This window comes from Polypterus senegalus, chromosome 4 (genome assembly GCF_016835505.1).
Source record: "Polypterus senegalus isolate Bchr_013 chromosome 4, ASM1683550v1, whole genome shotgun sequence".
Classification (NCBI taxonomy): Eukaryota; Metazoa; Chordata; class Cladistia; order Polypteriformes; family Polypteridae; genus Polypterus; species Polypterus senegalus.
Genome location: NC_053157.1, coordinates 15,122,713 through 15,183,660, shown reverse-complemented (window position 1 = coordinate 15,183,660; position 60,948 = coordinate 15,122,713). Strand labels below are relative to the sequence as shown.

General features: G+C 39.1%; 1 protein-coding gene and 1 pseudogene across 1 annotated transcript; one reads left to right on the top strand and one right to left on the bottom strand.

The window, feature by feature from the left end:
• Positions 1–21,865: 21,865 nt before the first annotated feature.
• On the bottom strand, positions 21,866–26,332 carry LOC120527159 (lecithin retinol acyltransferase-like). The gene is made up of 2 exons (XM_039750288.1): positions 25,752–26,332; positions 21,866–22,334 (listed from the first exon to the last, which is right to left on the bottom strand). Exons 1-2 carry the CDS (start codon positions 26,274–26,276, stop codon positions 22,182–22,184), a joined length of 678 nt encoding a protein of 225 aa, XP_039606222.1. The 5' UTR covers positions 26,277–26,332; the 3' UTR covers positions 21,866–22,181.
• An 8,466-nt stretch (positions 26,333–34,798) lies between these two features.
• LOC120528521 lies at positions 34,799–35,458 on the top strand (annotated as a pseudogene).
• Positions 35,459–60,948: the final 25,490 nt, after the last annotated feature.

Sequence of the window (60,948 nt, the reverse complement as noted above, 5' to 3'; positions counted from 1 at the left end):
ATGGATATCTATCTATCTATACATATATATACAGTATATAGTGTATATATGGGGTGACACTGCTGCCATGCATCATGAAGGCTGTTGTTCACATCTCAGGCCCTCACAGAAAACTCTGCCATCCTTAAATTGTGGACAATGTTCAGTGCTGCTGGGCAGGGAGGGCATGCCTCTTCAGGAAGTAGAGATCCTTGCCTAAAAAGATTAGCAACCACAAACCTCTTTTAGAGAACAAATGACTCATTTCACCCTCTTTGTGTGTATTTAAGATTTCTTTTTATTTTCACATAGCAGAATCACGATGTTGGCATGAGATATATTTGAAACTTCCAGTATTGTAAGCTTGTGATTTATAGGCCATTGAAGTCAGCATTCCAAGAGTGTTTCAGTTTTATATCGCCTCAAGACTATCAGGGGACATTTGTACAGAGCTGAAACTTGTGCATTGTGTGATAACTTGTTAGATTCCAGGAGTTTATTCTAACAGAAATATATAGAAGATTGGTATTCTGTTTCCTTACAATAGATAAATCATTGTTAGATTTTTATAAGAATCTTACTATAAAATAAATATAAATTCATAGCAGTTAGAGTTAGTAGTTCAGCATACAACATTGCTCATCTCTGATTAAAAAGATTGTGCTGTTAATAAAACAGTTGTCTTTTTCACATTGTAAATTGCCCAGAGACATTACAAATTAGTGTGATATTTCTGCTCAGAGTGGATATTTGATATGATTTGATTTTTACTTTCTTGTATACGAAGAATAGGGAAAGTATTGTAATCGTCCAAAAATTTGATTTCAAGATTTTAATGAATCTCGACATTTTAGACCTCCCTGAGTCTGAAAATGCCATTTTTGGAATTATGTCTGTGTGTCTGTCTATGTGTGTGTGTGTGTGTGTGTATTTTAAACACGATAACTTGAGTATGCTTGTACTTAGTTCAACCAAATTTTGCATACAAGTATTAGGTATGAAAAATAGATTTCAATCAGCTATCAACTTTTTTATTCATGCAGCTATAGAGTCCAACTTATTCATCTTAACTTTTATAATAATGCTCAATATATCATTCATTTGATTTGATTTGTTGGTGATGGTTCTTTAATGTACATAATATAAAAGTATAATCATTGTCTTGCAGTTTACTCCTCAAATATCTTTCCCCATATCTGAGTACACGAGAAAGTCTAGGTGAGACCACTCCTGATTTTTAACTTTGCAGTCAAAATAATGACCTGGTTAACTCTACATACCTCAAGATGAATATTTAATTTCCAAAATAGAGCTAGGTTTACTAAATACAATCTTTTGTATACTATTTATTCACAACAAAGAAATTCCATTTATTCCATTTCATGTCTGCATTAGTGTGTCATGCCATAACGGGTGCACAGTCCACAGAAAGAGATTCATCAATCTTACAAAACATGATTCTCCAGTTTCATCCTTGATGTTTTGTATAGACACTTATTGCTTAAGGTCCACATCTGTGGTTTTTTTTCTTTCTTTTTTTTCTATGTTTTCCTTCTGTTTTGTTAAAAATTATAAAAAAAATCTCACAGGTTGATACTTGCCAATTAATTAAAGCAAGTGGCAGTTTATTAATGTAGAAATTATTTTGCTTCATTTTTAGATTTGCTGTTTGTACCTCTTTGAGTTTTTCTGTTTGTTTTTACCTAGCCTATTTCGAAATATTTTGCTTCTCCACAGAACTCCATTAGATGGTGATGTACAGTCCTGCTCCCTATCAGAGCTTATAGTTTAAAGTAGCAAAAAAAAAAAAAGCAAAAGTGGTATCTCCACAGTCCAGACTAGCTGTTTGTATAAATGCAACATTGAACTTAACAGCAAATACTGAACTTCCTATCATAAAAAAGGCTAAGATAAAAGGGGAGTTACTTTTAAAAGTCTCCTGGTGGCCCTACACTGAGCACGCCAGCTGCAAAGAAACAGCCTCATAGCTCCACAGACACTCCTCTGGTGGTCAGATTTCACTAACTTCAGTGAGAAAGTTGTTTGGGAATGTGATGGAAGTTTTTATTCATATAATGACCTGAAAATGCCTGCATGACTGGCATAAAATAAATAAAGGTTAATATGCTTTTAAAGAGCAGTTGAAAAGAGGAGGACTGCTGCTGATGTGCAGCTGTATTTGTAACAAATCAATGTGCCAATCACGTGAAGATGAAAAAGCAAAGAACAAAAAAAAAAACCTCATTAAAGAATAGAGACAGTTGTTTGAGGAGCAGCTGTCAAGATTTGAATGAGCCAAAAACGATCAATATAAATTCAGAATTAGCTTTCAGCATTGGCAGCGTATAGCAACTTTGTTTTTATTGACAGCAGGTGCACAACAAGAAACATTTAAGCTTTATTATTCTGAAAACCTTGGTAGTCAGTGTGGTTTCTTTGGAACTTTTACTAGACAAACATGACACAGTGGGGGTGGTATTATTATGAAAAAGAAATGCTCATTGCTCGAAGGAGTACATTCAAGTCAGTGTGGCACACGACGATGGCCACCCATCAGATGCTCACTTGAAATTCTGTACCACCATGTGGGCTTTTTGCAGAAACTCTTCTGAAAACCTGTTTACAAATGATTAGGTTCTGATGATTGTATTCATTTTATTGTTATAATGAACTTTATAAAATTAACATCAATCAAAAACTAAAATATGTATTTTATCTTGACAAATGTGTTCAATTTCAACTGGAATTTAATAATTTCTACTGTTATTTCTTGCATTTACTCTTAAAAATAATCCCATTGGATAACCACAGATAACGATTAAAATCATATGATTTAAGTCATGAACAAAAAGATAGTCATTGAGAATATCCATTTATCAGTTTTATTCACTTTCTTATTTTAGTACTGGGTTGCAGAGATTCAGAGTCTATTTCAGAGGCACTATTTAAGGGGCAGGAGGCATACATGGCAGCATCAGCATTATGCACAAAGCAGGAGCCAACACCAGACAATGCAGTCATTGAAAATGTCCACTCTAAAACTTGAAGTAAGTGATGTACAGGAGAAATATTAATTGAAACTAAACTAAATACCTTGAAAAAATTGAAGATGTTTTTGTGCACATTGAGTTAATAGACATTATTAATTATTATAAGAGTAAAACAACTCACAGACTGAGGTTTACATAACTTTACATTCTCAAACTTCCAAAATCCAGTTCAGGGTTATGGGGTTTTTTAGCCTATCACAGGCCATACTCATGCATAAATATTCAGATTAATTCTTTTTGTCAAATTTACAGGTACCATTTAATATCTAAGAGTATTCTGGCATCATTGGGTGCAAAACAGGAACTACTCCTGGACAAGGTGCCATTCCTCTACAGAAAACATTTGCACATACGTACACACTTTTTTCTCAGTCAATATAGAGGTAACCACTAAATAAGAAAGAGATTGTTCTTGTGATGTAAGCAATTCCATTACAAGCACACTTAATACATTAACTCAAACTCATTTCTTCTGGACCAGTGTAACACAGTATGGACAATTTGTTTAAAAACTAAGAGCTACATTGCACAACTCATTTCACCAGCACATGCCTTTCATCTGTGTTGTGTGCCAAGTGCTTTTATATCCTGCTTAATTTTTCGGTGTACCAAAGAGACTAAGATGAGCATGTAAAAATCTTCTTGATCCTCAACCTACAATAACTCAGTTAAACAAGAAATAATGAGACTGTCTTTGCTACTGACAAAATATAAGTAACTGCGTCACCTTTTAATTACCGTATGAGGAAATAATAAATTGTATTACGAAGTGAGATCACAGCGAACAGGAGGGGAGCAGGAGGTAAAACTCCTGGATTCTGGAGGGCACAGTGCCTGCAGGTTTTCATTTTAGCTATTTTCATATTTAGTTTCTCAACTCTGTATTGTTTAGGGGAAATTTGGTGAATAGGAGAGTCTGTTGGGTTAAATGGCATATTCTCATCAAAACTGTTCTAATGTTCTAGTAATCAATTGCTTCTGCTAATCAAAATTTTTCTTTCAAAGTAAGCCAACAGGTGACTAGCTAATTTGATCTCATTTGCACTTATGCTTTTATTTTACAATATCTGAAAGCCGTTCTTGAATCATCAGCAGCACTGGTGATAGTGTGAGTGAAAATTCAGCAAGTCTTGCAATAAATTTTAGGTATTTTACACATTTCTGTTTCGAGCCAGTGTAACCTGTATTTTTCAGTGGATGGAAGTTTAATGAAAACACACAAGCAGCAGTCCAAGTCAAAGGCGAATTGACAAAGTGGTTTGAGGTGAAAACTGGGTGGAGGCAAGAATGCCTACTGTCAGCACTCTTTAATCATGAGAAACATGTTAAAGGCTCTAGAGTGCCAGAAATTTGGAATAAGCATCAACTATGTGATTCCAGATTGAACAATGTGCAAAGGATATCAAGTGGAGGGTGTTGAAGACATTCTACGTATTCTGTATGCTGATTACCTTGTATTTGTCAGTTAGAGCAGAGAAACAGTGAATAAGGTACTCGGCTGTTTTGAGAAATGTTTAAAAATGGAAAAGTCTATCGATAAGTGTTGGTAATACAAAATTTGTAGTCAGTCGTGAGAAGAAGAAGAACAACAGAATGTTAAAGAAAGACACATCAATAGAAGAAAGAGTGACTAATTTTGTCAGTCAGAGTAGCCTGGTAGATGGAACATGTTTCTCAGCAATGGAGATGGAGTGCAGGATAATTTTTTGTCTTTCAGGTTCAACCAATTGAGAAAACCTCTGTGGAATTAAAACTCTGTGAGCCTTGAATCCAAGTAGCGGCATACAGAGCCACTGTCCTTTCAATAGTTCTATGCAGTGCTGAGGCCTGGACATGCACTAGCAATGACTATGCTATCGAGAAACATACTTGGTAGAAAAATAACAAGCAACACAACCCTACACAAAGAGACAACAGTCTGGCCACTTCAGAATATGGTGAGAAACCTCTGGACAAGATGGGCTAGAGGGGTCAGGCATATGGACAATAATGGAATACAAAAGTGTATACTTTTTGGAACTCTTGTAGAAGATAACTCAACATGAACTTGGTGATCAGTTTGAAAAGCAATTGTTCTGTGGTCAACATCACTGGTGATCAGTAAAAACAGAAGGCTAATAACTGACCCAAATGGCTTCACAACATCTCGCCCCTAGCTTCTGAAAGGAGGTGGGAAGAAGTAGTATACTTATTGCTTTTGTTGTAATTGTTTAACATTTCTATTCTGAGACAAAGTAACTTCCATTTTGCAGTGGTTGGAAGACTAACCCACTGCTTTGAATGTGGTATATTGTCTCATGGAATATTGACCTGTTTTTAATATAGTACTAGGCCTGCTTGCTTTGTTCGCCCAAACGCCTGTGCTGTGTGCCAACCGCTTCGCACCTCTGTGAATAGGGGTGCTGAACGCACCCCAAGGAGACGCAATCGCTCCTCCGACACCCCCTCTAAAACTGTGATACAATGGCAAACACATACAGTTTTTTTTACCTCCTGTTTGCTAGCTGCTGACTTGCTGCTGCTTCCATGCCACGTGATCTGCATTTTGTGCGTGCACTTCTGTTATATCACCTATATCCATTTATTTGATGTCTTTTCGCTTTTACCTTTTCATCAATATCACATTAAATTTTGATTCCGTGATTGGAATTACATCGTGACAATGCAACATATAAGTGCCCGTGAGCGAATGTCGTTTCTTTCTCTCTACAAGAAATGTGTCAGACATAACCACGCAGAACTTTTCCAAATCTTTTTGCATAAGCTCTTGTCTTGCGGGCATCCGGCCCCAGGCGTGGTTACATCGCTTGGCATGAAGACTCATCTCGCGGGACGTGAAAGTGTCTCTGAGACAATCACGTCTCATCTCCTTCCAAGATTTTTTTTTTATAATAGAGAGATCTACATATATGGAATATGGGGGAAATCCACAATGCCCAAAGAAAACCTATAGTGACATGATGGATGGTGAATGTTGAAACAAATTAGGAACAAAAATGTGGAAATATGAGGCAGCAAAATTAGTCTGTAACCAAAAGTGTGTTGCTGAAACAGGTACAAATTCTTTGTAACAAAGCACTGAATGTGGAAGATACTGTCTTAAGTCAAGATTGCTGGTTGACTGCTCGATTGAAGTATTTGGTGGCTCTGTTAGATACTGACCAATTCATATTGATTGTTAATTGCTTTGTAAAGCAGTGTGGGTTGATGTGTTGACAATGAAATCAAGTATTTAAAATACAGACTAATTGATTTTTGATTGCTTCGAAAAACACTTTGCACCGAATTTGAAAAGAGTTGTTTGATAGATTAGTAAAATACTTAGTGATAGTGCTGCCTGTGAAGAGAACTATATAAAATGTAATGGATTTCCTGGTGGTTAAAATTCTGAATTTGTCCTTTGCTTGGCATCATTTTGCTTGTTGTGTTAACAAACAAGTGTTATCAAGACAAAGGTGATTTGCAAATTTCCTAAGCCTTTTTGTGTTACCTTTATCTATAAGTAGGCAAATGTGTAGATTGAGATAACTTGACTGAAAATAACTAAAGATAGTGCCATCTAATGTAAATGCTAATCTCCTATGTAAATGTAGATGCTGAAGTGCAAGCACCTGTTGGTGCACAAACAGTGGAAGAAGATAGAGCTAATGCTTAAGGATTAAACATCTCTGAAGCTTAGCATATTGGTGTCTTCACCTGCTGAGTCTCTGCTTGTACAAATTGATCTCAAGGCAAAACAAGGCACATATGCTGACTACACTTCCACCTGTTATTGAAATTTCCTTAAGTTAATGCAACCGAGAGTATGTACTGACAGTATATACTGTAGGTTAGTCAGATCTTTTGCTATTAAATTATATTTTTTGCATTACCATATTTTTGTTAACTGCGTAATAGTATAACTTTACTTAAAAGGCTAACTTAATAAGATAAATGTCACTTTACAGTCAGAGCAGTAGCATGCATTGTAAATTGCAGCTCCCACATGTTCAGTGGCCTCAGGCTCAAACCTTGGCCATGCACTTTGTATGTTGAATTTTCCCCTTGTACCCACATGGTTTCTCCATTGTAGGCATGTGAGTTAGTGTACTTAGTGATGAACTGACGTTCTATGCAGCAGGGTAGGTTCCCGCCTTGTAACCGATGTTGCTGGCTAAAGCTCCAGTCTCTCATAACTCTATATTAGAATGAGTATGTTCAACATATAGTTTGTTTGTGTTTTATATCACTTAGACTCCTTTATATGAATTTGCTTAATTATCCAGCCATCCATCCATTATCCAACGTGCTAAATCCTAACTACAGGGTCACAGGGGTCTGCTGGAGCCAACATAGGGCGCAAAGCAGGAAACAAACCCCGGGTAGGGTGCCAGCCCACTGCAGGGTCGCACACACACACACACCAAGATCATTTTAGAATCGCCACCTAACCTGCATGTCTTTGGACTGTGGGAGGAAACTGGAGTACCCAGAGGAAACCCACAAAGACACGTGGAGAACATGCATACTCCACGCGGGGAGGATCTGGGAAGCGAACCCATGTCTTCTAACTGCGAGGCGGCAGGGCTACCCACTGTGCCACCGTGCCGCCCCAATTTGCTTAATTAGATTTACCACATTAGCAGTTGCTTAAGATAAGCATTTATAGTATATTGTAGAAGGAAAACAAGAAGAGATCATAAAGAGTTGGGGCACCACAGTGACCCTGTATAATTGGTGGAAAAATAGTAAAGAAAATTAACTGCACACCAGTTTACAGAGTGTCTTCAACTTACATTTGTACTGTCTCCAGATGGCAGTGGAACCAGCTATGAGGCTGAGCTAGCAGTAAAGGTTGATCCAGTAGGTTTGGAAACTGGAAGTGACATTAGGTGTCTTCGGCTGCTCTGCAGAGGGAGGAAGAGGAGAGGTAGTTAAATATGCCACCACCCCATGATCCCGAGTAGAATTGCCATCAGATGAGCCCAGAAGTTGTCCCCCAAGTGCACGTGTGACATTACATACAAGAAAATGGTACTTACTATACTTTTGAAGTGTTTGGGGACAGAGATAAAACACTGTGTAAAATAAACGGCACATTTATTGACAGCACATGTTCGTAATTGTTTCTGTAAATAAGAGCAAAATATGTTAAATGAGTGAGAAGAAGTTAAAAAATACAGCTATACAGTACATTTAGTTTTAGTCACATTAAAGTTTACTAAGTTTATTGCAGACGTTTTAGCATAGGCAGAGTGATAGGAAAGAGCTGTCATTCCTGCCTCACAAAGCCATGGTTTGCATGTTCTCCTTGTGTATTTGTGGATTGATTGGTATCAGTGAGTGTGCTTAACCGTGTATGATTGCCTGTTTTGACAATGAAATACTGGAAATGTGTCAGTAATACTTCTCAGTTGAAAAAAATATGTTTAGTCCTTAATGTACTGTGAAGTAAATATAATCCATCCCCTTTTTATCCATTCCCCTTTTCTACCGCCAATTCAAGTGCCCGAAGATTCAAGGTATTAACACTAGCCACTGCACCAGAAAATCACACCAAATTATTTATTTGGAAATAACTGGATTAAATCTAAACCAATATTTTATATATATACTGTATGATTCTGTTATTGGACAGCACACTTTTTCTGATTGGCTGTGTGACTGTGCCTTGCAAAGCAGCGGAGTACCGTTCATTGCATATACTTCCTGCCCTATACCAAGTGCTGTTGTGAATTTCACTGCCTTCCCGTCACCCTAAACTGGGCTGATTACATTTACTGCTCAGCACATATAGGATTAAATGTATAACTGTAACTTTTGCTCAGTTCTTGGCATTTGATTGCACACTACACACATTCTAAACATGTTCGTCGCTAGCTGTCATTAGATGGCTGAGGCACACCTGTGAACGATGTTATTACCGACTCCAGCAGGCCATGTCTTTGCAAAATAATACAATAATTTTGTGAAATGACAGTTTTTTTTTGAGTGGCACTAATAAGCGTCACAGTTAAGAACGTGTTAGGAAACTGTTGTGTTTTCAAGACCTGTGTCAATAAAGTTACCTTAATTTAAATGTTGATTTTTTCACAATTTTACATGTAATGTACTTGTTTTAAAGGATGTTTTTTCTGTTATTACAGCAGTAACTGCACAATGTTTGTGTCATCTGTATGTCTCTCTATGCCGGTTAGCCCACATAAAAAGTAATTATTCTAAACAGCTGGCATGAATTATTTCTGAGCAACTGTGTTAATGTCAATAAATGATTATTGTTCACAAGCGACAAGTAGTTACTTGTTAGTTAAATATTTTATTCATGGCATATTTGAAGGGGGGGGGATTTTTTTGCTGTTTTGTGGCAACTTTCACAATTTATTATATTACAGATATATATTACTGTATAAGAAAAAAGTATCAAACATAGCTTTACAACCTCTGGTTCCTGATTACATAAACTATCCATTGAAATATCACATTTTGTTCCCATCTTAGTTGCATGTGTGTGTGTGAAGGTTCTGTTAACTGCTAATTTCAAATTAAAACCATTTATCCTTGCCATGGTATTAATGCCTTAAGTTCATGACCTGACCTAAAACATGTATTACATTTGGGTAAAAAAACAACCTTTACAATTGACATCTGCAGATTAGGCAGTGAAACAAGTGATAAAATGTATACCTCATATAATCATTTTATGTTGTTAAGGTGCCAAAGGCAATCAAAAGGATGGTACTTTGCTTACTCCTCAGTTTAAAAAAATGCTTATTGATTTAGTGGAAAATATACAATTATTAATATATTTTAATTAAACATATCTTTTAAATTCAATACCTATGCAAATGTTTTAAGTCATAGTGCTAAGCAATAGGTTTTAATGCTAAAGAAGTTAATAGGATTGCAATGCCCTGTGACAAAAATCCTCTTAGGACTTTCATGGCTCACAATCCTTTGTATTCGTGCAATAGACACAAGATAAATATTTACACTAATAGCTTTTATACTATGTATGTTTCGTTTAAAAAGTCTTAAACATGACATGGAAACCTGAAAAAGAGCAATGAAGGACCTGTGCTGGTTCATTCAAACTTATATATTTTTTCTGCACTGATTTAAGAGGAGCACAAAAGCCTTCCACGTGGCTAGAAGTTTAAGAAAATTAACAGATTACCCCTACCTTGGGGCTAAACCTCAGTCACGAGACTAGTGTTTCCTCACACTGTGTTGAACACATCCAGTCTCACGTCATATCTTAGAAGGTCATTTAATCAGTTTACAGATCTCACTGTGAAGAGTTTTTTTAGATCTTTTGCCCTAAAATGGCCCATAATGAGCAACATCTAATTGTGGTACGACTCAGTACGTCTGAGTCAGGAATATGACATGCTGCCTTCTTTCAGAATTTTAAATATTTATTTTTTTTTGTTTCTTTGTAAGAAGAAGATGATGAAGGTGCCTTGTACTCAACATTTTTATATAAACTTGGAAAACCTAAAAAGTATCCTCCCATCCTGAACAGGCATTTTTACATCTTATCTACCCCTTTGATAACTGCTGTCCTAGACCTCCTCTTTAATTCATACTCTACAACTGTCATCAATATTTTTAAATTGAGACTTTAAGAACTTTAGGGAAGAGGGGTACTTCTGTGGTAACTGATGCCCTCTGTAAGCAACATTTTGATCAACTATTATTGGCAATATCCAGGTAATTATGGACATTCTATGGCAGAGCTGGCGCATTCAGAATGTTTTATGGGCCGTCATCCATAGTTCATCCATCCATTATCCAACCTGCTATATCCTAACTACAGGGTCACGGGAGTCTGCTGGAGCCAATCCCAGCCAACACAGGGCGCAAGGCAGGAAACAGACCCCGGGCAGGGCGCCAGCCCACCACAGTCCATAGTTCATTTTATGTAAAAATATGCTTTCTGCTCTCACTGTGGCAATTTGATTGGTTGTTACTGTGGCATGAAATTATGTAATGGAGGAACAGACGGATATGTACATTAGGTGGTTGATAATAATACACTGCCTGTACAGTGTTCATTAAAAATAGTGTATATTATTATGATTTTTATACAAAAACTTAATCTTTGACACATTTAAACCAATTTACAGCACTGAATAATAGGAAATCTAATAATAATGCTTTCACATTTAACTTCTATGAATTCTAAATATACAAAAACAGAACTCTTTTATTGATTTAAAAATGACTGACATCAGATGTCATTGGTCGTAGTTTGATGTCATCATCTCCCTTGAATCAATGAATATAAGTTGATGATTGTGTTACAAAACCTTAGTAAGGTGTTTCCAGGGTTTTCAATATTTTTTGGACCTTTATTAATAATTCTTCAAATTCACAAGAGTAATGCCAAACATAAAATACATACTGAAGGCACCAGACTCATTTCAGTAACCATTTCATATTACACAGAATTATTTAATGAAATTAGTATAAAATACAAATAATTAAAAATATGTTTTATTCTAATTATAAGAAATTAAGCTCATGTTTCAACATAAATCATTTTTTACACATTATTCATTAATTCACTCTGCAAGCCAGCTTCCATTATCTGGTTTGAGCAGGTGTTGCCTATTGTTGCATCACTGGGCATAGTTCAGGAATCCTGCCTTGGATGGAAACCTGAAGCAGACTAAGGGTATATTACAGTAATTGTTTTAGATAGAAAATATGTTTGAAGTAATTCATAAATAAATTTAAACTCATTTATAAAAAGATAAATTCTAACAAGATACAGTGCATTGTAAATCCAGTTAATAAATGGATTAAACTACTTCAGGAGGTGTTTGAGGCCTTAATCTGTTGTAACATCAACTTCTGGAAGGTGGAAAAATCAGCAGTCCCTGTAGTTCATATAAAATTTACATGAAGAATACATGGTTGCAGAAATAATTGTAGCTTGCTAATAGTAGTAAACAGTCAACAAAAGCACAATAATGTATATTTTAGTAGTATTTACACTTTTATCCTCACAGGTGGTGCAGTGGTAGTGCTGCTGCTTTGCAGTAAGGAGAGTGTGGAAGATTGTGGGTTCGTGTCCTGGTTCCTCCCTGTGTGGATAGTGCTTTGAGTACTGAGAAAAGTGCTATATAAATGTCAAGAATTATTATTTTTGAGTGATTTATATCAGAAACAAGAAAAGAAATAGATTAGAAGCATACATCCTTTTTATACTTGATTATACAGTATATTGAGTAGCTCTGCACTACACAGAGTTGGCTTATCACTTTCTTTTTTAAGGTAGATCAGTCTTAAACGGTTGCAGTTAATTTTTTCAGTGCTTCTTTGAAAATGTTTTTCATATATCACTCTTCCTCACAGATGCTAAAAAGAAACTAGAGCTTTCAATATGTTGAATATAAAAAATGATGCATAATTTACCTTTAATTTTCTTGAATTTAAATGGTCCTTCTTTAATTTAGTTTTTATTATAAAATACAAATTTGAGACATATTAAATGTGTTTTTAAAAATTCACCATTTGTGCTTGTATGTACTGAATCATGTTGATTAGGAAGATGCATGCTACTGCAGGACATGTTTTATGGACTGCGTCATTACATTTGTAACTTTACACCCTTAGCACACTGTGACCCTACATAGTAGCTACTAATACTTTGTTTAAGTCCATTGGGTGTAACGTACTTAAGACTTAAAGAATACCTTGGGGCACGTGTAGGGAATGTATTGTAATGTCAACATGTCTGGTAAGAGCCTTTACTGAGCAAACCAGTTCTTTGAAAGATCCACTGCTACTGGAACATTTCTTCTTTGGAACATTAGCACAATTGTGACAAGAACATACCATTCATTTCAACAAGCTCACCTGTCCTGTATAGTACCTAAGTTCTCCAAAATAACATGAAGTCGAAATTTGAAAGTCCCTAAAGTTCTTTTTTTCCACCACACTACTTGGTATTTTATTGGTTATGTCTATGTACTTGTTGTCACATATTATAGTGCAACAAAGCAGGCACTTTCTATTTCTATATTTCTAATAAATTAGGCTCATGTTTCAGCATAAATCATTTGACCTTAATTTTTACACTTAATTTATTTCTTCACTCTGTAAATCTTCTTCCTATATCTGGAATACAGCGCACTTGCTTTGTTGCACTGTATAATTTTAAAACAAATATAAAACTATTGTTAACAGCTTGAGATCATGTATTGCCTGAGTATCATGAGAGATTGTTTTTTTAATGCCATGATTGTACATTTCTAAAGACATTTCTGCAAATATACATTGTACTGCTACTTAGTTATATCACTCAATCTTATTAAACAAGACCCATCAGACTATTGCATGGGCCAAAATATTTCACCTTAGGCAACAAAAATGCAAATCACTTTTTACCCCCCTTTCTAGTGTCTTTAAGGCAAAACAGAAAAGTATGTGTTTGGCAAGCTTTTTATCTTTAATGTGGACTACATCTTGTCAAAAGACCATACAAAATTTAAATGAGGGGATATCAGGGTGCTAATTCAGTTTATTTTTGTCAGGCAAGAGGAAAAAAAAACAAAAAAAACCTTGCGTGTTTTGGGTAGCACCATTATGCTGTCTTAACTGAGTTCATGTTGGGTGATCTGGTGCTTAAATAAAAACAACAAATGGAAGAGGCATTACCACCACCCTGCGGTCAGCAATGATATCACACAAGATTAAGGTTGTATCCATGATATCCTTTACCATCTGTAATACTTGCAGTAACTGGTCATGTTAAATGGAAGTTAAATGCTCCTCAAAGTTTGCCTTAAACTTCTGTGAAAACGGCATCATAGCTGAGTCACCTGTGTCAAGTGTCTTGTCGTGTGCATTAAAGGTTTAATCAGATTACCATAGTAAGTCTGCTCTATGGGCATTATCCACTAAACCTTTGCTTTCTAAGGGCCTTTGCAATATGGGTATCCAACAGTGCCTCTGCCATTTCCTGATTAGTTCAAAGATAATTCTGGTTGTTTCCCATATAAAAACTAAAGAAGAGTTGCCCATGGATACTTACACAACCTTTCTCTTGACAAAAAGTGTCCACTGTAGAATGCCTTTCAGAGTAGTTGGAAAGAACTTGCACATTGATACTGAAGCGCTACCCAGAAATTGAATCTTTCTCTTTACTACATATGTTGTGGTTTGATAAATTTGAGTACATAAGGATTGCTACTTTTCACCACCTTTTAGATTTTATATTGCGTATTTTAGATTTTTATATTGCAAAATATTTTGTCACATCATAGAATGAATCTGTTTGCTTAATAGAAACACTATGCTTGTAATCCATTGTGAATTGTTTTTTGGCTATATCTGATGTGAAAGACAACATACTGGGTAAGCAAAGAGTAAGAAATGTGCAATTTTAAATATATGTAAAATGTAAATAACAAAATTTAGTATATTTCAGGTATCAATGGGGAACAATGCTGAAAAACAGTATCAAAATAGCCATTCAAATTCAAATCTCAAACTAAGTTGTGTCACATAAATTACATGGTGGTGCAGTGGTAGCGCTGCTAGCTCGCAGTTAGGAGATCCGGTTCACTTCCCGGGTCCTCCCTGCGTGGAGTTTGCATGTTCTCCCCGTGTCTGCGTGGGTTTCCTCCCATAGTCCAAAGACATGCAGGTTAGGTAGATTGGTGATTCTAAATTGTCCCTAGTGTGTGTGTGTGTCCTGCGGTGGGTTGGCGCCCTGCCTGGGATTGGTTCCTGCCTTGGGGTGACACCAACTGTGCTTCACTGTCTTTTAAATCAAATTTTAATATGTTAATAAATAAAGCATTATGCATTTTTGCAGATTTTCCATTAAGACATTTTTAAGTGTAAGTTTGAACATGCATACAAAATTGTATCATGAACATCTGTAGGAACAGAATTCATTAGTAGCCCGAGACCCATCAATACTGAACTGTGCAAAAGTCTCGTGAAAACACTAGGTAATATAAAAATATATGCAAAAAAAGTGAATATAATAGAATGTATCAAGAATTTCTTACATTTTTAAAACAGTTTTTGTGTACATTTCCAATGCCAAACTGAAACAATTCTGTTTTCCTGCACTGCTATGTATTTTTTTTACATATATTCCTGTTCTAAAGTCTTCAAATTGTTTTGCATGATTTGATAGAACTCTTCTTTTGACCATGGCTGTTTTTTGTTGTTTTTTCTGTTCAAGTAAACTAAGATGGCCAATCTAATGTTTTTAGTGTTCCATCTGTAAATGTCTGCTTCAAGTGTGTCTTACTCTTGTTTGCAGTGTGTATGGGGTTGTTATACTGCTAGAGGCTGCAGATTTTTCTAGTATTTTGAAATACTGCTGTCGTTGTCATAGTAAAATGTGAATTGTTTTAGATGATAAGAATTTCTGCCACTCCTTGTTGCTTCTTGTGCATTATGGTCTTCTTTTTTAAGTTTATGTTGTACAGGTGCAGGCCCAAGTGAACAATGTGGTATTTCAGTTTAAAGACAGGGTCAAAATAATTATAAGGAGTCACCTTGCGGTCATAATACAGGCAAATCTAGTAACTTTTAACTAAAAATGGGCAGTAAACTGGTTGATCCAGTCTGTATGTTATTCTACTTGCAGTATGCTTTTAAAAATGTTATACTGGAGTGCTAACAATTAGTGCAAACAAATTTACACATAAAACATGTTATATTACAAAAAATGTAAATCTTTGTATGTAGGCGATGCGATTTTGTTTCAATGCATCAGTTGTAGGGGGGAGATCATAGAGAGAGTGTGTTGTTTGGGCACCAAGTCGGGGGCCTTGTTTAATTAGCTGAATACACTTTTAGAAAAGGAATGCAAGATTAAAAATGAGGGACTGTTGATCCTTCAAACAGTAGACATCTTGAAAAAATGTGTGTCCCCAAAGGGATCAGGGTCTAAAATAAACACTGACTTCAGTTTGCTCCTTGGCTTATATTGGAGACTGCTCTGTGGGGTGTAAGTTACACCAGTGTTTACCAGCAAAGTCATCCTCCACTCAAGGGGAAACAAAATGGGACACTGGGTTTCAACTCTATAATTCCCCATTTTTCTTACCAGTTTAAAGCCAGTAAATCATTCCTGTGGTGCGTGTGTGTGTGTGTGTGTGAGAAATAGTGTTTTTACATTTTTGTCAATGGACTTGTATGTGAAATGTACTGAGTAGAAGCCTACTCCTTCAAAAATGTCATCCTGAGTGGTGCATGTTTCAGTCTAATTGGTGAGTCAATGCCAGCTCTGAATTGAATTAAGCAGTTTGACAATGTGAAACAGAGAGAGACAGAGAGAAAGAGAGGATGGGAATAAGGGATGTCTTGCTCTGTGTTTGCTTGACAGCAGTGTCAGTAAGAAAGAATCTGCATTTTTATGGGTTGAAGCTGGTGAGATGGATACTGGCCATCATATCCACTTGAGTAGCAGGGCTCTTTGAAAAAAGTGAAATGTGGCAGTGTTTACAATTAATAACACATTTTTCATTGGTTAAAAAAAATTACATTATACCAAAACTGTTATAATTTTTAATTGTAACGTGACGCAGAGTTATGGCTATACCACCCATTCTTATGTTTAACAAAAAACAAAAACAAAATCTGTAGTCTAAACCAAAAATCAACCTAAAATCCCCCACCTTTTTTACGTTGCAAAGTCTTTCAATTGAGGATTAAATGTTTGGACACCTTCCTAAGTATGATGCCATCTTTTATAATTGCATAATGATGGTGACACATTGACATGACCAGCAGTAGATTTCATTCCTGTAGCCAGAATGGACTCACTCATGAAAACCATACCAAATTATTATAAAATAATAATGATACAAATTATAAACACAAATCACAAGAAAAAAAAAAAAATTTTTTAAGATATTAAACAAAATGAACAGAAATAACATTCTGGTTGCTGCCATTACCCCAGGGTAGTTTCTTGGCTGCAATATGCCCTACAAGACTTATTTCTTTCAAGAATTCCTTGTATAGTTGAAGAGCAATAACTTTACTTGATTTCTTTCTGTCCCATAAGGAGTTTGCTTACGTACTGTTCACCAGATACAGACAGCGTTTTAGGTCTTCCATTATGTTTTCTGTCTTCAGTTTGCTCAGTTTCTTCAGATTTTTTTATGACGGCTTGAAAACCACATCTTGAAAATCCAGTTGGGACTGCTGTTGCTAGCTGACTGTAGCCTTATTGATACAAAACCTGTGATTGCCAAAGTGTGTTACCTTAGTTATTTCCAAACATCCCCTCAAGGCACCAAAGTATTTGTGGTTCTCCACTAGCACACCAGGATCAGTTAATCAGTACGTAATTAATTTGAGCCATGTGTGCTGTTGGTGGAATTTAGCAAATCCAGTATATGTAATGGCTGTGTTGCCTCAAGGAGAGGTTTTAGAACCAATTCTGTGTTGTTTTAATCATGTCAGAAAATATCAACACATTTTCGAAAATAAGAAGAAATTCTTATTAGTTTTTCCTTATTTATTTGTGTGTAGTTTAATGTAATATACTGTTTTTGTGACCAAATAAACAGTACTAAATAACTTAAAAAAATGAGGCTTGAACAAAAAAAAATGCACTAGTTTGGTTTCTTTAGAAATGCACTGGAAATCTTAATATAGTGTATATAAAATAGTCTTTAGGAAGCCTGCTTTGTTTGTATTCTATTTGGAGATATATTGGTGAGTGATGCTACAGGGTGGCCTAAGACTTTTTACTCAGTAAGAAAGTGGTGGAGCTTGTGACCACAAAGTTTAATATAAACATGCAACCTCACCAACCACCATGTGCAAAGTACACTCATTCCCTATTCACATTACTATGTTTTTGTTTAAAAAAATACAGACATTAGTCTTTTGTCCACACTACACAAGCATGTCCAACCTTCAAATAGGATACTTCTGGAAACACTCTCCAGAGCTGTGTGCTCCTGAAAACGCAGCCTCAGCATTGTGCTGTGGATTGGCAAAAACACAGTTTTTCAGAAATGCAGACTCTAATCAGGCTCTGATTTCCTGATTGGATCCTGCTAATTACAACATCTCACTCCCTGACTGGTCACCCTTTACAAAAGAAAAACATTCCAACATAGCCAACATAGTCGAGTTGCACTACATAGTGTTTGTTGTATTGCTTATCTGGATGGATCAGAATTACATTTTGTCCAGTCTGAATGTGCTGCATGTATAACCAAAAGCCAAAAAATTTAGTTACATTTTTAAGAAAAATCCCTTACTTGGTGGTATTACTGTTCCTTCAAGGCTTGATGGCCAGATTTGGGTAAGATGCCTCTGCTAAATGTGTGCATGCCCAGTAAAGGTGGATGGTACGCTAAATGTGTTTTTGATCAATTTAGTGTGGACAGAGATGCTTTTGAAAATGATGTGAAAATACTAATGTGGATGGAGATTGTTTTAATTTAAAAATTCCATTTTTAAATAAAAACATGTAGTGTGGATGTAGCCTCGTGTTCCACAACCATTCAAGATTTTATAAATCATACAAACAGTAAAACAACATGTTTGATTAATTGTAACAGGAGTCTTCATAATTCAGTAGTGGATAAGCTACCAGAAAGCATTTATTTTAAAAAAGGACATGTTAACTCTGTTAAAATGTTAATTCATTTATCATCTTATTTTTCACCCATCTTTTTCAGGCCACACTTCTCATTTCCTGCTATTGTTCATTGTTACACTCCTCCCTCATAATTTTTCTCCAACTTGGACTTCATAAGCTATGGTTCCAATCAGCCTATATGTATATTTTATACTTTTATTATTCTTGTATTATACAGCTTTAAACAGTCTATAGATATGTTCATTATTTTGCATTGTATTGAACTAAATTTATCAATAAAATCCTTGCTTCAAATACTATTAACAAAGCAACCTACAAAACTATTTTCCATCCCCAACCTTTAAAATAGTCAAATAAAAAAATTGATATAAATACACTGATGTTGTAGAAGATGATTTCAAAAATACCAGGGAACACTGAACACAAGAAATATAGAGAAATTGAATGGTTAAAGAACTGACAGGGAACTATATCATTTTTCATGCAAGCCCCAAATCTGCAACCTTTCAAAGAAGTGGATGTTGGGTGGCTAATTAATCATTTTCTGATTGTGTTTGTTTTCAGCAGAGGCTGGAAGGCAGGACAAAACACTGAGCTAGAATCCTAGGTACAATCACATTTGGCTAGTTTAGAATTAACTAACATCTGGGTCAGACCCATAGAACTTGCTATTCACAAAAAGAGTCTGGAAAAGTGTGTACGCAACTATTAACACAAAAATCAGGATTTATTAAAAACTTGATGGGAGAACTTGTGTATATTCACAGCAGCTCTAATGCATCTGTAAGCAACATTTTGTAAAAAATGGGAAATGATGACACCATTGATCAAGCTGAATGATGACTCGCACACATATACTACTAAGCTATATTATGTGCACTGAAGTGACATACATATTAAAGCACAAAAGTGGTTAATATGATATACAGACTCTTTTTGAAATTTCTTTTAAGAAGGCCAATGCTGTGTAATAGCACTGAAGAACTTTTTTTTCTTCAGTTTAGAGAACTTGTTGTCATGCAAAGCACAGTAAAAACACTGGAGTAAATTCACTTCCTGCATACAGAAAGCTCTAAATATCATGCCCAAAAGCCTATTGATAGCTTATTGGTTTGACACCACATGGCTTTTTTTGGCTCTACTTGAAACTATGCACATGGTCATATACAAAGGAACCAGTAGGATTTTCCTTTTTTGTCCATAATGATGACTGGCTTATGAATCAATTTAGCCTCTCAAGGGCCATTCGGTATTACCAGTGCTGGTCAATCCCCATATGAATCCCTAGTCGTGGGGCGTCTGGAGCATGCGCCACTTAAGTTAATAAAAAACAAAACCCTTGCTGTCCATAGTATTTCCGGTTCTAATGTTTAGGCCCATAGAGTGCACTGCTTGAGTGACCTAAACTGGCACCTCATTATCCATAGCACTCATTCAGCATTGTTAGACTTTGAGGACTGGGTCTGTGGGTGGGGGTTCTTTATTTGTGTGTGGACCATGCCTTCCTTGAGTTACCAAAATGCTGTCCCTCAGTTTCCATAGCGTGGACCCTTATAGAAACTCAGTCCAAATAGTGTTAACAAATGGTTTTATCTGCTCTGGGCTTTCCTAACATAATTAGCGCAACTGACAACATTCACAAAGATAAAGGCATCTAGCGAGAGTGACGCTGCTTTCATTAATCATAAACAGTTACTTTCTATTAACACACAAGTCATCTGCGATGCCAACGTGAGACTGACAAACATTAGCCCTCAGTGGACTGGGTCAACCCAGCATTCATTTATTTTGAGATGACTTGCTCATGGTGCTGCTGTACTTGTGAGCGGTCATGTTGGTAAGGTAATCCACAGTTTTTCATAAGGCCAGTACTACTTACTGTAAAGGCAATCATGTCATTATACTGTATGTGCCAGGTGAAAGTGACTATCTGCTCAGACACCAGTGCCTTGTGCCTTTCTTTGATGCTGTGCTCGAATGCCGTGCAAAGTGCACCATAGGATTCCTCAAATGCAGGTGGCAATGTCTCACTGCATCAAATGGGGGGCTGCTCTACCAGCCAGTGACTGTATGAAGGTCTGCACCATCAAAACTAAACACAGATGATAGTGGCAACCATGTGGCATTTAAGGCACATTCACATATATAAACCTGATGTATGCAATTTACACTTTATAAATTACATGTATATATATTTTTTAAGCAATTGCACTTTACTGTGTTTTTTGGCCCTGCGTTGACTGGGATTGGCTCCAGCAGACCCCCCCGTGACCCTGTAGTTAGGATATAGCGGGTTGGGTAATGGATGTGTTTTTTGGTAAAAGCATATTTTCAAACTCACATCTACACACCATATTCTAAATGAGATTGGTAGTCTTCAAAATAGCATTTTAAAATATAAGCAATGGATGGCCCATTTTTCACAGTGATGGATGTGGTTAGATACAGCTTTAATATACAACTTGAGGGTAACATGCATACAACAGATCCCATATAAATTACCTCCCCAGCATTGCCATGTCTATGTCTTCATTAGTCCACTTCTATATATTTTCTTATCATAAGAAGCCAAAAACATTGTAGGGCTTGTTGCAAAGATGCAATACCAGCCTATCCAATGGCACATCCACACTTGGGCAAATTTGAATCTCTATCTGCCCAGAATAGTATTCTTTGAATTTTGGAAGGGAAAATGTGTGAAAAAGAAGTGCACTTGAGCAGACTATGAAAGAGACAGCTAGGGAGGGGGAGAAAAAAAAAATTCCCCAAACATACTGCCACCAGTGTGTTTTATCAACCCAGCCAACTTCTACCATAAATCCTTGTTTTATGGAACATTTGACACATGGCAATTAGACAGTGGATATTACATTACCAATCCACTTCATTGTAACGTGCCAAAATGCATGCTAAATAGGCAAGAGAGCTTTAAGGGTTTGAAGGTGTTAATGTAATGGAAGTTAGAACTTTGAAATTTGTACAGAGGCCAAGGGCTCTAGCAGCAGTACTGAATCCTGAGCAAGAAACAGCCTTGGCCAATTAGCCAGTCCATTGTGGAGCACACTTACAATTTATTGTTAAAACTTGACCAATCCCCTATATCTTGATTTATAGGAAGAAATGTAACGTGTCACACACATCTTTACATATAAAATTTACACAATCCTAGTAGGTGCTGAATGAAGACAAAATACATATAAACAAAACAAGGTAAACTTAAATAGAAAAAACAAATTTAAAACCATTCAGCTCCTCAAAAAAAAAAAAAAAAAAAAATCACATATGTATTCCCTTTAAAATAAGAGAATGTTACAGTTTAATTTAGTTAGAATATATAAAAACTAGGATTATAGTTGCAGTACACCTAATAAGCAAAACCCATCATATAGGCAACAAGTGTCCATAAAAAATTTCATGCAAAGTGATTTTTACTGTTGGCTTACATAGTAAGTCAGAAGAATACCCGAGTAAAATACTGCTCACTCTCCCTATGCCATGTAGTCATTATGACTCTAACAATACCCCCAGCAAATAAAAAGGAAGAACCGCTTTATTTCCCTCCCCCCGTCTTCATGGCATCAGCCTGCCATCCAGATTGTGAATGTGATGAAAAAGGTTGGCACCATAGTCAAAGGAGTTATTCCAATGAAAAACATTAATGCTATTCCCAACATAGCTGATAGCAGGACAGTCCTTTGGTCTTGGATGATCATTCTTAAAACTTCGCAGAACTGTAAGGGGGGGAAAAAAAAAATACATCAAAACATGTTTGAAACTATTAAATTTCCAGAAAATAGGAAAGGATACACAAATATGAAAACAAAATTAACACAGACAATTCTGATGCTAGAATGCGAACTTAACATTGTAAACATTAGCAGTTTGTTTGCAGCAGAACTGTCAAGGAGCTGCATTATAAAAGATTAGAAAGGCGGCCAACTCAATTCTGCCTGACAGTCGCCATCCTCTTAAATTTAAGTTGTTGCTATCAAGCTGCAGATTTAGGTTCCCACAGTTAAAACAGATTTAAAAACCTTTTACTAGAGCTAGAAGTATTTTGCGCCCCGTGTTGGCTTGAATTGGCTACAGCAGAACCCATGACCCTGTGGTTAGAATTCAAAATACTTCCATCCATCCATTATCCTTTTACTTGTAGGGATGCTACTCTATTTGGAATTGTGTACTGTTAATTATTATTATTCATCTTTGTATGAATCAAGTGTGTGGACTTATGACATTGGTTTTCAGTTGTAAAAATGTATGATTAAACAAATTAAGTACTTCAATGGCATTAATCATGTTTGTGTTCAGAGCAAAAACCTAGCAGCCTGCTGAAATACACAAAATAAGACCAAAGATAGTGACTAAACACAATATAGCAGCTTCTACATAAAAAGTCACATGATAGTTTTCTTCAGCCCACCTTATAATTTTAGCAAGGAGCAGTTTAGTGCACAGGTTTGATTCACTTCTGATACATTGAAATTTAAAGCAATGGTGTCAGTGTGCATTTGACATTTTTCCACCCAGCCAATCCAAACCCACCCCTCAGGGCAGCTTTGACCAAACTGGTCAAACTAGAAGAGAAATAAAAAAAAAAAAACCAACACCACCACCACACATACACACACCACAAGTGCAGTGCTCACAGCCTTTAATTTTCTATACCATTTCCAACAGGGAGTTTGAGATAATTTGGAACCATTAGGCATGAGCCAACTGTACACTCTTAAGAAGTTCTTCAGACTGATGCCACAGGGGAGCCCAATTTCAGTTCCCAAAAGAATCATCTACATGAAGTTTGCAGAAAGAACCTTAATTACTGAATAGATAGTCATGTATAAGTTTCTACTTTGCTTATAAATGTATGTAAGCAAATCTATATCACCACATGCAATAGTTCTCTATTTGGCAAGTGGTATAGTCTATTCTTGCATTTTACCTTAACAGTGCTCGGCCGGCGTCTGCACTTGGCGAGGAGCACTGTGCAAGAACAAAAGTAGTTTGTATTATTGTATCATATTGTGGTATCCATGACAGACTGTTCACCAATCTCAAAGAAGAGGATTACTTGTGTTGTATTCAAGTCATTTTCTGGCACCCATTGCACACCCAACCTACGTGGAAGTTGTGTTTTCTTAGTCAAAGCTGGGGAGCTGTCCAAAGAGAGAGAAAAAAAAAAAACCAACGCACACCACACAGGGCCTGCTAAATCCCATTGAGGCATTCCTCGTTTGATTTTGGGCTAAACAAGAAAAATTGATGTATACAGCCTGTTACAGATCCAAATAACTAACCATGAATACAGTACATGATAAGGATTTGTGAAATACTAGAGAGTTTTTGACTCTTGCTGCATACAATAATGCAGGCAAAGTTCAGGTTTTCTTGATCTGTTAATATCCTGACAGGTACCCCAGACATTAAATATTTCTATTTCATCCAAATATTAGGAACCTTTATAAAGCCCAAAGAACCAAAATTCCATTTTCAAAAGAACAATTTCCCAGATTTAAGATGGCAGTGCCATGCAATGGTTCTGCAAGGAACCACATGGCCCAGTAAGCTGCCATTAAGAGACCAGCATTTTCAAGAGAGTATAGATGGAACTGTGGTGCATCAATGGATGCAACCCAGTTTAAATTGTGGTCTCAGGACCTAGGCAGCACTGGTGCCAACCGCTTTGCCAGCTTTGCTACTTCAACCGTTTACAGGTTCTAACAGTTAGTGTTGTCATCTTAACCGGCAGTCACACAGCATTTCAGTTTTGGGGAGGAAAACCTGAAACCTCACATCAAGAACAAGAATTAAGACTGACTTGCATGGTTAGTGGGCACATACTGAATAATCCATGCCAAAACTTCTAAGGATAAGCAGTCAAAGTGAAAACCCAACCATATCAAGTCAGTACTTTCCTAATTATTCACAGTCAGAGCATTTAGAATTAAATGTTGTTCATATTAATAGTGTACTTCTCACCTATACATTTGCCTAAGGTTATTTATAAAAAAAAAAATGTAAAAACCTCAAGAATTACATATAAACAAATCATATTGCAACGCTGTATACGCAAACGTTAACTAAATTGCTTCAGTTTCCTCCCACAGTCCAATAATTTATTTCTCATATACAAAAAACCACCACATACCACACCAGGAATGTCTGCATCTTAACAGGCCCCCCACCAGCCTTGACTACTTAAGGAGACAAGGGAGAACCTCAAAAAAAAAAAAAAAAATGGAAGGCAAACCAGAGAGTAATCTCCATCCAAAGATATACAGGATAGGTGGATTAATTAAAATTGCCCTGCAGTGTCCAAGAGTTCACCTGGCAATGGAGTGGCTCCCTGATCAGGGCTTATTCCTGCCTTGCACCCTATGCTTGCTGGGAGGGGTTCGACCTGTGCAGGACAGGCAGGTTTTTTTTTTCTTCTTCAAATAAAAAATATATCATAAACCAGGCATGCCAGTGGCACAATAGTATCAGTGCTTATTTGTAACGAGGAGACCAGCTCATGCCTCATAATGGCTCTGTTACTTTATGAAAATAGATTTTCATTCTTGCAAATACAGTTTACTTTAAAAGTTACATGCATAAAGAGATTAACATTCATCTTTTATAGGGTAAAATATTCTTACATATGTCAGTCTAAGCAGGAAAATATATAATTTATTTTAGGCCAATTGTCACCAACACTAGATCATACCATGAAATTGCTGTGGAAAAGATCAGTTTATAAATTTAGGTCGTTTTTTTTTTTTTGCTTCAGTAGTCTGCACATCTGTACAGCACTCCAGCTTGTAAAATAGAAGTGTGCAATATTAAATTGATATTGCTGTAGATATTATTTTGACGTCAACATCATAAATCATTCTGAAAATCAAAACATCGGTAAAACATTCATACACATGCAGCTGAAAGTGCATTACAAGATGTCAAAGAATATTCAGAGTGGAGCTCTGAACATTTTCTTGTAAAAACGTAATTCCACTAAACCTACTGCACATTATTTCTAACGTCTAGTGCAGCTTCAAGAGTTTGATGCTCTTTCGCCGTCTTTTATGGAAGGCCTGCCCTCGGACCCCAATAAAAGCATTCTGACCCACACGACGGAGTAACGGGGACTTAAGCGACATCGCGGGACTCACCTTATCGGTCTGGAGGCTCACCGGCGAGCCATATCTGCAGTAAGTAACGAAGTGCTCGCAGTTATTCCACAAAAGACTGTATGGAGTCGCCCCCACGAGTTTCTCAGCCCGCTTGGCTACGTCCTCGTTTGCTAACGGCTGCTTTCTACACAGGTTGTCCATGTGATTTACTATGATGCTGGAACCGTAAGCGAAGTCTTCCACGGTGTCCACTCGTATACTGGCGATCTTACAAATGACACCCATAAGTAATCTTTTGTTTGTCACTACTTTCTGCACGAGGCATTTATCATTGGTGAAAACGGGCAGAATGTCGGGCATCAGGTGTGCCACTTTATTATCACCTAGGTAAATGCCAAAGTGGATGAAGAGGGTACGTGGCACTTCAAGTAAGTCTCCTCGTTTAAAGGATGATCTGTCAACGCTGTTAGCATTTTTATCTTCGTCGCTGGCAACTGAGGCGAACCAGTTGAAGTGCGTGAGAAGGAAGAGCTTCTCAAATAGAAACGTCAACGAGTCTAACATCTTTTGTCATCTAGAGGAGAGGTAATTGCATCCTGCAGCAGACTAGTGTGAGTTTTTATGTGGAGAGTATCGGGAGGCGGCTTGGTGACATCAGGAGCTTTGTGCAATGTTATTGGCTCCGCAGGCTGATTTGGACTTTAAAGAAACGTGATCCGTAAACCTGGTTAATCATGTGTTGGTTGCGTCACATCCAATTAGCAAGCATAAACTACTGTACGGCTTCGGCTGTGGGCAACAAATGAAATTGTAACCACACATCTGGGTCTCGTTGCTTGACAGTGTCCCTATCCACTAACCCAAAGCATTATACTGATAGTGCTAATTTTTTAAAATACTTACCCAGTATGTTTGACGGGCCTGAGGAAGTGTGGTGGGTGACGTCCTAACGATGATTTACATAGTTAATCGCCGCTCATGCCGTAGTGGCTTAGCTGCACTGTCTCTCAAAACGGGCACCCAACACAGTAAAACAATGAAGCAACAGAAAAGCACGCATAATATCAATGGCATAAAGAACTGTGCAGTCTTTAATTTGTTTAACGAATCTTTGATTGATCCCGTGTGTTTAATTTGTGCGCTTTATGTCGATTGCACTGAATTTTGAATGCAGCCGCATTGTGGATTAGAATGTATCCCATGTAAGGCTGAGTGGGATGGAAGACGACTAACCTAATGAGACGGCATGGGATAGATGATACAGTGTTATTACTTATTTCGCTGATGTCTTTATCCAAAGCGACTTACAACGTTTCAGTTTCTTTTTTCCCCATTTGGGGCATATGTAGGTGAATGACTTGCGCATAGTTACGCAGTCTTAGCATCGGGTTTGAACCCATAACCTCATGGTTATGGTCCGAAGTCCAAAGCCTTTACCACTACAGCACGCGGAAAGGCTGTCTAAAGACTCAGATCTGGCAGTTTGGGAATGAGTGAAGCAGTGTGGACGAGTGTGCCTAGCGATGGAGGGCGTTCCCATCCGGGAATGAGACTCCCTTTTTCCCGGTTTCTTGTCGCAATTAAATTTTACCCATTGTAACAAACCCCTATGAAGAACGTTATCCCATTTTCATAATACTAATGTATTTTTTTTATCAAATAATTTTTCCTTTCTCTAAATATTTCTTTAACGAACGGCATTGGACATGTATTACTGTGTATACCCGTCAAATCTGAAAGTAGTGATTTAGAGCGATAAAAACATTATAATAAAACCAGTACATTTTAGTAAACATGTTTTTTTTTAATTTTAAGAATATTTTGGTATGTATTAAGCGGTTACTTTGTAATGGCTTAGAACGTGGTCTTTTGTTTTTTCGTTCTAGATTATAGTGCAGGGACTCGAAAGTGTCTGGCGGATTTGAACCCAGCGCTGCAGCGCTAGCTCTTTGGCACACAAGAATGCAAATACCATCACAGTTACTCTCCAGATATATAAATTCGCCTCGTGGGATACATACTTAAGGTAAATTTGTTGGCTTTGTAAAGTGCCGGTTTAAACTGTTCGTATAGTATTAAGTACGAGGGACGTTCAAAAAGTTTCCGCAATTTTCATTGGAAACGGTGAAGGCGGGAGGAGTAGTAATCAGGCATTAAAAAGTTGGTACGACGCTGGGAAAATTGCATGGCAAACGAAGTAGAGTTTAAAAAAAGTGCGGAAACCGTTTGAACGTCCCTTGTAATTGTCAATTACTCTCCAGTCTGTATGACACGCAATTAAACGCAAGAAAACCAATGTAAGGAAAATGCATAAACGACTAAAGTTAATTGGATATATAACTGATAATTTCGTTCATGGTGTATACATCTTATTTGATTTGTATTAAGTAATTTGTCGGGCATTAAGTCTCATTTGTCTGTTTGAGGCGAGTAGTGGGAGACTGTCGAATGGTTGCTTTCAAGTAACCTCTTTTTTCGGGAACACGAAATAAAATAAGTCCCAAATGCTTCTTACTCGATTCTGTCGTTTTTCGGTTCGGATCCCGGTAAAAGAAAAAGGGGGTTCACAACAAGTAACGAATGGTTTAACCATCCAAAGATACAAAAGACATCCAGCCCTAAAAAAAATCACCTATAAAACAGCGACCCCCACGTTGAAGTGGGAAAAGAGGAGGAGGAGGAAGAAGAAGATAACATTTGTATTGCAGCACAATCAATTGATTAATTTCCCAGCAACTTAGTGCAGTTTAATTAGCATGTGTAATCACCTAAAATCTGTTTGTTTGTCTGTCTTTGTTGAAAGAAGATTTTCTTCGAAACTTTAAAGCTGACATTTAAAAAAAGGACAAAACCGCTTCCCGTGATTTTTCTTCGTGGTATTGAAGTATGTTTAACCTGTCAAAATGAAAATGAAAATCAGTAAATTGTGCGCAATAAATCTGAGGACACTGTGCAACAATTAAAGTGGCAAATGGTAGTAAAATGCGAACTCGGTGCGAGTGAATGGCGGAACTGAAGCTTGAATTTATAAAAGAGCGAAAATAAACTTAAAATGTAAATAACAATGACTGTACCAGATTCGCAGTCGGCGGCTGCTGAAAATCATTGATTAGGAAGTTGCAGAATTAGTGCGGTATAATTCAGTCCATATTTAAACTGTGAAGAAAAATACATCCGTTAAGCAAATACAATATAGCGAAACTTAGAAAGAGCCAGTCAGACACTTAAAGGTGTAGCAACGTTTTAGCAGATTGATTTTAACTTTACTGCTCAAAAAAGGGAACATTTAAATCACACATTGGATCTCGATGATGAACAAAATATTCAAAATGGAACATCTTTACTGAGTAATATACTGTGTTGTTCTTTGAGATAGAATGATGTAACAACAGTCAGTAGAAAATTAGCAGCCAATTGAGGGCTGGATTCAACATCACACCAAAAATGAAAGTCAAAAATTGAAATCGCAGGCGGATCCAATTTGCGTGAATTTCATCTCATGATGTAGTAGTGTGTGTGGTACCCACCTACCTGTATGCACCCCCGACAACGTCTGGGTCTGGTCCTGATGAGACAGTGGATGGTGTCCTTAGGGATCTCCACCCAGACCCGGATCGGGGCATCAATGAACTCCTGGACAGTCTGCGGTGCTACTTGACGGCGTTGAATGTACAGATACATAACATCTGAGAGGTTCTCAATTGGGTTCAAAGCCGGGGGACATGTGAGACAGTAGCATAGCAGCATCGTTTTTACATTTATAAGACATTTAGAAGTATTTCTGCTTTTGCTATTGATCTAAATGCTTAACTCTCTTTTGTTGATTTCATTATATTTTGCCCTTTGTCTGTGCAGTTTTTCCTCTTCGTTGTATCTTTTTAATGACAATTAAAAATGAACCAAGCAGACACCCTGGCAAACAACACAGAATCATGAAAGGCTGCAACTACTTTAACATCAAACCCACTAATTAGTAAACAATGGATTAAACAAACAATTAGAACACCTAGAAAAGTAGGATGAAAATATTGTTTAAAAGAAAAAATACATTATTCACATAAAACTGTCTAGTACATTTATATATACAGTGCATCCGGAAAGTATTCACAGCGCATCACTTTTTCCACATTTTGTTATGTTACAGCCTTATTCCAAAATTGATTAAATTCATTTTTTTTCTCAGAATTCTACACACAACACCCCATAATGACAACGTGAAAAAAGTTTATTAAAATTTATTAAAAAAAACAAAAAACTGAGAAATCACATGTACATAAGTATTCACAGCCTTTGCTCAATACTTTGTCGATGCACCTTTGGCAGCAATTACAGCCTCAAGTCTTTTTGAATATGATGCCACAAGCTTGGCACACCTATCCTTGGCCAGTTTCGCCCATTCCTCTTTGCAGCACCACTCAAGCTCCATCAGGTTGGATGGGAAGCGTCGGTGCACAGCCATTTTAAGATCTCTCCAGAGATGTTCAATCGGATTCAAGTCTGGGCTCTGGCTGGGCCACTCAAGGACATTCACAGAGTTGTCCTGAAGCCACTCCTTTGATATCTTGGCTGTGTGCTTAGGGTCGTTGTCCTGCTGAACGATGAACCGTCGCCCAAGAGCGCTCTGGAGCAGGTTTTCATTCAGGATGTCTCTGTACATTGCTGCAGTCATCTTTCCCTTTATCCTGACTAGTCTCCCAGTTCCTGCCGCTGAAAAACATCCCCACAGCATGATGCTGCCACCACCATGCTTCACTGTAGGGATGGTATTGGCCTGGTGATGAGCGGTGCCTGGTTTTTTCCTCCAAACATGACGCCTGGCAGTCACACCAAAGAGTTCAATCTTTGTCTCATCAGACCTTTTGGCAAACTCCAGAAGGGCTGTCATGTGCCTTTTACTAAGGAGTGGCTTACGTCTGGCCACTCTACCATACAGGCCTGATTGGTGGATTGCTGCAGAGATGGTTGTCCTTCTGGAAAGTTCTCCTCTCTCCACAGAGGACCTCTGGAGCTCTGACAGAGTGACCATCAGGTTCTTGGTCACCTCCCTGACTAAGGCCCTTCTCCCCCGATCGCTCAGTTTAGATGGCCGGCCAGCCCTAGGAAGAGTCCTGGTGGTTTCAAACTTCTTCCACTTACGGATGATGGAGGCCACTGTGCTCATTTGGACCTTCAAAGCAGCAGAAATTTTTCTGTATCCTTCTCCAGATTTGTGCCTCGAGACAATCCTGTCTCGGAGGTCTACAGACAATTCCTTTGACTTCATGCTTGGTTTGTGCTCTGACATGAACTGTCAACTGTGAGACCTTCTATAGACAGGTGTGTGCCTTTCCAAATCATGTCCAATCAACTGAATTTACCACAGGTGGACTCCAATGAAGCTGCAGAAACATCTCAAGGATGATCAGGGGACACAGGATGGACCTGAGCTCAATTTGGAGCTTCAAGGCAAAGGCTGTGAATACTTATGTACATGTGCTTTCTCAATTTTTTTATTTTTAATAAATTTGCAAAAACCTCAAGTAAACTTTTTTCACGTTGTCATTATGGGGTGTTATGTGTAGAATTCTGAGGAAAAAAATGAATTTAATCCATTTTGGAATAAGGCTGTAACATAACAAAATGTGGAAAAAGTGATGCGCTATATATATATATATATATATATATATATATATATATATATATATATATAGATATATATATATAGATATATATATATATATAGATATTATACCAAACTTAGTTTTCTAATTTCTATATTGTTCCCAAAGCACAGAACTTGGGAAATAACACATCACTTAATTAGCCCAGGAATCCAATTAAAAACAGAAGCTGGTTGGAACAAAAACCTGCAACCAGGGGGCCACAGGACCAACACTGGGAAACACTGGGTTAGACTGTGATGATGAAGTGTTAAGTTTTTGAGTAGTGTATATTATGTAGTTCTTGATTTGTTTGACTTTTTCCTAGTTCACCCTTTTATGGACTAGTGCCCTAGCTTTGGCTTGTTGCTGCCTGGCACTCGCTGTAGTCAAGGTAGGCTTTGGTACTCTCTTGAAAATGAATGTGCCAGAATGGTTCTTCGGAGTGATTCCATAGATTCCCTAAAAAACATCCACAAGAGAAACATGTATTTAGATCTACAAAAGGTTTCATAAGTGGCCATGAATAGATGATAAAAGATTGTGAAATGGCAAAAGGGGTCCTTAATTTTAAAAGGTGGTGTAGCATAGTGGTTAAGTCATTAGACTTCAAATCCTTCAGTGGTAGTGGTTCAAATCTGCTACTGATGCACTGTGACCATAAGCAAGTCACTTCATGTGTCTGTGCTCTAACTTGGAAAAACAAAATGAAATGTAACCAATTATATCTCAGATATTGTAAGTTGTCTTGGATAAAGGTGTCAGCCAAATAAGTAAATGTAAAAGGAGTCTCGCTGCATATGGGCTCAGTTCAGGTGTTCTTGATCTGTTGTATCCTGCCAGGCAGATTACTATACATTAAAAGTTGCTGTTTTTCCTACACATTAGAAAACATTTAAAAGCTCAAAGAACCAATTTCATATATGGAGAACCCCTCCTAGAATTAAATGTATTTTTGTTTGTCAAGCAATGGATCTACAGGGAACCACTCAACCAAGTAAAGTGCCACTACAGAACCGTTATTTTGAGAAGAGAGCGATGCAACCTTCTAAGTGGCGTGTTTGCAAATGGGCCTTTGGAGGAAGGGCCAGATCAGTGAGGCTAGAACAACCCAAGTCTGCCTTACTTTAAATGATGCTTTAACTAGACAGCAATGTCATTTTTTTTACATTTTATTTTACTTTGTAATTACAAGGGAAGTTTCAGTTATAAACAGGAATTTTCATCCTCTGTTCTTATAAATAGTGCAAGGTAGACCTGACTCATTAGACAAACACACACATATATGAACTTGTCGATAGTAGTGCTAGCTGCTCTTTCCCCCCCTTCCTGTCAGTTGTAATTAACATGTTGGAGCAGGAGGTACACAGTAAAGTTGCGCAGCGCATTATTGTTTAATTTTTAACAAATGAAGGAGTCATTCCATCTCAGATTTATTCAAGACTTAAAAACAGTTTGGGGATGAGTGTCCCTCTCTCTCAGTCTAGAGTGTATGATTGGTGCAAGTCATTCAGAGAGGGGCTATCATCTCTTCGGTCCACTTAAGGAATTTTTAGGAGGGAAGAAATTCAAGCCAAATGAGGAGGTTATTGATGCTGTGCAATAATGGGTCAATATGAAGTCAAAAGACTTCTACTCTTCGGGGATTAAGAAGCTTCCTGATCACTGGAACAAGTGTATTGCAGTGGCAGGAGACTATATAGAAAAATAGTGTGTAAGTCGTTTCATTGTATTCAATAAATAAAGCATAGCTCATAAATTCCTACTTATATTTGAACGCCCCTGGTAGATTAATTTAACACATTTTATTCGATCTCCAGTGGTAAAGTCTGTGCAGACTGCAAAGTTTTGATTGGCCTTCCTTTGTGCATGAAGATTTAATGTTTTGAGTCCTGGTTTAAGTACTTACACTATATACCTATTCGTCCGACTTTGATTTTTTGTCAACATGGTGAAAAGGCTAAATGATTAATAGCCAGCAAAAAAGTAAAACTAAGTGTTTGCATATAATAGTTTTTTGTGTTTTGTTTAATCAAAAACTATTAGAGGTAAAGTCAGAAACTTATAGGAAATCTATATGTTGATGATGTTCTTGGATTTTTGTATACTTTCTGGTAATTTTACTACTTTTATTGAGTGGTCCACTACTCTACTGGATTGGACTTTTGAATGCTTTTTGAAAGGAGTTGCTATGCTGTACTGTTTACAAAACTAGGATACAAAAGAGAGATTAGTTGGTAAATTTTAAAGGGACATGTTTAATGTCTTTTTCTTCTTCCTCCTTTTCAGTTTTTTCACTTCCGTGTGGGGGTCAATGTGCTTGATCAGCTCTCTCCATACAGCTTGACCCAGCACCTACACCCCGTTCAGACTCTTTTCCCTCATATCTTCGTTTAATTCATCCATCCACCTCTGCTTTGGCCTCCATTGCTTTCTTCCACTTCCATTCCCATAACTAGTTAGCCAAACATATTCATTGTCTCTCACATGTCCACTTCAACCTACCTTCCTATACCTTCTTAGTTATCTCTCCCACTTTTCTCATACCTCTGACTGTCTCATTTCTTTGTGTCACTTCAATTATTGTAACTTCACTCATCCATCTCAACATTCTCATTTCTGCCACATCTAACTTCTTCTCCTGCACTTTTTTAATGCCAGTATCTCCACCCTGTTTATCATTGTTGGTCTTACAAGTGTTTTAGAAGCCTTACCTTTAACTCCCTCCTTAATTCTGTGATGACACAATCCTCCTGTGAACGTCTTTCAATTTTTCCATCCACACTGCACTCTATGGGTTATCCCTGCATCTAATTTTTCATCTTGGGGTACCACTGAGCCTAGATATTTAACATGTTTAACATTGACCTTCTGTCCTGATGGAAGCTTGCCTTGATGTGGTGGGACAGCTTGTGTACCTTGGTAACCCCCCAGGGCTATTTTAGCAGGAGTCTTGTGCTCATGTCAGGTTTAACCAAACCGAACAGGTCTGAGTGGGTAGAGACTTGACTAAATGCACACCTTGGTCCTCCAGGTTTGGAGCTGTGCGATGGGGCTAACATCTCATTCATGAAAAAAAAAAAAGGTATTTGTTACAGAAACCTAAAACAGTATGTCATCCACAAACTCGTGTCTCAGAGAAATAGGGCTGATGACACGCTGCAACCAAACCCATCAGGGAGCCGCAGGGCCAACAACCTTTCTTCGCCTTAGGAAAATGTTGGAGGTCCTGAAGCTGACCACTCAGAAACACCCTATCCACATCAGAACATGGAACATGAGAACGCTTAGGGAGATGGGGAGGTGCGCACAGGCAGTGCGGGAGATGAACCAGCATCACCTCATGCTATTCAGCATGTGCGAGGCCAGATGGAACTGCAAACTTGATAAACACTGTTCTACTCTGGAAAGGAAGGAGAAGACGTCCCTCATGAAGCTGGGGTAGCCATGCTGCTGTCAAATGAAGTAGCCAGAAACCTGATGGAGTGGGAAGCAGTATCAGACCATATCATCTCAGCCAGGTTCTTCTCCAGGTTCCAGAAGGCATTCATCATCATGTGCTATGCTCCAACAAACAATGCAGAGCAGGAGGAGGAAGACCTCTTTTACAAACAGCCCCAATCTGTCCTTAACAAGGCATCCAAGAAAGACATACTAATCCTCATGGGAGATCTAACTGCCAAGGTGGGCAGCGACAGCACAGAAAGAGAAGAGGAAATGGGAAGGCGTGGCCAGGGAGAGATGAATGAAAATGGAGAACTCCTTGTGGATATCTGTGCCTTCAACGACCTTGCCATTGGAGGTGCCCTCTTCCAAAGGCCACATGGGTCTTGCCTGACCATCAGACGAGAAACCAGATTGACCACGTCATGTTCTGCCAGTGCTGGAGGAGTTCACTGCAAGATGTGAGGGCCAAGCGTGGAGCAGACATCGGGTATGACCACCACCTGTGGTTGCAAAGCTGAAGATGAAGCTATCAGCCAGAAACAAGCAACAACATCCAAAAGCCAGGTTTGATGTAAGGAAGCTCCAGGAATCAGGGAAACCTTCCATATTGCCCTATGAAACCATTTTGAGGTTCTCCAAATGGAGGAGAGAGAGAAGTAGACAGTGGAGCATGTCTGGTCTGCCCTCAAACAGGCTGTTGTCGGGATCTGTGCAGAATTTCTAGGAAGACCACCATTAAATAGAAAACCCTAGATCAGCTACAAGACGTGGCAAAAGGTGGAGGAGAGAGTCAAAGCTTAAGCAGGAGCTGAACCAAGTCAGAAAACCGGCAACTGAAGCAAGCAGCCACAAAAAACATAGCGAGATGGCCAAAGAGGTGAAAAAACAAAAAACATCTGAGAGAGGACAAGAGAGCTTTCTTCAATGAAGTAGCTGAAGAAGCATAAGCAACAGCTGGAAAGGGCGACCACAAGATGCTCTGTGCAACAACTAGACTTATGAGGAGGAAAAAGAGCAACCCTACTCGACCAGTAAAAGACAAAGCAGGCCAGCTGCTCATCTCAGTTGAGGACCAATAGCAAGATGGAGGGAACACTTTCGGGACATGCTAAACAGGCCACCACCACAGAATCCACCTCAGAGCCTTGGAACACATTTGATATCAACACTGGAGAAATTCATAAATGAGAAGTCCATAGGGCCCTGAAAAGTTTGAAGAGGGGCATAGTAGCAGGGGGAGAGAATACATTAGCAGAAGCTTTGAAAAAAGGAGGAGATGCCATAGTAGACCAGCTGCACGTACTGCTCAACTGGAGAGATCCCATCGGACTGGAAGAAAGGCCTCCTTGTAAAGTTGCCCAAAAGTGGAGATCTTTCACAGTGTGATAAGTGGAGGGGGATCACCCTGTTGTCCATCCCCAGCAAAGTTTTCAAAAGAATTATCTTGGAAGGGATGAAAGTCGCGGTTGACAGTAGACAAAAATGAACAGGCAGGCTTTAGGAAGGACAAATCCTTTACTGACCAGATTGCCACGCTCAGGATCATTGTTAAACAGACAATAGAAAGGCAGAACCCACTCTACGTCTGTTTCATTGACTTTGAGAAGGCATTTGATGGTGTAGATAGAGCATCAATATGGAACATCCTTAGACATTCTGGCGTACCAGAGAGGATGGTGAATATCAACAAAAGGCTTTATGATGGCTTCTCATGTTATATTTTCCGTTATGGGAGACTGTCAGAGGAGTTCCAGGTAATCACTGGTATCAGACAAGGATGTTTACTGTCATTTCTTATCTTCCTGGTGGTGCTCAACTGGGTAACACATACTGCCTATGATAATTTGAGGAAAGGCATCCACTGGATACTGACTAGAAAGCTAGAAGATCTGGAGTTCGCACATGACCTTGCCTTGCTGTCACACTGTCTGCAAGATATGCAAGTAAAAATCTACTCCCTGGGAGAGACCTCACAACGTATAGACTTGAAGATCAGCCAATGAGAAAACAAAAATACTGCAGATTAACACCAGGCAGGAAACACCGATTATGATCCATAAGAAAGTAGAAAATGTAAATGAGTTCACCTACCTAATCAGTAAGATCAGCGAGTCCAGATGGACACACAAGGATTTCAAGGTTAGAATTAAGAAACTCAGCAGGCCTTTGCTACCCTTCGTCCAGTCTGAAAATCCATCCCCTTCTCCACCAGAACTAAGCCACGAGTTTTTGGCTCAAATGTGAAATCTGTTCTCATGTAGTGGTCAGAAACATGCATAGTCGCCAGCAATGGTTACAATAATATTCCAAAAAGATATAATCTTTTATCAACAAATACCGCCAACAGAAAATTCACACTCAGTGGTTCAATAGAGTGCAAAACACTGAATTGTGGACAAGAGCAAATCCAGATCAGGAGAAGAAAATGGAGATGGGTCAGATACACATTGGAAAAAGATGAATCCAATGTCATGTGACAGTCTCTTGACTGGAACCAGCAAGAAAAATGAAGATGGGGTACCCAAAGTAGACCTGGAGATGGAGTCTAAATGAAGAACTCAAAGCCACCAATCTGTCTTAGGAAGAAGCAAAAAAGATCACCAGAGGCCGCAGGAAGTAGAAGACAATTGTCTAGGCCCTATGCCCTACAAGGAGTATAGAGGACTGAACATTGACTTCAGCAATATTTTTTACTCAGCATGACATGCAAGTCACACTACAGTTGTTCCTACAAATATAACACCGGCAGGGTGACTCGCTCTCAGACAAATAGTAAGTTACAGGTGACCACAGTGTTAGAAGGTGTTAGTGAGGGCAGCAGGGGCGCTTACCCTGTAGTCTGTGTGTGGATCCCAATGTCCCAGTGCAGAGTGACGGGGAAACTGTGCTGTAAATGTTTGGTGTTGTCCCTTGGATGAATCATAAAAACAAGGTCCTAACTCTGTAGCGTACTAAAAGATACCTGGGCATCTTTGAAAAAGTGTAGGGTGTTTCCCAATGTCCTGGATAAATTTCCCATCATGGTCTAGTCAGTCTGGCCCTTAATCATATTTCTCATTCACATAAATCTAAAGACCCCCTCCTGCTTTTTCCTCTACTTCTGATTGCATGAGGAAGGCTGCTCTGCATTAAATAGCATCTGAAATAGAAAATTGAAGCCAGTATGCTGCAGTAGCAAAGATTCCACAATACCTGATGTCATTTTAATTCGCTGTTAGAGGTGGCATTTCTTTCATCTTAAAAAGTTGTATGGAACTCCTTGTTATATGCAGGTTGGCCAGTTTTAAATCCTTTCCAATTTACTTTTTTCCTCGCTTTGGATCTTTACCCTTTCCTTCCTCTGATGAGGTGTTGGGCCATCCAGCCAAACTGAGTAATTGGGCTTTGGTCAAGGGGGTGACCTAGAATCCAATGGTCACTCCTAACAGAGCTTCAGAAGTTGCCTACTGAGATGGGAAAACTTGTCAAAAATGTCATCTGCAACAGTGAAAGATGACTCTGGGATTCTAGCCTTAGAGGCAGAGTTTCAAAGAAAAAGCCATATGTGAAACTGGCAAGTAAAAAGAAATAAACAAAAAGGGTAAATAAGAACACAGGCATTGGACAAAAGATGACTGGAAAAGGATATTATGGTCAGTATCCTCGAGTCATCTTTTCTCTGTTGCAGATAATTCTCATATTTAGCTTAAATTTAAGGAAAAAGCCAACTGAGGACCTATAAGGTATTTCTTTCTCAAACTACACACTCAGATGTGCTTATCCTTTTATGCAGTTGCCCATCTGGACCTTCATATTCTTTTTCTATCCTGACTACGTCAAGTTTGCCATCTTCTCTCAGGACAGTATTAGGCACCTTTCTATTAAGTGATAATTTGTCACATGGAATGACCACAATTTTGCTAAACAACAACAGCCCGACATGTTTCTTGAGAATGCTGTTTTATTTTGGAAATTTTTGAACATAGAACTGAACTTTAGGAATGGCAGTACCCTGCAACCCAAATGAGTAGGATATCAGGTTTCCACGGTGCTAATGTAATTGCAGAGGTTTCTGTAATCACCAATTCACATTTAAAATGTCTAAATAAGTTGACCATTAGGACACTGAAGGAATGGCTGTTGAAAATGGGACTTTGCAGTCATGTTTGAGTAGTAATATATAAAATCATTATGTCTTTGCTGTATTTTTAAATCAATTTAATGTCAAAAATATGACATTTTCTGGTTGTATCAAGACTTTGGACTGGTAGTGTACATACAAAGTACATCAATAAGATAAGCAACAATATGACGCTGATGACAAGCCAGTTAAGTTCACAACTAAGGTTTCTCTTCAACTTGTTCACATTGAGGGATGATAAATTGACCGGAACTAACTCATGGCTCAACATTAACAGTAATTAAGGAATTTTGGGCATTTTACTTATTACATATAAAACTGGCCAATCTGCGTATAACTTACCAGTCGGTAGTCGGTGTTAAAATTAAAATAAATTGCACTCATACGTACTGCACTTCTTAGCTTTCTATTATATGGGAAAAACAAGGTAAACAAGTGTGTAGCAACTAGCTGCTGTGCAAGAATACTAAGATTCTCCTTTAGAGAGTTAAACGTGAAGGGCAAAAAAAAAAAATCCCACAGAACCAGTGGCCACTACAATATGTCTGCTGTGTGGAAGTACGTCAATGTGTGTGCAGATACTATATATTGACTGCAACATGTGTCAGGAAATTAAGCCATCTTGGAATTAAAGCGAAGAAAAATATGCTGATTTTCAACAATGTTTATTCCATACGATTTAAGATAGGATCCACTTGATACAGCTGTTCACTGCTCAAAACAGTGGAATGTCTCTGTATTATAAAAATAAATCCTGGAAAGGAAAAGCAGGGAGATGAGATGTGATCTTCTCGGAAGTTCTCGGAAGACACTTAAAAGACCTGCGAGACGCAAACAATATTAATTAAGAGCACGGCCAACAAAACACTCAGTTAAGTAAAGGCACGTAACACACACAGATCCTGTGCTCTCAGCACATATAAAGCGTATAAGGACAATACGTTCTAGATGAAACATCAACGAAAGAAGAAGAAAGAGCAGCGCAGAGAAAAGGGACCCAAAAGAATTGGAGGGAAAAAAGGCAGATAAGAGATTATGAAAGCAGTGGAATTCGAAAGGCTCAGACAAAGGATGGCGTGATACACATGCAGAGAAAGGTAAAGAATATGAAAGCAGCAAAATTTGAAAGTATTGTAGCGTCCCAGCCAGGTTGAAGCCTTTTTTGTTTTAAGTGACTGTAAGGTCTGATTGAGGGAGGGCTGAGTACAGCACGGAAGACTGATAGCAGCGCGACAGCAGCAGAAAGACAGCAGATGATCCGACGGTACATTCATGGACAAAGCGAGCAGCTTTACATGTCCTGAGAAAGAGATTTAACCACGCCCGGGGCTGGAAATAAAGGACAAGTATTGTTTTTACAGTGTCATGCGAGACAAGGCAGTGAGACATTATTTAAAACAAGTCCACGGACATCTAACCTAGCAGTTGTTGGATTGCTGTTGGCAGACACGCTTCATGTGCTCCCAGCTCTTAAAACAACGACAAGAGACAAGCAAAACACGCAGCTCACCAGCAGCAACAAGCTTGCAGCTGATCAGACTACTTCTCCTCAGCCCTTGCCCTCCCCACAGCCACCCCCTTCACAACGCGAGCGATAGAGATGCGAAGTGGCGTAAGGACAGCTGCTGTACAGGTTTTGAAATGATCAGGCAACGAGACAAGCAGAACAGCTCGCCAGCAGCAGAAATACAGCAGATGATCCGACGGCATCTCCTTAGCGTGCGTTCAGCCGCACCCCCTTCACAACGAGAGCAGCATTATACATCCTGCGAGAAAGAGATGTAACCACACCCAGGGCCAGAAATAAAGTATTGTTTTTACAAAAGTTTTAAAATAAAAGTGAAAATAATGAATCTGTAACAATTCCCATGAAACTAAGAATGTCTTTAAATTGTATATCCGGTAAACCAATACCGGGGGTGGGCGAGTGAAGCGAGCAGGGGCAGAGCCCCCTGGTTAACAAAATTATTTAACTTAATTATATTTTACTAGTAAAAATGTTTGTCTTTGTTCAAATGAAAGATAGAAGGATTGATAAGCAAATGGATGATGTATCCCATACCAACTTGTCTTAAGTCTGTTGAAAATAATTTAAAACTTTAAGTGGTTTAAGCTCTGAAAATATTTGTGAACAGTTACTTAATAAACCTAATCATACCTACCTAATCCGTACAGCCTAGGTTTGAACAAACCACTTGACACGATATGAATTGTAGGGTGTATGAGAGCATGAGGGCAACCATTAAGGAGGATATTAGAGAAATTAAAAGGCAGATAAAGTGAAATATAATGGATAAGGCGAAAGATAACCATAACGTATTTTTTCAGTATTTTAGTAGTAAAAGAACAGTCAAGGGGGAGGTGAAATGCATCAGGAACAGTAAAGAGGAATTAAAAAACAGAGACAAGTGAAATAGCCGATGCTCTAAACTCGCATTTTTCTGAGGTCTTGACATGTGAGGAAGTAAATAACCTTGTGGTGGTAAAAGAGATTGCTATGGAGGTTACTGAGTGATTTGGAAATTGTAGAGGGAGAAGTGCTGTTGAGATAGGCTGAAATCAAACAAATCACAATATAATATTTTTCACTGTAGTGCAAAAGAGGTTAGTGAGTATAGATACAAACCCTTAATGCATATTTTCAGAAAGTAACTGTGCAAAGTGGAAATTCTGAAGGACTGGAAAATAGCAAGTATATAAAATGGATGATTGGACAGATCCAAGCAACTATAGGCTGATCAGCTTAATTTACATAACAGGTAAATTAATGGAAGGAGTTACTGAGGAGAAGATTGAGCAATACATGTTAAGAATGGGAGTGAACAGTCAGCATGGGCTCAGAAGAGGGGGGTCATGTTTTACTAACATGCTGGAATTCTATAGGGAATACGAATCTAAAGGATACGATCAAATATGATATTTATCTTGACTTTCAGAAAGCATTTGATATTATATTATATTGATATTATATTGAGCATTTTAGCATCAAACTAAAAGTGGGCGTTCAGAGTATTGTGTGTAGATGGGTTCAGAATTGGCTCAAACACAGAAAGTAGAGGGTGATTGTTTGAAGAACCTTATCAATATTGGCTGATGTCAAGAGTGGCGCTCCACAGTAGCCAGGGCTGGGGCTGATGCTATTTTTGTTTTATATAAATGATTTGGATAGGAATATAAATAACAAGCTGGTTAAGTTTGCAGATAATACCAAATGAGGATGATTGGCAGATAATCTGGAATATGTTGAGTTATTACAGAGGAACTTGGACAGCAGACAGGCTTGGGAAGATTTGTGGTAGATGAAATCTGGTGTAAGTAAATGTAAAGTATTACATGTAGGAAGTAAAAATGCTTGGTTTGAATACACAATGGCAGCTTTGAAAAATGTACAACTTATGAGAAGGATGTTGGAGTCATAGTGGACTCGTCCATATCAACATCCAGACAGTGTTGAGAAGCCGTTAAGAATGCTAACACAGTGTTTGGTTAAATAGCACCCTGATGTATGGAGTACAAGTCACAGGAGGTCCTGCTCAATGTTTAAAACACACTGGTGAGGCCTCATCTGGAGTACTGTGTGCAGTTTTGATCTCCTGGCTGCAAAAAGAACATAATAGCACTAGAAAAGGTCCAGAGCAGAGCAACTTGGCTGATTCAGGGCTACAAGGGATGAGTTATGTGGAAAGATTAAAAGAGCTGAGCCTTTACAGTTTAAACAAAGAGGAGACCTGACTGAAATGTTTAAAATTATGAAGGGAATTCGTCCAGTGGATCGAGACGGTGACTTTAAAATGAGTTCAACAAGAAAACTGGGACATAATTAATTCTCAAAAAAACATTAGGAAGTTTTTCTTCACACAGAGAACCACAGACACTTGGGATAAGTGATCAAATAGTGTAGTAGACAGCAGGAATTTAGGGGCCTTCAAACCTCGACTTGGAAGAATTAAATCGATAGGACTGGCAAGGGTTTGTTGGGCTAACCAGCCTGTTCTCATCTAGATTGTTCTAATATTCTAAAGATGCAAGGAATGGGTGTGCACAGAGCCAGAATGCGTGATAATACTTCAGACTGAAATGCTGTAAAGTAGCAGGTAAAGCAAGCTGAACTATAATTGCATTGAATCTTAATTACTTCAAATGTACTGTAGGCTGTTAAAAATGGCAATCATATTTTCAGTCTTGGTAACCGAAAGTGGTGCCTGATTACCAGGCCTGGTTAACCACTGTCAAAAGTTAGTGTCGAGCCTTCAGCAGCATGTAGTGAAACTGGACAGTTTTAAAACCCCTGAAGAGAGATTAGACTTGAGCCATGGGGCAGATAAGGATGAGGAACTAGGACAAAATAAATCAAGCTAAACTGCTTTCTCCTTCCTTCTCGTTTGATTTATTTTGTGTGTGCAGCAATGCAGAACAGGCGTGAATGCAATAAAGAGATCATTAACTTGACTTTAGACAGATAATGTTTGCTAAAGCTTCTCCTGTCTATTGTGAAAGCCTTCCAACTGTGCCAGTGAGTGCCTGTGAAATCAGTTCCTCACTAATCCACAAGCTTAATGAAACTACAGCCGGCTACAGTAGTGTGTCTCCTTTCTGTAAGTGTTCAAGATTTTAACATTGGTGCGCACAAAAAGGATCTGCATAGGCAGCTGAACAATGGTCCACAGCTTGGGGTTAATACCTTTGGGCAGCTGCAGCAATTGATAGATGGCCCTCGGGGCTCCTGCAATTTGATGATGGATGTGTGGACATTTGTCTTTTGTTGAAAAATCTGACGCAACACGCTCCCTTTCTGTCTGCGCCGCTAACAAAGGGCTGTGGTGCAGATATCCATAAGACCAGTGACTTTTGCCTGAAGTGCCTGATAAATGGTTTTGACATAGCGCACTTCACCTCACTTATCATACCATGAGGAATAGTTTCCCACAAACCTGACAGCCTTGATTTATAATGGAAACATGCAAACATATTATCAGGCCTGCAGATGAATGAGCTCTGTACTTGTGTCAAGCTTTTTTCTTCCCTTTAGACTGTTCCATAAACTACTCAATTTGGAAAGATACTTTCATTCTTCATTAATAACTTTTTATTATTATGATATTCTACAACTTTATCAGCTCCATCATCTGTTCTTCACCAGATGTTAAGCCTTTTACTTGTACTACAATTTTCTCTCTTCGTGCATTTTTAGAGTTAGAGTTCCCTGATCCCAGCTACAGATGCCAGCTCTTCTTGGGACCAGCTGAGACGTATAATCCCTCCAGCGTATCCTGGGTCTGCTGTAGGATCTCCCTTCAGTGGGACATGCCCAAAGTAGCTCCATCCGGAGGAGCAGTGACACTACCCTTAGGCTCTCTTGAATCGCTGAGCCTCTCAGACTATCATATATTGCAATCTCATTCTTTTGGTCATTACCCACAACTCATGACCACAGGTTAGGACAGGAATGAAGATGGACTGGTAAACTGAGAGTTTTGTGTTTTGACTCCTGCGCAGTCAGCAGAGTACAAACATCAATGTTTTTTCTCCTTGGTGAATAGAGCATGATCGTCACAATGGGGGTTGTGGCTGCGGTCCACCTTTGAGGCCTGTCACTTCCAATTGAGCTTGATTGTCAGAACGGGGAGGGGTGGGGTGGATTTTTGTTTGGGGTCAGTCGCATCCCGCCTACAGTGCCCGCAGGTTGAGAAACACTGCTTCAGAGGAATTTTAGCCCACTGTTTCCTGCAGAACTGCTTTAATTCAAAAATTTCCTAATTTCCTGCCACAGTTTCTCTATTAGTGTTTGGTGTGGACTTTTTAGAGTATTAGCAACACTTTAGTTTAAGTACTGCAAAAATGCATCAATTACTCATTTACTATTATGTAACAAGACCTTAACATACACTTTGGGTGTTTATAACATGTACAAAGCATCAGTAAAGTGTTCATCTCTGCAATGTGACCAACTAACAAAACTTCACTTTGGAGTGGTCTGAGGTGACTTAACCTCTTGATATTTCATATTTAGCATAAGACATGAGAATCCTTAATATTAACAAGGAATTTTATCATCATGTCAATATGCTACACTATCCAGAAATATGTTTTATAAGTGTCACGAAGACCAAAAGAAGCCTTTGTTAAGGTCTTGTTACACACTGTAAGAGTCAATGAGTATCAGATGCATTTTTGTTGTACCTAAACTAAAGGGTTGGAAGAAAATCCTGCAGCCACTGTGGCCCTTCAGGACTGACTTTGCCCAACCCTGGTTTAGATACTAAAGTTCCCTACTTGAAATAATGGCTGCCTCTCATTCTTTTCAGACTGGGCCGTTACTGTCACACAGCTTGAATGGGCAGTGTGGATCTCAGCTTTCAGGTTCACAAAGAGAAGACATTGTCAGCCGTTGGCTCCCCAAAGAGAGGTGTGGCTCATCAGCTTTTAGGTTTTAGAGAGGAGTGCCAGAGGTCATCTCAGAGAATGCCCAAGAGAGTTCCCCACAGAGATGAGTGCAGGTAGGAAGGTGTAAACTGTTATCATTTGATTCCATTTACAAAGCCAGTATCTACTCATTGACTCATTATTTTGTACATCACAGAAGTCACTCGTTGAATTATAGATTGTCTGTTTGGACTTGGGCATCAGTTTGGTACCTTTTGGTCTGAATAAGTCTATAGAGATGTCAGTCTAACTCTGATGTACATCTTTGCTATCTGATGAAGACCAGGCCTGAGATTGGTACGAATAACAGTTAAGCCTCTTTCTGGAATGTAAGAGGGGGTTTGGTACAGCTGGATATGTCTGCATCCCTGCTAAATCTGCTGTCTTCCCAGGCCTTGTGTGGATTTAAATCCTGGCAGAATGGGCAATATTCTCTACTAGCCATATGTGCCCAACTACGTTGTGCGTGTTAAAGTTGTCTGTGAAGGGCTCCCTGTTTAAAAGTGGCTGCCAGTCATGAACTGGGTCCTTCGTCACACAGCATTATGATTTTTTATAAGTGAAACAAAATTACAAAAGAAAAACCTTGGATATTGATTCGATAGGAATGGCCTACTCGGAATCACTGTCCTAATAGTAATTATGTGGTGGTGTAGGAGCATTTCTGCTTCTGTCCATTCACAGTCCGTCTCGTTTTCACAACGCTGTCATTTCCTCTCACAATCTCTTCTCAACCTTTCTCCAATCTCGCAGGTTGCTTTGTGGCAATCCAAAGAGTAAAGCAATATACACGAAGCAATGGTTATAAAAGGGGGACACATAGGTATCCAGGCTCTTTAAAGCATAAATAGGGATCACTTCACTGACTTGTGAGCAAGCCACGGTACAACTGTGAGACGCGCAGCACTCGCTGGCTACAACGTAATAATAATAATTTCCGGAACGTGCTGTTACGTTGTCATTCATTTTACCCACTGTCTTTCTTTCACTCATATGTTACATAGGCACGTACCTTTTATCTTTGGCAATCTCATTCTCTAACCAGGCCTCAGGAGCTAACCAGCGTAACACTGTCCACCACCCCTTTCGTTATTCCGGCACATTGTTGACATCCGTGAGTAACAACAACGTACTAAACTGGAACGTGGTCTACGCTTGCGTGGAATTCGCGGACAAACAAAGATCAAGATCTAAATGAAGATCTCTTTAGTTAATTTAAAGCACAACAATTTGTTTAGTTTGAATGTCTGTGTTTTGAGGTGTGACTGGCGTACTACAGTCTTTAGCAGTATAAGCGTGGAGGAGATTGTTAATGCAATGCCTTTTAGCTGTCTCTCTACTGCCATCTAGTGCTTCTTCTTCTAATTCATTCACGGACAAACAAACATCAAGATCCAAATAAAGATTATACATAGAGATGTTCTAAAATACTCTTGCCTTACTAGGTCATATGTTTTGGGACTGTTCTAAATTTTGGGTGAAAATATTCACCGATCCCACTCCTCCCACAGTTTATTTTCCCTGTTTTACTCTTGAAGAACGTATCAGAGTCTGCAGACCAACTCTTCTAGACTGAACAATAGCTTCTTCCTGTAGGCAGTCAGGCACCTGAACACAATTTCACCCTCTGTCCCTGCGTGTGCCCCCCCTTATTATAGGCTCTTATCTTACTGCTGTATTGTTCTGTTCTGCATTCCGTATCCATTGTACATTTCCTATCATCGCTGATTTATGTGTCAATTTGTACAAATGTCCCTTGGTCTAAATTCCCTTATGTAAAATCAACCACCTGCATAGTTTAAATACTGCACTGAAACCCTGGGAAATGTAATTTTGCTCCATTGTGTAACATACTTAGCAATATATGTGTATAGATGATATGACAATAGCTTTACTGGAATGATGCAAACAGAATGAAGTTTACACACAAAATATTCAAGTTGAATTATCTGCATATAGAGTTTATTCTCTATGCACTTATTCAAACCTCATGAGCCTCATGCTTTGTTTTAACATTGGCTTCTCACAAACAGTTTGTGGCACAAGTCATAAGCTCTTTATTCCCGGTCGAAAGCTAATTGTACCTGATGAATAACAGCCTGAGCTGGTATCAGTGTACTGTGGTGACGTCTGTTTACCAGTTGGTGCCTTCAAGGTCTAATAGTACATCATAAACTCTTCTAACAACTTAGTGTCAAAGTCTTTTGTCTCTCATCTTTTATGGCTTCTTGCATTTTCTTCTATTGTTTGATGGCTGCATTGAGTCCCTACTTTCCTGTGAGTATGACACAAGCAGCATTAACATTTTTAACATTCACAGAGCACAATAAACGTATCCTGTCAGGTAATTACAGCTACCAAAAACCCAAAGAGATGCCTTGGTTATTTAAAAGAACACACTCGGAAGCTGAATTATCTTTATTCTATGTATTACCTACAGACAATAACCTCAAAGAAAGTAAAAAAAAAACTTGTGACATACATTGATAACATGCTGAATTTGAAAGTAATCTGATAATTAACAAGATAATACACCGTATGCTAATGCCCATTATGGTAAGGTATGCAGTATAACGGCAACATTATGTGAATGGGTCACCTGTAATAAAAGCTAATCTAAATGGAATAGCTCAAAAGACGTACATAAAAAAGTTAAGAAATAAATGACTTCATTTTAAATAAACAGTAAGAAACAGATTGTCTTAAGGAACGTAGGTTTATTGTTGTTGTTGAAAATATTTCACTTCAGTAAATTATAATAGGAAATTGTAATTCTTTGATAAGATATACTGATTTGTTTTATTCGAAATAGTTCCAACAACACATCACATAGTTTTATTTACCTGTACCTTGCAGTAAGTGCCAAGCCTTCTTTAAATGGTCCATTATTAAATTAGCATCCAAGAAAGAAGAAGATGACTGGATTACTCGGACTGACTTGTTAGATTACTGTAGTTACTGAAAAACATTAATCCAGAAGGTCACCAGCTGTAGCGCATGCTGTGCATTTACAATCTTTAAATTTGAGAAGAAACAGACACTTGAGTGCATGGTGAGTCCTCAAAATCTGTCATCATAAGTAATGCGAGTCGTTCAGTAGGAAGTGTCAAGTGAAATGTGTGGGTCTCACCGTTCTGCCATCGCGTTGTAAACTGTGCTACAACCTAAGCCAATAATCTCCAGTCGTGAATCACTTTACAAGGAGTCAAAAGGTCGGAAATGGCGGATGTAAATCTCTCGTCTCCCTTCAAACGATCCCATGCTTGACCTACTTCCGGCAGACTTGATGTGCCCTAAGCAGAATTCCTGCTGTGTCAAATCAGGGATATTCTTCAAAATGTATACTTGTACCTGTTGCTAGCTCTCTATTTAGTCGCATAGTGTCGGGGAGGAACGATCTCCTCAGTCTGTCACTGGAGCAGGATGGTGACAGCAGTCTGTCGCTGAAGCTGCTCCTCTGTCTGGAGACGATCCTGTTCATTGGATGCAGTGGATTCTCCATGATTAACAGGAGCCTGCTCTGCTCCCCTCGCTCTGCTACGAATGTCTAACGGCCCAGCTCCGTGCCTACAATAGAGCCTGCCTTCCTCACCAGTTTGTCCAGGTGTGAGGCGTCCCTCTTTTATATGCTGCCTCCCCAGCACACCACCGCGTAGAAGAGGGCGCTCGCCACAACCGTCTGATAGAAAATCTGCAGCATCTTATTGCAGATGTTGAAAGATGCCAGCCTTCTAAGGAAGTATAGTCGGCTCTGTCCTCTCTTGCACAGAGCATCAGTATTGGCAGTCCAGTCTAATTTATCATCCAGCTGCACTCCCAGGTATTTATAGGTCTGTACCCTCTGCACACAGTCACCTCTGATAATCTCGGGGTCCATGAGGGGCCTGGGCCTCCTAAAATCCACCACCAGCTCCTTGGTTTTGCTGGTGTTCAGGTATAAGTGGTTTGAGTCGCACCATTTAACAAAGTCCTTGATTAGGTTCCTATACTCCTCCTCCTGCCCACTCCTGATGCAGCCCACGATAGCAGTGTCGTCAGCGAACTTTTGCACGTGGCAAGACTCTGAGTTGTATTGGAAGTCCGATGTATGTTGGCTGAACAGGACCGGAGAAAGTACAGTCCCCTACGGCGCTCCTGTGTTGCTGACCACAATGTCAGGCCTGCAGTTCCTGAGAGGCACATACTGAGGTCTGTCTGTAAGACAGTCCATGATCCATGCTACCAGGTATGAATCTGTTGAGGTTGGATGGTGTTGAAGGCGCTAGAGAAGTCCAGAAACATAATTCTTACAGCGCCACTACCTCTGTCCAAGTAGGAGAGGGATCGGTGTAGCATATAGATGATGGCATCCTCTGCTCCCACCTTCTCCTGGTATGCGAACTGCAGAGGGTCGAGGGCGTGGCGGACCTGTGGCCTCAGGTGGTGAAGCAGCAGCCGCTCCATGGTCTTAATCACATGTGAGGTCAGTGCGATAGGCCGGAAGTCGTTCAGCTCACTAGGACGTGATACCTCTGGGACTGGGGTGATGCAAGATGTTTTCCAAAGCCACAGGACTCTCCCCTGTTCCAGGCTCAGGTTGAAGACGTGCTGTAGAGGACTCCCCAGCTCCAACACACAGGCCTTCAGCAGTCGTGGTGATACTCTATCTGGACCCACTGCTTTGCTGGCACAAAGTCTACTCAGCTCTCTGCTTACCTGGGCTGCTGTAATTGTGGGTTGGGGGAAACTTTCTCCTATGCTGGTATCAGTAGAAGGATGGGTGGAGGGTGCAGTACTCTGAGGTGAGAATGGGTTGGGGTGGTCAAACCTGTTAAAGAAGTTGTTCATCTGGTTTGCTCTCTCCACTTCTCTCTTAATGGTGGCACCCCACTTTGAGCTGCAGCCAGTGATGATCTTCATCCCACACTTCCTTAATGCTGTCATTCTGCAACTTCTGCTCCAGCTTTCTCTATCTATCTATCTATTATATAGTGCCTTTCATATCTATTATATAGTGTCTTTCATATATATCTATCTATCTGTCAATCTATCCATTATATAGTGCCTTTCATATCTATCTATCTATCTATCTCTTATATAGTGCCTTTCATATACAGTATATCTATCTATCTGTCAATCTATCCATTATATAGTGCCTTTCATATCTATCTATCTATCGATTATATAGTGCCTTTCATATCTATTATATATTGCCTTTCATATCTATCTATCTATCCATTATATAGTGCCTTTCATATCTGTCTATCTATCTATCTGTCTATCCATTATATAGTGCCTTTCATATCTATCTATCTATCCATTATATAATGCCTTTCATATCTATCCGTCTATTATATAGTGCCTTTCATATCCATCAATCTATTTATTGTGGTGGGTGGCCACGGCCACTACCTGGCCGGGACTCCAGCAGAGTGGGAGGACCAGGGGAGAGGGCATTGATGAGGCAATACCTCCCCTGGGACACTAGAGGGCAGTCCTCTTGGGTGGCTGTGGCACCACGGATTCCCGCAGGGCGTGTCGGGAACTGGAGTTTGGTGAAGCCCTGTTGGGTTCCGTGTGGGCCGCCAGGGGGAGCTGCAGAGCCCTGTAGAGGACCTCTAGCGCACCTGGGAGTGATTACAGATAATAGTGATGAGCCACCCGGAACACTCCCGGGACCTGAATAAGAGGAGCCGCCTCACTCCATTAAAGGGCCAGAGTCGGGAGGAAGGAGTGGACAAAGCCTGAGGAAGAGTGGAGGCGGATGGACTGTATATTGGTGTGGTGTTGGTGGTTTGTGCACTTTCAATTATAAATAAACATGGGTGTTTAACTGAACCTCTGTCCTGCCTGTCTGTTTTTGGGGTTAGGGTGATGGTATGCCCCCTAGTGGCTTACTCTATCTACCTATTACAATTACATTATTTTCACTTAACTGTGTAACGAGCTAAATTTCCTTGTTTAAACAATGAAACTATTGTTTTGTCATTCACCTAAACGGCCATCTTTTTTTAATTAAAATAACATGCCTATGTGCTGTTCTCTGAGGCTCTGCTGATTCACTCATTGAAATGCTGGCTCATTTTACTTAACATCTCTGATAGTTTTACTTTGAAACCTAAGGTCTTTAGGAGGCCATTAGATTAATATTGCAGTCAGGCCCGCTGTCATTATCTGGAGCAGATCAGCTTAAATGCTTAGGACTCTAATTAAAATAGCAGGCTATCACCCTTTAGGCAATTACAACAGCCATAACCTGATCACTGGGATTTTGTGACCAGTTCTCATAGAAAGCCTGGCTCAATAGTATTAATGGAAGTCACAAAAATTAACAAAATTAAATCAATTTGTAGTTATGACAGGCCACTTTGCATCGACCATCCACCCTGTGTAGTCGTTTAGAGGCACCAACTAATAACCTCTTAGGTTCTTTTCTCATTGGGGAAATAGGAAGAACTGTCAAAACCATCCACAGTGGATTCAGAGAGTATTTAGACCCCTTCACTTTTTTCACATTTTGTTGCAGCCTTGTGCTAAAATCATTTCAGTTATTTTTTCCCCACATCAAGTGTAACACTGAATACTCCAGAATGACAAGGTGAAAACAGGATATTGGAAATTTGTGCAAATGTAGTAAAACTCGGCATCTTCAGCCCATAAAAGGAGTATCAGTGCTTGTTGCTCTTCTTTGGTGCAGATGGAGTGCGGAGCAGCTGTTCAAAAACAGAGAGAGACACTGACTGATCACTTTACTGTGCAGACCACAGACACGCCTCATGTCTACGTGTACTGGGGTGGAAACTGTGCAGACAATCCAATCAAAAATATTACAAGTCATGGATCAGCACTGACTTGCCCTCGTACATTCACATACATTCGTCCTTCTCGAGTACAAATTTCCAGTATATTTCTTTGATAGATAGATACTTTATTAATTCCAAGGGGAAATTCACATACTCCAGCAGCTGCATATTGATAAAGAACAATATTAAATTAAAGAGTGATAACAATGAAAGTATAACAGACAGACAATAATTTTGTATAATATTAATGTTTACCCCCCCGGGTGGAATTGAAGAGTCACATAGTGTGGAGCAGGACGGTGACAGCAGTCTGTCGCTGAAGCTGCTCCTCTGTCTGGAGATGATCCTGTTCAGTGGATGCAGTGGATTATCCATGATTGACAGGAGCCTGCTGAGCGCCCGTCACTCTGCCACGGATGTGAAACTGTCCAGGGGCCTCATGTATAAACGGTGCGTACGCACAGAAATGTTGCGTAAGAACTTTTCCACGTTCAAATCGCGATGTATAAAACGAACACTTGGCAAAAAGCCACGCACTTTTCCACGGTACCTTATGCCTTGTCCTACGCAAGTTCTCCGCTCGGTTTTGCAAACTGGCGGCACCCAGCGTCAAAGCAATGGTACTGTTCTTGTGTGATTACTCTTTATTTTCATGACGCGGCTTTATAAATACACAGAAACTAACCACATATTGTTTATTAGTGTAATGCATCTGATTGTAATTAACTCGTAACAATATAATGGTCCAGGGAACAGCCATAGTATTCCAAATACCATAACTGCTTTAGCGTTGTTACTCTCACTTCACTTTCTTCTTCTTCTTCTTCTTCTTTCAGCTCCTCCCATTAGGAGTTGCCACAGCGGATCATCTTTTTCCATATTACTCTCACTGCACCACTCGGAGTATTGATATCACTGTATCTGAGTGTGAATCACAGCAGCAGCTGATCGGAAAGAGAATTATCGATATACAGCTTTAAGGACACGCTGTCTCAGCCACTGCAAAATGTTTTAAAGCCTTTCCTGTACGGACCTCGCGGTTCAGAAACAGTTTAATCCCAAGAACTTTAAATGCACTCAATCAATTGCTCCTTGTAGAACGGTTTGTACTTATAAGTACAATCACCCCACTGTAAACTTGCACTACAGTTATAATATCTCACAACCTGGGCCACTTTATAAAGCGCGTATATTTACATATGATGACGATATCATTTTAAGGTGAAATGCAGCAAAATATGTTTGTTAAATTATACACATAAAACTTTAACTTCATTTAAATAATCTATATTCTTCACTGGGAGTGTCGTGAAGGATAGAATAATTAAACATGTACTACGAAGATATTTCAATGTTCTTTAAACGTTTTGAAGAATCGGCGCTAAGCTTACAGATGGCTTAACGTCTATTACAGAGCTGATTGTATGGCGATCGGTTACTTGGGGAAAGAAAAGCACTGACTGCAGTGACGGCTACGCCAATATATATTGAATGGAAAACAGAAAGAGAAAATAACAACACAGCTAAAAACGCAGCTACAACTTTCGGCAAAAGATAAATGCTTGTCATGAGCACGAGGCTCATGAAACACATGTTTAATAATGTGCTTTAGCTCCTATCATCATGAAAATGACATCACGTATACATCTCAGTATTTTAGTTATTCAGAGAGCTGTAATATCACAAATGTAATGGACTCTGTGTCCAGTTGGAGGAAGAGAGCCAGTTTAAGAAGCAAGTAGTGATTCACACACATAGATCACATACGAGTAGAAGATCAAATACAAAACAAAGCATTTAATGTGCTACTTTAATTACGATGTAATTTTGAGAAACTGGTTAATTAAACGATTTTAAGATGAAGTTTATAATGTTCTACTAAATGACAAAATAAACTACGTGATTAAAGTGGAAAATTCGAGATTAAAGTTGACATTTCATGCTTTTTCCCCACCGTGTGCCTTTTTCTCTGTACCCTAATAAACTTTCATATGACACTCAGACAGTGGGCTTACAACTCTTCTTTTCACGGCAACTTTGATATGTGACTTCTTTTTTATTTCCGGCACTGTGCGATTTTGTGAATGTGAGCTTTCAAGTTTCTCCAACACGCTATGTCACTCGATCAACTTCATTTTGTTGATTATACCACGGTTTATTTGAACAAATAGTATGTTTTTCCTTTGCCTCCACTTGGTATTCGCTGAAATTCTTATATTTTCCCCATGCTTTTCCCATTGTCTTTTCACAGAAGGCTGCGCTTAAGGGCGATTTATATTGATTTGCATATTCAAAGGGGCGTAATTCTGGGAGGATTTGGGGCGTTACATAATGCGCGCACGGCGTTAGTTTTCACGCTGATCGGGATTTATGTAACGGAAGGACGTGGAAGTTGGAGTACGCACAGATTCCTGCATCTGGATTTTTTTGTGCGTAAGCACATTTCGGCTTTTGTGCTTACGCCATGTTATAGTGCGAGTTCTACGCACGGCGTTATACATGAGGCCCCAGCTCACCAGTTTGTCCAGGTGTGAGGCGTCCCTCTTCTTTATGCTGCCTCCCCAGCACACCACCGCGTAGAAGATGGCGCTCGCCACAACCATCTGATAGAACATCTGCAGCATCTTATTGCAGACGTTGAAAGACGCCAGCCTTCTAAGGAAGTCTAGTTGGCTCTGTCCTCTCTTGCATAGAGCATCAGTATTGGCAGTCCAGTCCAGTTTATCATCCAGCTGCACTCCCAGGTATTTATAGGTCTGTACCCTCTGCACCTAGTCACCTCTGATGATCACGGGGTCCATGAGGGGCCTGGGCCTCCTAAAATCCACCACCAGCTCCTTGGTTTTACTGGTGTTCAGGTGTAGGTGGTTTGAGTCGTACCATTTAACAAAGTCTTTGATTAGGTTCCTATACTCCTCCTCCTGCCCACTCCTGATGCAGCCCATGATAGTAGTGTCGTCAGCGAACTTTTGCACGTGACAGGACTTCGAGTCGCATTGGAAGTCCAATGTATATAGGCTGAACAGGACCGGAGAAAGTACAGTCCCCTGCGGTGCTTCTGTATTGCTGACCACAATGTCAGACCTGCAGTTCCCAAGACGCACATACTGAGGTCTGTCTGTAAGATAGTCCGCTATCCATGCCACCAGGTATGAATCTACTCCCATCTCTGTCAGCTTTTTTTTTTATTTGTTGATTTCTTCAACCTCATATTTTGTGTCCTCACTTTATATGTAATGACATAAAAAGCTACTTATGTATGTAGCGCAAGTATAAGCCTACTAAAGGCACTAAAACCTAACTACAAATTAATTTTCACAAAACACTACAGATTTGAGTGTTCTTTCTTTTATAAATGCTTGAAAATTTAAAATATTCACACTCTCCGTATTCCGTTAAATCCCGTGAATTGCTCCACATTGCGACCTTCACTGCATGTGTCAGTCAGGCTTCTAATACAAAAGCACTTTTGCTGACGTGCTGTTGTTACGCCGGTGTGACTTTCTCACTTTGTCGGCACTCTGTTCACAAAGGTTTTGGATGGAGTTAACACCAAGAAACCTGTGGGAGAAGACCCCATCACTGACTTCTCACCCTTTTTACTTTCTTGTATACGAAGTATAGGGATAGCATTGGAATCCTCTATAAATTCAATTTCAAGATTTCGAAGAATCTCAATTTTTTAGACCTCCCTGTGTCCAAAAATACCATTTTTGGAATTATGTCAGTGTGTGTGTGTGTAAACACGATAACTTGAGTATGCTTTTACTTAGGTCAACCAAATTTTGCATAAAAGTATTAGGGTTTCTTTGAACTTTTTGGCTATTTCCACTAACCTGAAGTGGTACTTTACCTTTTATTCATGAAGCTGCAGAGTCTGATTTATTCAGCTTTACTTTTTTAATAATTGTGCCTAGTGAGGAGTTGTGTTATTGTATGAGGGAATATGTAAGAGTTGTACAGGGTATGTACGAGGGAAGTGTGACAGTGGTGTGGCCTACAGTAGGAGTGACGGATGCATTCAAGGTGGAGGTGGGATTACATCAGGGATCGACTCTGAGCCCTTTCTTATTTGCAATGGTGATGGACAGGCTGACAAACGAGATTAGACAGGAGTCCCCGTGGACTGTGATGTTTGCTGATGACACTGTGATCTGTAGCGATAGTAGGGAGCAGGTTGAGAAGACTCTGGAGAGGTGGAAATATGCTCTATAGAGGAGAGGAGTGAAGGTCAGTAGGACCACCAAGACAGAATACATGTGTGTGAATGAAAGGGAGATCAGTGGAATGGTGAGGATGAGGGGAGTAGAGTTGGCGAAGGTGGATGAGTTTAAATACTTGGGATCAACAGTACAGAGTAATGGGGGTTGTGGAAAAGAAGTGAAAAAGAGAGTGCAGGCAGGGTGGAATGGGTGGAGAAGAGTCTCAGGAGTGAAAGGGAAGGTCTACAGGATGGTAGTGAGACCAGCTATGTTATATGGGCTGGAGACGGTGGCACTGACCAGAGAGCAGGAGACAGAGCTGGAGTTAAAGATGCTAAGATTTGCATTGGGTGTGATAAGGATGGACAGGATTAGAAATGAGGACATCTGAGGGGCAGATCAGGTTGGACGGTTAGAAGACAAAGTCAGAGAGGCGAGATTGCGTTGGTTTGGACAAGAGCAGAGGAGAGATGATGAGTATATTGGGAGAAAGATGTTAAGGATAGAGCTGCCAGGCAAGAGGCACAGAGGAAGGTCTAAGAGAAGGTTTATGGATGTGGTGAGAGAGGACATGCAGGTGATGGGTGTGACAGAACATGATGGAGAGGACAGGAAGATATGGAAGAAGAGGATCCACTGTGGTGACCCCTAACGGGAGCAGCCAAAAGAAGAAGGAGAAGACTTTTTTAATAATTGTTCAATATATTATTCATTTGATTTGATTTGTTGTTGATGGTTCTTTAATGTACATAAATATAAACATAGAATCATTGTCTTGCGATTTACTGCTCAAATATCCACCCCCATAGATAGATAGATAGATAGATACTTTATTAATCCCAAGGGGAAATCCATATCTGAGTATATGAGAAAGCCTAGGGGTGTCCACTCCCGATTTTTTTCTACTGACTGTTATTCATGTGAACATACAGTACAGTACTGTGCCTATAAAAAGTCTGAACCCCCTTAGTGTTCACTGTTGTTGTGGATTTATGGATTTCATTTCCTTTTTCTGACACTGACCAACAGAAAAAGACTCTTTAATATCAAAGACAAAACAGATCTCTGTAAAGTGGTCTCAGCTAACAACTATATAAAAAATATAAAATAGAAAACAATGGATCTCATAAGTATTTACCCTCTTTAATTAGGCACTACTGTACTGATGCAGCCAGTTGTCTTTGTAAGTCACATAATTAGTTCAATGGAGGGCACCTGTCTAGGGGTTCAGGTGGTTGTCGTATAAACGTACCTGAATGTGGAAGGTCCAAGTTGTGGTGAGTCAGTATGGTGGACTAAGCTACACAAAGGGATTAAAATGTCCAAGTTGCTGAATATCCAATTAAATCTGTCAATAAGAGTGTGGCACAGCTAAAAATCTACTAGAACAGGCCTTAAAAACTGAATGACTGCGCAAGAAGAAAAGGAGGAGTGAGGGAGGCCACCAAGAGACCTCTGTCAGCTCTAAGGGAGTTTCAAGCTACAGTGTCACAGATTGGAGAGACTCGGCAGACATCAGCTGTGACCCCGGTGCTTCACCAGTTGCAGGTTGATAAGGGCAAAACATATCTAAATCCTCACTGGTGCAGACAAATGGTTTTAAAAGTCACAGAAGTTGTTCAGTGGAGATCACCTGTCTGGTGTTTCAGTTGACTCTTCTATACACCCAACTGAATCTGGAAGGACCAATTTGTGGTGAGTCAATATGGCGGAGTGGTGGTTGTAAGGCAAAAGATCAATATTGGTATCTGTTACTGCCAGAAGAGATTCTACCCCTAAAAATTGCTCCGGGGCACTGTAAAATGGCTGACCCTGTGCTGTGACCTCCACAGGTCATGCGAGAAGACAATTTCCCCCACAGGGCTTTATAAAGTATACTAAAACAAAAAAATGGTGGTCTAACCTACACAATTAAGATTAAAGAGCACCCCAAGCAACTCCACGATAAGGTGACGGGAAAGCACAAGTCAGGAGATGCAGATAAGGAAATATCCAAGTCCCGGAATATCCTGTTAAGTTAGTGATTAAAAATGGAAAGAGTCTGACGCAGTGTGAGTCTGCTAGAGCAGGATGTCCACAGAAACCTCAGTGATCGTGCAAGAAGATGACGAGTGAAGGAGACCACCAAGAGACCTCTGATAACCGTGAAGGAGTCACAAGTAACAATGGATGAGATTGGTGAGACTATGCAGACAAAAACTGCTGCCATAATGCTTCACCAGTCACAGCTTTATAAAAGAGAGGCAACGACAAAAACCACACAGGACATCTGATGGCTTTAAACCCACTTTGGTTTAACTGTTGCTGAGCCTTAGCTTTTTACACGTTTCACTAAAGCTTTTCTCCACTCAACACAAACAAAACAAGGCTTTTGGATAATGAAAAGGAGCCTGAATCCATCAACCTAAATTTCAGTTCCAGTTGTCATACTGGACAACAGCCTGACCTCTGAATCTAACATCTGTGCTGCAGTCAAAGCTTCATTCTGCCACAGACTGGAGTCTGGCTTGATCTCAGTGGGTCAGATACTGAGGAACTTCTCCTTTATCACTTCACATCTGGCCTGCAGCAGTTCAGCTTTCAGTTGTTTTCCTGTGCAGAAGATCAACAGGCTCAGCGTGTTGCTGAGAGAGTCCGGCTTTAAGCTCCATGCAGACGGTAGTGCTGACATACTTCTGGTGAAATCTCAGCCTGCTCAGCCATTTCCATTTTGATTTTTGTTTAGTGGCGAGAATGTCTGAGAAAAAGATGTTGAAGTCTCGGCATACAGATATCTCTACAGCTGAACATCGTCGTGTACCTTTATGTCGAGCTTCCAGTGAGTACAAGTTACTTAGTTTTCATACAATTGAAATGTGGCACAATTGAAATGTGGCACTTGGTGCCACTGCCCTACTGCCAAGTTGTTTTGCCTGCCTAAGGTAAAGTCATCTCTGTAATCAACGGGAAGAGGGGCCATGGAATGGCCAATAGTGGGAGGCAGCTTCATGGCAGAGGACTCCAGGACTCTGAACAAATCCAAATCCTATTACGTGATATCATATACTGTTGAATTCTGCTCTGTACTGGTAATATTTCTATTGCTAAAACAAATAGATGCAGTACATAATAGAAAGATATAAAAACAACCTAACAAGAAAGAAATGCCTGTCTAAAATAATACATTTTTAATTGAGTATTAAATGTAGCTACAGAACTAGATGCTCTCATACCTCACGTTATGTGATATCATCTATTGTTAAATTCTGCTCTGTACCTGTAATATTTCTATTGCACTATTATATTCTATTGAGGATGACTTGTGTTTTGTTCTGTGTATTTTATTGTATTGACACCTACTGCACCCTGCACGCCCAACCTACCTGGAAAGGGGTCTCTCTTTCCCAAGGTTTCTTCCATTTTTTTTCCCTACAAGGGATTTTTTTGGAAGTTTTTCCTTGTCTTCTTACAAAGTGAAGTCTAGGGGGCTGTCAAAAGGCAGGGTCTGCTAAAGCCCATCGCAGAACCCCTTGTGTGATTTTGGGCGATACAAAAATAAATTGTATTGTATTGTATATGCTGTAGCTGCTAGCTAACCCCTTATAACACAAACTACTTTTGATTCCAAAGCAAAATATTGAAACAGAGAATTCTATAATTTCATATTTTATTTGTGCAAAAGCAAAGTTACAAATCCAAGTGAAGATTTTGTAGTGTGCTTATGTATATTTGCTTTATCTTTATTAAAACTTATGATTTTACAGGCACGGCTCTTTTTATACATATCACCAAAAGAAGACTTTTCTTCTGAACTGACCTCAAACACACGTATTTCAGCACTGTAAAGGCACTTTTATAATTGAAATGTAGGAGAAGGAGCAGCTTAGTGTAGAAGGCCACTTTAGTAAAGTCGTACCGTCTCCTTTTGCATAACACTTGTAAACATGTTAGTTCTGTACTTAAAAAAGAAGACTACACTTAGAGCAGCAGTTCTAAATCATTACAAGCAAAACGAGCATTAATATAAAAATTAATGACTGTCTATGGCACTGTGTTTAATTTCAAAACATAATCATCCATTTGCAGACCAGCAGTAAACTGCCTGCTACAAAATATAACTTGTGGAAATGCTGCTGGATTTTTTTTTAATTTTAGTAATTTAAAAAATATAGATCTGTAAATTATGAAAGCATTTTGCTAATTTTACAGTACATGAAAATAGATCCATTATAGTGGTTTCATACATCTGACAAATCAGAGAAGCTCAGTGAAATTGTTAAAGTATAAAAGAAATGTTTACTGTTACGTTTATCAGCTTACGTTTTTCTATATCCTGTGTAAGCTGTTAACGCACAGGCACTAATGCTACGGATGGAAATGCAATTTATTTACCAGACCACCTAGTCTATCAGGGATTTCAAGTTGGGTACTCCTCTTATCTTGAAATCTAACAGCATCTGCCCAAAAGCTTTACCCTGCAAGAGAAGAAATACGTCTTAGAGCAGAATGAGCCTAATGTTAGACACGTATAATACTAAAATTCAGCTTAAGATAGCTTAGGGTTTATTACTGGATTCACTTGCCGTCTTTTTATCCATCCACCGATCCATTACTAAACCCTGTTCTTAGTTTATTTTAAATTAA

Excerpts from the sequence above, each read along its gene's own strand:
- LOC120527159 (XM_039750288.1), bottom strand. The coding sequence starts at position 26,276 with ATGTTAGACTCGTTGACGTTTCTATTTGAGAAGCTCTTCCTTCTCACG. Across the intron at positions 22,335-25,751 it reads TGAGCCTCCAGACCGATAAG|TTCTGCGAAGTTTTAAGAAT; the intron begins GTGAGTCCCGCG and ends CCCCCCTTACAG.